At 38.2% G+C, this 72,089-nt stretch overlaps 4 protein-coding genes across 5 annotated transcripts; 3 read left to right on the top strand and 1 right to left on the bottom strand.

The window, feature by feature from the left end:
• Positions 1-15,041: 15,041 nt before the first annotated feature.
• Positions 15,042-15,671, top strand: LOC110869337 (leucine-rich repeat extensin-like protein 5). Its single transcript, XM_022118638.1, has one exon. The coding sequence runs from the start codon at positions 15,042-15,044 to the stop codon at positions 15,669-15,671; it is 630 nt and encodes a 209-aa protein (XP_021974330.1).
• A 33,845-nt stretch (positions 15,672-49,516) lies between these two features.
• On the top strand, positions 49,517-56,131 carry LOC110867595 (protein hook homolog). Its single transcript, XM_022116572.2, has 7 exons — positions 49,517-49,671; positions 49,982-50,179; positions 50,298-50,423; positions 52,494-52,673; positions 52,864-55,032; positions 55,442-55,560; positions 55,656-56,131. The coding sequence occupies exons 1-5, from the start codon at positions 49,588-49,590 to the stop codon at positions 54,280-54,282; spliced, it is 2,007 nt and encodes a 668-aa protein (XP_021972264.1). The 5' UTR covers positions 49,517-49,587; the 3' UTR covers positions 54,283-55,032; positions 55,442-55,560; positions 55,656-56,131.
• LOC110867597 (eukaryotic translation initiation factor 3 subunit A-like) lies at positions 54,286-55,875 on the top strand. The gene is made up of 3 exons (XM_022116574.2): positions 54,286-55,032; positions 55,442-55,560; positions 55,656-55,875. The coding sequence occupies exons 1-3, from the start codon at positions 54,286-54,288 to the stop codon at positions 55,873-55,875; spliced, it is 1,086 nt and encodes a 361-aa protein (XP_021972266.1).
• A 112-nt stretch (positions 56,132-56,243) lies between the features above and the next one.
• On the bottom strand, positions 56,244-60,240 carry LOC110867596 (pentatricopeptide repeat-containing protein At4g38150). 2 transcript variants are annotated; one of them, XM_022116573.2, is made up of 2 exons: positions 60,198-60,240; positions 56,244-57,724 (listed from the first exon to the last, which is right to left on the bottom strand). In XM_022116573.2, the coding sequence occupies exon 2, from the start codon at positions 57,684-57,686 to the stop codon at positions 56,442-56,444; it is 1,245 nt and encodes a 414-aa protein (XP_021972265.1). In that variant the 5' UTR covers positions 57,687-57,724; positions 60,198-60,240; the 3' UTR covers positions 56,244-56,441. The 2 variants fall into 2 exon arrangements, with proteins under 2 accessions (XP_021972265.1, XP_035840659.1); XM_035984766.1 differs by having other exon boundaries at positions 60,207-60,225.
• Between the last annotated feature and the right edge of the window lie 11,849 nt (positions 60,241-72,089).

Here is a 72,089-nt window from a genome sequence, read left to right as displayed (position 1 = left end):
ATTTCGTAATAATAATAACTGGAGGGGCACCTTCAAGATGAGTACTTCATCTTCCTTGTCTGGACAGGAATGAAATTGAGCATGACTAATATGAATCTCAGGGACCTCGTCCCACTAGTTCCAAGGCCGCCACCTCCGGCTCGTCATCACTACCGAAGCCAGGCATATACCATCCGAGGGTAAACAACCATCTTCCACGGGATCAATGCTTTAGGGTCTCTCTTAGGGACCACGTCCGCCATAAGCTTCATAATAGGCGCGAGGTCGTTATTCTCATCGCGTGAGCCAAGTGTAATAATAAAATTCGTAGTCGAAGGTACTTTCATTCTTGGCAAAATATTCCGTACAACACATATATAAATACATTGTATATATAATCACTAAATCTCATGTTTTTTTGTTCTCATGTTTCACATGTAATTTCTAATGTTTCGAGTCTAATCCTTATAGACTAACCATGTATTGATCCCTATCTGTTACTCATGATTAAGCTCGCGTGATAGATCCTCATGTTATCGTGACACAATGAAAACCTTTTGTCATTTTGTCATACTTTTGAAATCACTTTTGTAATGTTATCAACTTTGTTTTCATGTGAGCCCTTGGTGATTGTAGACCAAACTTTCATAAAAGTTTTTCTCCGGTTCACTACAATCGGAGCTCTGATACCAATCTGTCACACCCTGCTAGTAGCGGAAGCGTATTGTGTGTGACGTAAGAAAGGTAATCATTGCATCCAAATGAGTAAACAACATAAACCACAACGATGCCATAGATATATTGTTTTCTAGCTTGTCGGTTCAAAAACGGACAAGTTGTGAGGGTTGCAATGCAGCACCGAAAGCTTATGTTTCAGACACCCCATTATTATCTTCATGTTGTTTTCATATGGTTGTTATCATTTGTCATAGTTCCGAAGTTCCAAAAATGCTTACTTAATATTATGGACGAGTTAAAAATGTCATATTTTTTTAGCGAAACGGACGTTGTACCAGAAAGTCTTATATTTTTGCAAGATATGTTTTCATATTAGTGTTTTCATATGTATATGGACTCAGTCATATTGTTCGTGTGTCGTTTTTCATTGTTTCGTTCTGTTTTCACGGTTTTGCTGACATGAATAGTGTAACCGTGAATAGTGCGCGCAGCACTTTCTACCAACACTTTTAGGACATTGTTTGATTGGTTTCGAAATACGATGAAAACCAACATATGTTTTAGCATAGTTTTCTTGTCCTAACACTGTTACGTAATTAAATTACGCTAAATGCATGAGATTATTTAAATAAACGACACAGTTACGTAATTAAATTACGTTAAATGCATGAGATTATGTAAATAAACATAGTGATTAGATTGTACGGAATCACCGGTTATTTGCCATTTGTCACAGTCAATGCGTATGTGCATTGATTGCCGTGAATTGAACAAGGTCACGATTAAAAATCGGTATCCATTACCAAGAATCGATGATCTGTTCGATCAAACGCAAGGAGCTCGATTTTTCTCTAAGATCGATTTACGCTCAGGATATCATCAATTAAAGGTACAGGAAGAGGACATTCCTATGACCGCATTTAGAACAAGGTATGGCCATTATGAATTTACTGTCATGCCATTTGGTTTAACCAATGCCCCAGCCGCATTTATGGATACGATGAACCGAATATGTAAGCCATATTTGGATAAATTCATAATTGTTTTTATAGATGATATTCTCATTTATTCTAAGAGTAAAAAGGAACATGCAGCGCATCTGCATGCACTCCTAAATTTGCTGAGAAAAGAAAAGCTTTATGCAAAATTCTCGAAGCGTGAATTTTGGTTAGAAGAAGTACAATTTCTTGGGCATTTAGTCAACCATGAAGGAATCCATGTGGATCCCACAAAGATTGAGGCAATTACTAAATGGAAAACCCCTAAGTCACCAACCGAGGTTAGAAGTTTCCTAGGATTGGCTTAACAAAGTTAACCTGTAAGTCTGTTAAGTTTGAATAGGGACCAAAACAAGAAGAAGCCTTTAAAATTCTTAAGCAAAAATTAACCAACGCACCCATACTAGCGTTACCAGAAGGAACAGAAGACTTTGTAGTCTATTGTGACGCTTCTAAGTTAGATAATGGATGTGTGTTGATGCAACGTCAAAAGGTTATTAGCTTACGCCTCTAGACAACTTAAGAATCATGAAGAGAATTATTCAACCCATGATCTAGAATTAGGAGCCATAATTTTTGCCCTGAAAATTTGGAGACATTACCTTTACGGTAGTAAGTTTACTATTTTTACCGATCATAAGAGTTTAAGGTATGTTTTCAGGCAGAAGGAGTTGAATATGAAGCAAAGACGCTGGATGGAGATACTTAGTGATTATGATTGTAATATCCAGTATCATGCAGGAAAGGCTAATGTAGTAGCTAATGCTTTAAGTCGAAAGTATCACGAAAAGCCAAAAAGAGTATGTTCTCTAAAATTAAATCTACAAGTGGATTTAAATGAAAAGATTAGAAAAGCACAAGAATCAGTAATCAAGCATGATACGAAGAAATTAAAAGGAATGATTAAGGAACTAGAACAAGGAACAGATGGAATTTGAAGATTCCATAAGAAAAGGATGTGGATACCAAAATTAGGAAACCTACGCCACCGTATATTAGAAGAAGCTCATAAGTCTAAGTATACGATGCATCCTGGAATTGATAAGATGTATCAGGATTTAAGAAAGAACTTCTGGTGGATAGGAATGAAAAAGGATATAGCAGCTTATGTTGCCAAGTGTCTAACCTGTTCACAGGTTAAAGCTGAACATCAGAAACCCTCAGGTTTATTGCAGCAATTAGAAATGCCGGTTTGGAAATGAGAATTGATAACAATGGATTTTGTTACCAAATTACCCAAAACAAGAAAAGGTAATGATACAATTTGGGTGATTGTAGACAGGCTAACTAAGTCAGCTCATTTCTTACCAATGAAGGAAACCTTCAGTATGGAACAGTTAGCTAAGTTATATGTAAATGAAATAGTTTCATTATATGGAATTCCTTTATCAATTTTTTCTGATAGAGATAGTCGTTTTACCTCTCATTTTTGGACAAGTTTCCAAAAAGCAATGGGAACCAAGCTAAATCTAAGCACAGCTTATCATCCCCAAACGGACGGACAAAGCGAAAGAACAATTCAGACGATGGAGGATATGCTTAGAGCTTGTGTAATTGATTTTGGAGGTAATTGGGACGATCACTTACCCTTAATAGAATTTTCTTACAATAACAGCTATCACACCAGTATTAATGTTGCACCGTTCGAAGCACTTTATGGACGAAAGTGCCGAACTCCAGTCTGTTGGGCAGAAATTGGAGAAAAGCAACTATCTGGACCTGAGATAGTGTAAGAAACAACCGACAAGATTGTTCAAGTCAAAGAACGACTGAAAGCAGCACGTGATCGACAAAAGAGTTATGCTGATAACAGGCGAAAACCGTTGGAATTTCAAGTAGGAGATAAGGTGTTATTAAAGGTCTCTCCTTGGAAAGGAGTGGTAAGATTCATCAAAAGGGGAAAGCTAAGCCCCATGTATGTTGGACCTTTTGAAATTATTAGAAGAATAGGACCTGTAGCCTATCAGCTACAACTGCCAGAGGAAATGGCAGGAATACATGATGTATTTCATGTATGTAATCTCAAAAAGTGCTTAGCCGATGAATCACTGGTAGTGCCTCTTAAGGATATAGAGGTAAATGAGAAATTAAAATTTGTAGAGAGGCCTCTACAGATCAAAGACAGGAAAGTCAATAATCTCAAACACAAAAGATTGGTATTAGTCAAAGTAAAATGCGACTCCAAAAGAGGACCAGAATACACTTGGGAGCTTGAGTCAGAGATGCATGGGAAATATCCACACCTATTCCAGTAGATCTCGAGGACGAGTTCTAAAACAAGGTGGGGAGGATATAACAACCCCCCTAAAATATTTCCGACACCCCTAAAATAATTATAAGATCCCTATACGCCTTAAAATACAACCTGTATACTAAAAGTGGGCCCTAAATACCTTCAATTTATAAAAATAAAATAAAAACAAGAATTTGGGGTCGATCGCGGGCCGCAAAGACCTTCATGTCTTCTACGTGGGTCGCGACAGCTAGGAGGTCAGACGACACCCTGAGGTGCCATGTGTCGCCACTTGTCGAATCTATATTCGTGACCGAGCAACCCTATGACCCTACAACCCTACGTCGCGGGCCACGAAGGCTAAGCCTTCGGCTTACGCGGGCCGCGAGGAACTCGAAATCAGCTCCTATAAATTGGTAGCTTCGGCAGTCAGTTTCCGACGCTCACAACTTTTCTTTCTCTCTCAATTCTACATAGCAATCACTATACCAGGGCATTATACCCCCCCCCCTAATTAAACGAAGTTCTGCCTCGTTGTAAGTATCTTAACCCCCGGTTACGTATTAGATACGCCGCCCGATTGATTTAGTGCTCCGTAACGGCTGTCGAGGTTCTGCCCGACGTAGTCGTTGGAGTTTTGTCTCGGAGAGGGTATAACTAATGTAAATATTGGGTTATAATACTAACGCGTGTGCATTGTGTAATTAATAGATAATCACCAGGAAATCACAAAGGAAGACCCTAAATTAGCAATGTGAGTAATCTCCTTTTTGTAAACCTTTTTGCAAACTGTTTTTACAAAACCTCAAGTGTTTTAATTCATACTTAACAGTGATTGAGTATTTGTATTCTACAACTATCGTTGGTATGTTGGGGTTTTCTATACAAAATTTGTTACTACACTGTGAGTAGTAACATGACCACAAGTCGGGTTGACAGTACCGTGGGTGGTAATTAAAGTAGAAAAACAAACAAATGTAATTGCGAGATCGCCCTCAATACTGTAAAACTGTTAAAACCTGTCTTGATTAAACTGGGATTCAATCACCAGTATTTCCCACTGATAAAATGTTTTTAAACGCGTTTCAGGTAACAAAATGTGAAAGCCAAATAAAAGCCAGCTGGACAGCACTGAAGGCTTGAAAAGTGGCTATAAAAGTTAGCTAAATAAAGAAGTTGTTTTATTTCAATAACATAGGGTTATTCCCTACAAATCAGTTTGTAATGAAAACTTGAGTTTTATCCCAATATATTTATTAATATAAAATATGGTGTTTTACTCTGATAAAATATTTCGCAACTACGGTCCTGATGTAATTTCCGCTGCCAAATAATGATAAACACCGATACCACTGAATCTGATCTCGCGGCCGCCCGTTCCCGGGTGATTAGGGGACGGGGGTTGCGACAACCGACAACAACCGAACCTACAGAACCTGTTGAACCAGATGTTGAACATGTTGAACCAGAGAATGAACAGGTTGAACCAGTTGTTGAAGAGGTGGAACCAGTTATTGAACATGTCGAACCAGGTGCAGCAGAGACAACCGGAAGATATTCTCCTCCTCCAAGAGAAAATACAGGAGTACCTCGTAAGAGATACTCTCCAGAAAAGGTGGCTCCAAGGTCTAGGTACTCTGTGGCAAACATTGCCACTGGAATTTGTCTAAGGAGGCTAAAGCATTTGCCGCTGCGTTGTGCTATGAACAAATGCCATCTACAACACAGGAAGCTTTGAAATATGAAGAATGGAAAAAGGCCATGGAGACCGAAATGGAAGCACTCAAGAAGAATAACACGTGGGAGAAATGCACCTTTCCACCAGGAAAGAAACCAGTGGGATGTCAGTGGGTGTTTTCAGTCAAACACAGACCTGATGGCACGATTGAAAGATACAAAGCACGGCTGGTTGCAAAGGTTTATACTCAGACTTATGAAATAGACTACTCTGAAACCTTATCCCCAGTAGCCAAAATCGATACAATCAGAGTTATTTTTTCAATAGCTGCCAATAAAGGTTGGCCTCTTCATCAATTTGATGTAAAAATGCCTTCCTTCACGGAGAACTAAACGAGAAGGTCAACCTCAGGATACTTCACCATGGTCGGAGGAAATCTAGTTACCAGGAGAAGTAAAAAACAAACGGTAGTCGCCATATCTAGTGCAGAAGCTGAATTATGAGGGGTTGCACGGGGCCTAGCAGAGATTCTGTGGATTCGCAAGCTCCTAACTGAGATTGGCTTTCTTCCTACTACAGCAACCAAAATCATGTGCGACAATAAAGCTGCTATACAGATCACAGAAAATCCAGTCCAACATGATCGAACAAAACATGTGGAGGTAGATCGGCACTTCATCAAGGAGAAATTGGAGGAAGGTGTCATAGAGCTCCCATATGTCCAGTCAAAATATCAACTCGCATATATTCTTATAAAAGCTGTCAACGGGAACGTGTTTAGTAGCTGCTTGAGCAAGTTAAGTATTGGTGATCCAACTACTCAACTTGAGGGGGAGTGTCGGAATATAAATGATGTGTCGTAGTGTAGGGGCTAAATATGTAACTTGGTGTTCTATATAAACACCCTCCTTTGTAACCCTAAAAGTAGTACAATATATTTCAATACAAACAATTCTCAACAACAGTGTTTTCTCTATACCAAACAACAAAAATAACTATTATTAGAAACTAGACAATCCACACACCACAACCAAAGGTCTAGAATGCGTTTATATGGTATAACTCGAAGGTTTTATCCCTATACATCCTGATAAGTGCGTAAGCTTAAGAAATCAATTTTATGGATTAAAGCAGGCATCTAGAAGCTAGATACTTCGGTTCGATTAAAAAAAATCAAAAAATTGTTTTTTTTTATCCAAAATGAAGATGAGTTGTAACATTGCCAGTGTGATTACATACATCACAATACCAAACATATTGTTAAGAAGCTCGACTATATACGAGAGATATAGAGACGTGATCACCAAGAAGGTTCATACATATTTGAATTTGGCAACATATCTCAAACAAAACATGAGAACACGCAATTTCACAGGGCTTCGTTTTGCTAGTTATTGGATATGATTTGTATTTTTACTGCTTGATATTTAAATAAGAGTAAATTACAAGTTTTGTCATTTATGTTTGTACCAAATTGCAGGTGGTGTCCTTTGCCTTTTAATTTGACGAGTTTTGTCCTTAAGGTTTCAAAGTCATGCACGTTATGTCATTTAGCACTAACTCAGTCAATTTTTTTGTTAAATACGATCATGTGCCTAGCACATGAGGGTATTCTTGTCATTTTACCTTCCCAGGGGCTTTTTTTTAAGTTTTGCAGGATTTTGAAACGTTAAGGACAAAACTTGTCAAATTTAAAGGTAAAGGACACCGCTTGCAATTTGGTACAAATATAAAGCACAACACTTGTAATTTACTCTTTAAATAACATTTATGCAATATTATTTATCGGATTTGGCATATTGATTATTGTCTCTCTTATATGATTGATTACTATGTTCTTTGTTAGAACTTTTAAATCCATGAATAAGTAGGTTATTCTTATATGTTCGTTGTCGACCAAAGTTGTGGAAATGATTTAAACTAACACCATTCTGAATGAGTTTGTTTTTTTTTCTTGGAGATGAAAATACGCACAAACTACTCCATGGATTGACGTCGCATGTAGATTTTGAAATTGGTAGTCTTTGCTCCCTTTGAGCAAAGATGCTAATTAAATGGAACATTACCCTTCGACATGGTTTAACATTGTCATTTGACAATGCTTTTCTAAGGGACATTAAGAACAATGATGTTTATGCTTATGGAGTGTTATGGTACACAGATTGGTTAAAAGATCATCGTTATACATTAATTGGGGTGTTTATTTGACCGCATACTAAAACTTCTAACAGTAGAAGCCTATATTTTGTGGACATTTAATATATGAAAAAACCTAAAATGTAATGGTAAACCTTTAGTAAAATAATGTCTACAAATGGTGAGCTAAACCACTAAAGGAAAATGCATCACGAGTAACTAGTCTTTCTCTTTATAACTATAAATAATAGTTTTGGTGATGCTTTTTATTTGTTATTATATGATAAGTACCAGGTTATATCACGTGTATTATGTGGGTTGAATAAATATAATAGTTATATATTTAGCAATAAAAGAGTCGTGTCTTTAAAAAACTGTGTATTGCACAAGTTGAATAAAATATAATGTAATCTCTTAACATGTACAATCATTAAGATATGTTTTGAAAATAATGAACTTTGATGTGACAGTTATATATTTTGTTAAGTTATCTTTAACAATTTTTTTTTAATTTAGTGATATTTGGAGGGGTCATATTATTGGCACACCTTGGGGGATTAAATCGACACCCTAAATACGCATCGTATAGGCCTATACGATGCGTATTGAGGTGGGTTCAAACTTCCATGTCTGCCAAAGGCTGCCAATGTCCCCTACCAAAAAGTAATACACATCGTATAGGCCTATAGGATGCGTATTTAGGGTGTCGATTTCATTTTTTAATTTTTGCAAGGTAGCTTCCTGTCACGCGGTAGCTTTCCGTCACGCGAAGGAAGAAGCAGCTCGGTCTTCAAACATCTAGGAAACATTATTTGAGAATACCCCTGAATTTATCGAAGCTGTAGAATGAGATCCTCCACGGTTGAGTTATCATCTTTCAACCCCATTTTTCCTAAATTTATCGATTCTGTTTTTCAACAGGGATGTACTGCAATGATTCATCTCAATTGAATAGACTGACACTTGCCTCATAGGACTCACTTGAATCGTCTCGGATGTAATAACAGTACGTTTAGCCTCCGTGCCTGCTTGAATTGCAGAAAGAAAAGGATAACGAAGCTGTAGAATGAGATCCTCCACTGTTGGGTTATCATCTTTCAACCCCATTTTTCCTAAATTTATCGATTCTGTTTTCCAACAGGGATGTAATGCATTGATTCCTCTCAATTGAATAGACTGACACTTGCTTCATAGGACTCACTTGAATCGTCTCGGATGTAATAACAGTACGTTTAGCATCCGTGCCTGCTTGAATTGCAGAAAGCAAAGGTTAACGAAGATGAACATTGTATTTATCACAAAAGTACTGAACAACCGAGATAACAGTTCCGGTTTCATCAGCGGCATTTGGAACAGGAGAGTTGAAAAAACTGCAATTGGAATTGATCTTGGAACAACATACTCTTGTTACCATATGACACATGATAAAAGCGCTCCTCTAGACAATCTGGGCTTATGTTCCGCAAATTGGGAAGCACATATTTGCTTCAAGATTTACGTCTGCTGCCCATGTTTGATCACATTTGACTTCATCTGCGGCAGTCCACTGACTTTCTTCCCCCGTGTCTGCACCATGATCTTCATATTCTTGGTTCAATACCAACTCATCTTTAGTAGTGTTTGTTTGAGAACCTGATTCGGATACACAACGGTTCTCCAATTCCAGATCGGCAAGCAAATACACAACGGTTCTCCAATTCCAGATTAGTAATGTAAGGAAACGGTTGCGGTTTGTATTTCCCATAGCCACCGTTCCCATAGAAAAAACGGTTGCGGTTTGCACATTCAATCTTCATTGCTTCATTAAAATTAACAAGGCGGTCTCTTTGCTTCGTCCACTAGAACTATTTGTGTATGCATTCTTTTTTGGTAGTTAAAAGCGCTAATGAGGCGCCATTAGAAGAAGTGCCCAAACATTCGGTCGAATAATGGCCAATAAGAAACAAATCTGTAAAATTAAACAATATCGATTGCTATAACAGGATGGATGTGACACATACAGATATATAATATCTGATTGTTTTAGTTTTTTCCAACTGTTTCAGTTATGTTTCAATAAATAATCTCTGATTGAGAAGCACTAAATTAACAACGGTTCTCCAATTCTAGATCAATAATGTAAGGAGAAGCGTTGAGATAACGGACATCCATCAAGCTCAAAAAGAAAACTTGTGTTTCCCATAGTCACAAACGATTGCGGTTGTATTCCGCATAGCCACTGTTTCCATAGTAAAAAATGGTTGCGGTTTGCAGATTCAATCTTCAATACTTCATTAAAATACCACTAGCAGAAGAACCCGACACGTCTTCATGTTACGGAGAATGTTCTCGAAATTGAAGGAAAAGGAAAAAGGTTTGTTGAAATTGAAGAAAAGAGTAAAAATACCACTAGCAGAAGAACCCGACACGTCTTCACAAACGATTGCGGTTTGTATTTCGCATAGCCACCGTTTCCGTGGTAAAAAATGGTTGCGGTTTGAAGATTCAATCTTCATTACTTCATTAAAATTAACAAGTCGGTCTCTTTGTTGCGTACTGATTATTTGAAAAGATTTGTTGAAATCGAAGAAAAGAGTAAAAAAGATGAATTGAGGCGTCCAATTGGAACAAGAAGTCCAACAATCCATTCATTATCTGTTGTTGTCTACAACAATATGAATGCATGCAACGAATTTGACAACTGTGAATAACAAATTGTGGAGAACTTGTTTGCATTATCCTTCAACATAAGCTAAAATACGTTAAAATACGCTAAAATACGTTAAAATACGCTAAAATGCGTTAAAATACGCTAAAATATGTTAAAATACGCTAGAATACGCTAAAATACTGTAACACCACGTAAAAAACGTGTCCAGTTATATATAGGCACGTGTCCCGAACTTTAAAAGAGTGTATTCTCGTGAAGGACTTAAAAGGTCAACATGCCCAAACTTGAGCCTCTGATTGACACTTCGTGGAAGATTTGTTCTTAATCAAAAGGTTAATTGAATACAAGAAGCCATTTCGTGTATACATATGAAAAATGAGGCTACGGGAATTAAACATGTCAACATGTTAAGTTTACCTCTGAATGATCTTTTTGAATAATTCCCGAAAGCTTTATAAATAATATTGACACGTTGATAAATGGCTATTAGGGAGGTTAAACCTCGGCTACTAATAATAGTTCATACTTCAATTCAAGAATTTGAAGTTCATATGAAAAGCCGACAAACCTTCATGTTTGGACAACTTCATTAAGTTCAAGGAAACACAATTGCATGGCATTGTTATTGGGCATTCAGAACTGGTTATATGGACTATTGTACTGAATTATGGGTCAAGATTCGGACAATAGAAATGCATGGTGAAGTGTATAAAAGTTATAAAATTTTTGTCCTCTGGTCAACGGTTACGGACCGTATGGCCCTAGGCTTACGGTCCGTAAGGTGGTAACTGGGCGTTGTAAATTAAGTTCGGTTACGGACCGCATACGTTTTGACTTACGGTCCGTAAGAGCTGGATACGGACCGCAAGACTTTCAGCTTACGGTCCGTAAGATCGTCGCTGGGCAGAAATTTTGGACAGATGTATGTTAAGCTGATTAACCGACTCCAAATGACTTGTTTCGAAACCATGGATTGTTGAACGGTAAAAATAAACCACTAGGACACCTGGGGTGATCCTAGGGCCTTCCATAACAGATGGGCATGATCCAAGAGTTCATGATCAAGTATAAATAGGTCTTGAAGTTGAGTTTCAAAAACTCACATTTGCAACAATCAAAAATAACTGATCTCTGGAGCTCACAAGGACTTGGAGAAGACTTTCAAGGGTAGAAAAGATTGCTAGGACCTTAAGTAAGCTTCTAATTACCTATTTAGTTGTTTAATTTAGATTAATTGCCTTAAAGTCAAACTTTTAGTAGTTTCAGTTTGACTTTCATTTTAATTACATGTGGCTTAACCACTGATCAAATTGAAAGTGGTTATGAAACCACATTAGTATAGGTGATTAACCCCTGAAAGGGTGTCTCCTAATTATCTCGTTTGACTGATTAATTGTCGGGTCAAAGTAGTTTGACAAAAAGTCAAACTGGACAGAATTGACAAAAATGATTCAAATTAATAAACCTGAGGTTCTAAATTATGTTGTAACATTCTAATGACTCGGTAATGACTATATAAACTTGTTTTATCAGTCCTAATCCAACAATTAATCGTCTAAGGGCAGATTATAACCGAAAGTCGCAAAAGCTTGACTTTTGCTATGACTTTCAATTCTGACCCATTCAAGCTTATTTCTTCCATATTTTAAGCTTCCATTAGGACCACATCACATTTTAGTATAACTCTCTGAAGTTATTACATAGTGCCTAATCGTTTGTAAATTATGCTCTTGATCGTAATTATGCTCATTAATGCCTAAAACGCCCTTTTTGCATAAAACCGAGGTTTTTAGCAATATGAATGAACTAAAACCTTTGCTACAGATATTTAGACATGCCCCGAAGGTTTGACATCAGTTTGAGGTCTAGAATGAGAGTTATGCTAAATATCGTAATTAAGGAACTACTTAGTAATTAAAAAGCGTATTTAGCATAAGGTCCATCTAGACCCAATTTTTGACATCAATCTTTTTACCTACTGATGTTAAATATTATTTTGGGATTTTTGAAGATTTTTATTTATTTTTAAACTGAACTTAACATAAGATTATAGCCTAATCCCGGTAATTACCGATTTTACCCTTTTCATAAATAAATTGAGTTTTACATAATATTTTGAAGCCAAACTTTTTGCTATTGATCCTAAATGATAAATGTATTATTTTGAACCTTATAAACTAACCAAAATATCAGATTTCCTATTTTTACCATATTAGCCCTTTAAATCACATATTTAGCGTTTTTAGCACCTAGTATGGGTCAAAACTATATTTATCATTTAAAACCCATAACCTACTGATGTTTTAAGTTAATTTACATAATATTACAGTAAGTTAAAGTTTTAAACTCAGGAACCTATTTTTTTTTAGCTTTTAAAAGTCTATGAAAAATTACCAAAATGCCCTTATGGGACTTATTTTGGTTTAATTTGCTTTTGGGCATAAATGTTGATATACTATTGTTATATTAACATATTTTGAGCATAATAATGATTAAGACCTGTTTATAACTTGTCCGGTTACCCGTTACGCATTTACACGTTCGGATCGGTTTACGTGACTAGTTTACGTAAAATAGCCGAAACGGGCTTAACCTTGTCATTAAAACCTCATTTTCCAGAATGTGTTTAGTTTACCCATATTATACAAGTATCCAAGCTTGTCGGGTCTAAATCACATTCTATCCCGATCTCCGCTTAATCTACCGGTTAGGTCCGTAAGGTTTCTTTCTAGCTAGTTGGTCTAAGTCTTTGACTTAAGTAAAGACCCGTTAGCATCCTAATAGATAATTAAACCTTCTATACAGATTTATAGCTTCCGGTAAAAAGTGCCTTTCAGGAACTTTAGGGATTTACTGCTACATCAGGTAAATACTTTTAACTTATTTTCCCTATACGGGCTTGGGATACGGTATTATAATAATACCGCTTGGTCGGGTATGAAATCATTTAATCGGATTGTGATTAATAAATTTACATAACCCATTTTAATTTGTTTTGTTTGATAACATAAACATTGGGGGTTAATATGACCGTGTCCTGGATATCCTCGGCTCATTTCATTTGAAAATGGCCACGACTTATGCACGGGGTGTAGGCATACACCCGACAGATGCAAATGCTATATAACCCACATGTTGGGGATAACTCCTTTGTGGGTTTTAAAGTGGTGAGTCTGTTAATCATGTCCGGCTTTCAAACCGGCCCCATATGTATGACAAACATGTAAAACTGTATACAGGATCTTATAAAGATTGTCCCAAGTTATAAAAGATTTGTGCCTTGTGCATCTAAACCAATTTTCTTAAATGTTTTCAAAACGAGTCAGTTAAATTGTATTTACCAGTGTATACTGACGTATTTTCCCAAAGATTGAATTGACAGGTACTTATCGAAATAGGCTGGAGCTATAGGGTGTTGTAGAGGATCTTGCAAATCCCATAGATACCCGGAGTCTGTAGTTTTTATTTCTTTGCACTTTATGATCCGCCTGTGGATCTTATTACATTCCAGTCTGTATTTTCTTGTATTCGAACATCGACAGACAGTATGGTTTGTAGTAGTTTATTTACCCAGCCTTCCGCTGTGCTATATTATTGTGTGTGTTGACAATGATGATATCAACTACGTCACGATACTCCCCACCGGGCCCACCGGTAATACGTGGAATATTGGGGTGTGACAGGTTGGTATCAGAGCCAACATTGAGTGAATTAAACACTAACCTTTTGTGTTTAATCTCAATGACACAATAAGCACATTCCTTAGACTCTCGAGTCTAGGCAAATGACCTAGGGTGCATCTTTATCTTTCCTTTGCTATTATTCTGTTTTGTTTTATTTTGTTTACTTGTTTCAACAGGAAGTTTACCATCATGCCTCCGAGACTAAGAGGACGTGGCAAGGGTCCCATGCGTGGAGGACCGTCATCTGCAGGACCATCTCACAGACGCACTCCATCGGCGTCTTTTTCCACCTCTGACTCTCGCGATATGTGGGGTCAACCCTTCGAGCCGGCAAGACACTCAGTCTCGCTCAGCTCTTCGCCATCTTTTCATCCGTCTTTCGGACCATTTGCTCCAAATGAGCCCGAACATTCTCACCATTCGGACCAATCTCACCATTCGCATGAATACCCACCGCATAACTCTTTGCAATCTCATTCATTTCATCATTCTGAATCCCCCTACTCTCCAAGACAATTCAACCCAGCCGACTATGTGAACGACTTCCTTGGCTATAACCATGGTTGTAAAACAAGGTTTCCAAGTCCGAGTACTCTCCGAGTAATCGCTCCAAGGTAGGTTGCCGAGGCGACTTTCTTCAACTCCGCCTAATTACTCGGAATTGACCAAACGCGGTCAACCTCGGCCAAAATCGGATCTAGTAGGTCAATCCAGGTCGAGTTTGACTAAAAAAAAATAAAACATAATTTCTATATCTATCATATTAAAGAATAAATATCATTTTCACGTATTTTGTTAAAATTATTAGTAAATTTATGTTATTTGACATATATTTAACTTTCGAAAACTAATTTCTTTATAATTTAGCATGTCCGAGTACTCCCCGAGTACTCTCCGCCTAGACCGAGTACTCTCACCTCCCCACTCGACCGACTAGTAAGCGCCTAGCGACTTTTGCAACCATGGCTATAACCCATTGGGCCCTGAGGACCATTTCTCTCAGGAAATGGAGATGGATGATGACCCCGACCCGGAGATGCAAACAGGAACCCCAGGCCACCCTATTAGCATATCTAGTGGGTCTCCATTTCAGGGATCTCCTTATCGTGGACCCGACTCCTTCCAAGAGAGGATGGCTACCTATGACTGGTTCTTTACTCCATCTTATCATAGCTCTCCGGCTCAACCACCTTTAGAGGATCCTCAACTTCAAGCTGTCTCACCACCACCACTCCCGGTAGAGGAGCCACCACAGCAGCCACCGCAACCACCTCCCGAGCCTCCGAGGCGAAGAAGGAACGCCCGCATGTCCGTTAGAGGAGGACCCCGTTTCAGTTCTCCTCGAGGATCGAGTTCCTATCCCCCTATTCCAGAGGACCCTCAGATGGGTGGGCCCTCAAACACGGCACCGGAGGATAATCCTCCGCAAGCTTCTTATGCACCACCTATGCCGCCTGTGGGATTTGATAACCCAATTCCGACGTACCCAGGTTTTTCCGGGTATAATCCTTATGGAGACCCGTCGGGATATCCATTGGGCTATGGAACTCATGACCCATATCTTACGGCTGCGCAGTATCACCACCTTTATCCTTCTACTTACCCTCCTATGCCTCCAACTGACTACCCAATTTAGGGTTATCAGTATCCTCCATATCAGCCACCTCCTTCCCAGCAACTTTAGCAGCAGCAACAAACTCAGGAAATCTTAGAGAGGTTGGATAAGGTTGAGCATAAGACCAAGAAGAACAAGGAGAGGCATACTAGCTTCATGAAAGGCCTCGCCAACCTTATCAAGGGGAAGAAGAAATGGAGGGTTGTTTTGTTCTTGTTTATTGTAACCATGTCCCTGCGTGGACATTTGTTTGATTTCTGTATTAAGTCCCTGCGTGGACTTATTTTCATTTATGTATACCCCTGCGCGGGTGGTTTGTCTTTTCTTAAGTCCTGTTTAGGGCGGTTGTATTTGTTTTCTTCGTAATGAAGTTTTAACTTTGGTTTTAATTGTGTATTTTATTACACCATGTTATTTCCTTTCAATTTATAATTGATCTGCCAAAGAAACTCTTAGAGGTATAACCTAGCCAAAGTATTAATTGGCTATGATGGTACAACCTTTTTAAGATAGCAAATCTCAGTTAACATCTGAAAATATGTTAACATTCCTAGCTGAGCGGTACGAGAAACCACACAAGCTTCCAAAAGGTACTTGGACCCTTCCAAGTCATATAAAGCCAAAATGATCAATACGAATCCTGGCTAGAAAATATCAGTGTGATGAATACACCAAGACATCCATTTGAGATGCATGCTTTAAGCAAAGGTGTAAAATGACAATGAAGATACGATTCATAAACTTCTTGTCAAAAAGGCAGTGAACTTGGTTCAGACCTTAAAAGATCACTGATTTTTGAGATCATTAATTAGAGTCTCAACTCGTTCTTGTGACAAGCTTTCAAGCTATTTTAATGTCCTTCGAAACGAGTTTAATGATAAGTAAAATGTCATTTATGACATTGACAGTTGTGAAATTTCTATCTTTCCCCTGTCCAATAATGTGTGGAATAATGCATTCTATTAACTTTTAGCTATACTCAAATGGTCTAAATGGTTTAATAACACCATGACCATTGGATCATCAATGCGATGAATCTATATGTAATTTAAATATTATTGTTTATATTATAGCATTCAGAAATGGCTGGCTCAGACGAGGCACACGGTCATCCAGCAGAGGGCAACACCAGAATCAATATTACTGGTACTGAATTGCAAGCCCTAATCACCGCTGCAGTCTCTCAAGCGGTAGATGCTAAGTTTAAGGAGCCGAGTATGGTTCGGTCTCAAACTCACTCAAAAACCCATTCTCAGTCACATACTCACAAAAAGAGTGAGTCAGTGCATTCGTCTAACCAAGGTAGTATACCCAAGAGGCAGGTAGTTCTGGAGCCTACCCCTAGGTACACCAAGGGTGGTACCTACAAGTATTTTGTTTCCTGTAAGCCGAGAGACTTCACAGGAGAAAAAGGGGCAATAGATTGTATGAAATGGTTAGAAGAGATGGAGACAGTGATAGACATTAGCGGCTGCGCTAAGGAAGATGTAGTTATGTTCGTCTCCCAATCTTTTAAGGGCGATGCCCTTATGTGGTGGAAAGCACTTGTACAGTCCACCGGGAAAGTCCATTTGTATAACCTTTCTTGGGAGAAGTTTGTCGATTTGGTTAAGGACACTTATTGTCCTCAACACGAAGTAGAGCGTGTGGAGACTGATTTTCTCACTCTCGTAATGAAGGATCTAGATTGTAGATCCTATGTGACAAGTTTCAATTCCATGTCCAGGTTGGTACCATATTTAGTCACCCCTGAGCCGAAGTGCATCGCGCGTTTTATTGGTGGTTTGGCCCCTGAGATTAAGGGAAATGTGAAGGCTTCTAAGCCAACCACCTATAGATCTGTTGTGGATCTATCGCTATCCCTTACATTGGATATTGTGAGGAGCAGGGCGAAGAAAAATTCTGAAGAGGGGAAGAGGAAGAGAGAGGATGATCAGTCCTCTCAACCGAATAAGAAAGGAAAGGGGAACTCTGGTTCCAAGAAGGGGCAGACTGATGACAAGCCCAGATGCAAGACTTGCCATAAGAGACACTTTGGCAAGTGCAATCGGGACCCACAGGCCAAACCGTGTGGGATTTGCAAGAAGAAAGGGCACAAGTCTGTTGAGTGCCGAAACATCAAGGATGCAACCTGTTATGGTTGCAATGAAAAGGGGCATATTAAGACCAATTGCCCCAAGAATGCGAAGAAGCCTGAAGAGGCTAAGAAGAACAATGCCCGAGTGTTCCAAATGCAGGCAAGGGAAGCGGTGACCGACGATAACGTCATAACAGGTACCTTCCTCATCAATAATATTTATGCTAGAGTCTTATTTGATTCCGGTGCTGATAAGTCCTTTGTAGATCATAAGTACTGTAAGTTATTGAATTTGCCTATTAAGACTCTAGACATAAAATATGAGGTAGAACTCGCTGATGGTACCTTAGAATCCGCCTCAACTCTTCTTGATGGATGTTCAATATCCATTAAGAACCATTCTATCCCGCTGTCCCTCCTGCCAATGAAATTGGCTAGTTTTGATATAGTCTTAGGCATGGATCGGTTGTCGCATAACCAAGCCCAAATTGCCTGTGATAAAAAGCTTATCATCATCAAAACCCCTTCCGGTGAGTCCGTCACTATCCAAGGAGACACACGATACGGGTTGCCAAGCAACATGTCTATTCTTAAGGTATCCCAGTGTTTGAAGGGTGGATGCGTCATTTACATGGCACAAGTGTCGGTGAATGATCCAAAGCCGAAGATTGAAGACATCCCAATTATTTCAGAGTATCCTGATGTCTTTCCTGACGAATTACCTGGATTACCTCCTGAGAGGCAGGTAGAATTCAGGATCGACATTCTCCCTGGATCTGCGCCTATTGCACGAGCTCCGTATCGTCTTGCGCCTACCGAGATGAAAGAACTCAGAACTCAAAAGGATTTATTCAGCCCAGCTCTTCGCCTTGGGGAGCTCCAATTTTGTTTGTGAAGAAGAAGGACGGATCAATGCGTTTACGCATTGATTACCGTGAATTGAATAAGGTAACGATCAAGAATCGTTATCCTTTACCCAGGATCGATGATTTATTTGATCAACTCCAAGGAGCGAGTTACTTCTCAAAGATAGACTTGAGATCTGGGTATCATCAACTTAAAGTTCGAACGGAAGATGTTCCGAAGACGGCATTCAGAACAAGATATGGACACTTCGAGTTCTTAGTGATGCCTTTTGGGCTCACTAATGCGCCTGCAGCATTCATGGGACTCATGAATAGAGTCTGCAAACCATATTTAGATAAGTTTGTCATTGTTTTTATAGACGACATACTTATCTACTCGCGTAGACAAGTGGAGCATGAAAAGCACCTTCGATGTATTTTAGAACTGCTTCGACAGGAGAAGTTATATGCCAAATTCTCTAAGTGTGAATTTTGGCTTCGAAAAGTCCAGTTCCTTGGACATGTGGTCAGTGAACACGGTATTCAAGTAGATCCTGCCAAGGTAGAGGCTGTAATGAATTGGGAAGCGCCTAAGACACCTACAGAAATTCGCAGCTTTCTGGGTTTAGCAGGATATTATAGGAGATTCATTGAGAACTTCTCAAGAATAACTGCACCATTGACTTCCTTGACCCGTAAGAATGTGAAATTTATCTGGGGTACCAAGCAGCAGGAATCTTTCGAGACTTTAAAGCAAAGATTGAGCAACGCCCCTGTTTTGTCACTACCAGAAGGAGTTGAAGACTTTGTTGTTTATTGTGATGCTTCACACACTGGCATGGGGTGTGTACTTATGCAAAGGGGCAATGTAATTGCCTATGCATCACGACAGCTAAAGGTGCATGAAAAGAACTACACCACTCACGATTTGGAATTGGGTGCTGTGGTATTCGCACTAAAGTTATGGAGACACTATTTGTATGGAACAAAATGTGTAATCTACTCGGATCACAAAAGTCTCCAACATTTGTTCAATCAAAAAGAACTCAATATGAGACAACGTCGTTGGATGGAAACATTAAATGATTATGATTGCGAGATTCGCTACCATCCCGGTAAGGCGAATGTGGTCGCAGATGCTCTAAGCCGAAAAGAAAGAGTTTAGCCGATTAGGATCAATGCAAAGAGTATTGATTTAAAGAATAATTTGAATGAAAGGTTGTTGGCTGCACAAAAAGACGCTGTATTGGAAGATAATCTTCCAAAAGAAAAGTTAGGTGTAACTGCGGAACAGTTAACACCTGGAAGAGATGGAATACTTAGAATGAACGGCAGAATTTGGGTTCCCATTCAAGGAGGACTTCGGGATGTGATCCTTCAGGAAGCCCACAATTCCAAGTATTCGGTTCACCCGGGAGGTGACAAGATGTATCAAGATTTAAAGGCCAATTATTGGTGGATAGGTTTGAAGAAATCTATTGCCACCCATGTAGCTAAGTGCCTGACATGTGCTCAGATTAAAGCTGAACATCAAAAGCCATCAGGTCTTCTACAACAGCCGGAACTTCCCACTTGGAAATGGGAAATGGTAACCATGGATTTCATCACCAAGTTACCTAAAACAAGGCACGGAAATGACACTATATGGGTTATCGTTGATAGACTGACAAAGTCGGCTCATTTCCTGCCCATCAAGGAGACTCATAGCTCCGATAAGTTAGCCCAGTTATATGTTGATAAGATTGTATCCCTTCATGGAGTACCGGCTATTATCTCTGATAGAGATACTAGATACACCTCTCACTTCTGGAAAAGTTTCCAACAATCTTTGGGCACTCGCTTAAATTTTAGTACTGCTTACCATCCCCAGACTGATGGTCAGAGTGAGCGTACTATTCAAACCTTGGAAGACATGCTTCGTGCATGTGTTATTGATTTGGGTGGTAGTTGGGACGACCACCTGCCATTGATTGAGTTCTCCTATAACAATAGTTATCATACCAGCATTCGGGTTGCGCCTTTTGAGGCACTATATGGTCGGAAATGCAGAACACCTGTCTGTTGGGCAGAAGTGGGAGAAGCTCAGATATCTGGACCTGATATAGTCCTTGAAACGACAGATAAAATTTTCCAAATTCGAGATCGCCTAAAAGCTGCCAGAGATAGGCAGAAAAGCTATGCTGACATGAGGCGAAAGCCTCTAAAATTTGAAGTGGGCGACAAAGTATTATTAAAAGTGTCACCCTGGAGTCCTTGAAACGTCAAAGTACGCGACTAACGATATTTACACACACGTATACATATAACACGACACTCTGGAGTCCAAGTGGATTTCAAACAAAACTGTACGTAATCATAGAATATGATATTCGCACGCAACCAAACAGCACCAAAACGACTTATGTTGAAGGTATACGTCACAAACGACAAAATATGCGAAAGTTCGGCAAAAAACAAGACGTATACGCGTCGAACGGAGGGAAACACGATAAAACTAAATTTGAAATAATACCATATACGACAGTATAGGCCTATGCCGTATCGTATATCAGCTCAATACGCATCGTATAAGCCTATACGATGCGTATTAAACTTTCAATTTTCTAAAAAATACCCCTGAATTTATCAGAAAAACAGGGGTATTTCAGTAAATTCATCGATTAATACGCATCGTATAGGCCTATACGATGCGTATTGAACTATAAATTTCTCCAAAATGTTTTTCAAATCAAGGGTTCCATCATTTCAACCACTTGTTTTCAACGGGGACGTAATGCAATGATTCCTCTCAATTGAATAGACAGACACTTGCTTCATAGGGCTCACTTGAATCGTCTCGGAAGTACTGAACAACAGAAATAACAGCTTCGGTTTCATCAGCTGCATCATTTACCATGGAATGCATCCTTATATTTTTAAATCACACAAACAAGCATGCCTTGAACGAGTCTAGAACACTCGTAATCCTCAACCGCCTTTGAAACCGGACGGAATCTATGAAGAAACTGTTCGATTTCACGGTGAGTGGAGAAATTAGCGACAGAGAAACTGTTTGACACAGACATGCATCAGGAAAGAAGCATTTAATGATTCCTCTCAATTGAATAGACAGACACTTGCTTCATAGGACTCACTTGAATTGTCTCGGAAGTACTGAACAACAAAAATAACAGCTTCGGTTTCATTAGCTGCATCGTTTACCGTGGAATGCATCCATATTTTTGTAAATCGCACAAACAAGCATGCCTTAAACGTGTCTAGAACACTCGTAATCCTCAACCGGCTTTGAAACCGGACGGAATCTACGAAGAAACTGTTCGATTTCACGGTGAGTGGAGAAATTAGCGACGGAGAAACTGTTCGACACAGACATGCATCAGGAAAGAAGCATATAATGATTCCTCTCAATTGAATAGACAGACACTTGCTTCATAGGACTCACTTGAATCGTCTCGGAAGTACTGAACAACAGAAATAACAGCTTCGGTTTCATCAGTTGCATCTATTAAGAAACTGCTCGACACATACATGCATCAGGAAAGAAGCATATAAAGAACCTTGAAAAGTTAGACATATTTTATTAGTTATTATACCTCGTTTAATAGCAAGATAAGAAGGATGAGATATCGGCAGTTAGCTCGAAGAAGTTTCTCTCGATTAGGTGTTCCAATAGATCCCCCCTGTTAAAACGGAACATAATCCCAGATTGTCTAAAGAAGCGCTTTTATCATGTGTGATCCAGAGGTCGGTCTCGGGTGAGCATAAGATCCGTGAGCCCTATTGTCGGATTTGTGACTCCACGAAAGATATGATTAAGGTAAGCGTGCCGTGTCAAGTGTCATAAAACGGAACATAATCCCATATTGTCTAAAGAAGCGCTTTTATCATGTGTGTTACAGAGGTCGATCACGGGTGGGCATAAGATCCGTGGGAATAACAACCCTAACGTAAACCGACACCCTCATAATTTTTCCGACACCCTAAAAATACTTAAAATATCCCAATATGTCCTAAAATACAGCCCATACGTGAAAACGGGCCTCGAATACCCTAAATATTAATAAAAATAAATAAAATTGATTTTTGGGGTTTAGGCGGGCCGCGTAAGCCACCTTTAACTCTTACGCGGGCCGCGAGAACTTAAAACCTGGTGAAACCTGGGCCGCCACGTGGCCCAACACCCGGCAGACCTACTCGATGACCTAGCTAAGCTATCGCGTTGATCGGGTTTGATGCGGGCCGCGTAGCCCGTTGTTAACACTTACGCGGGCCGCGTAAAAGTAGAAGTGAGGCCCTATATAAAGGAGCTATCGGATCTCAGTCGAAATCGTTCAAAAAGTCATTTCTTTCTCTCAAATCTGAATTGTAGGAATAATACACGGGTATTATCCCCCCCTAAATAGCGAGGTTCTGCTCCAATGTAAGTATCATAACCCTTGGAGACGTATTAGATACTCTGCCCGATTGATCTAGGGTTCCGTAACGGCTGTCGTGGTTCTGCCCGACGTAGTCGTTCGAATGCCGTCTCGGGGAGGGTATTACTAATGTTAAAATGGGTTATTATACTAACACGCGTGCATTTGTGTAATTTATAGATTGTCATCAGGAAACCCTTACGGATAATCTAAGACAGCAATGTGAGTAATCCTCTTTTTGTGTAAACCTTTTTGTGAGTAATCTCCTTTTTGCAAATTGTTTTTAGAAAACCTCACTTAATTAAATATATACTAAGCAGTTATTGAGTATTTGTAAGAATACAATTATCGTGGGTATGTTGGGGTTTTGCATACAAAATTTGTTACTGGAGGGGTAACATTTCCACAAGTTGAGTATGATAGTACCATGGATGTTAATTGGTATACCTTGGAAACAAATGTAATTGCGAGACCGTCCTCAATACTGTACAATGGTTTTTATTAAAACTTGATTGAACTGGGATTCACTCACTAGTATTTCCCACTGGCAAAATATTTTTAAAACGCGTTTCAGGTAACAAACTGTGAAAGCCAAATAGAAGCCAGCTGGACAGCACTGAAGGCTTGGAAAAGTGGCAATAAAGTTACCTAAAAGAAATAGATGTTTTTCTTAAATAAAAATAGGGTGTAACCCTACGAAAATGTATGTACTGAAAACTTGGGTTTTACCCATGTGTTTAATATTATGGAAATGTGGTATTTTACTCTGATAAAATATTTCCTAACTACGGTCCTGATGAAAAAAATTCCGCTACCAAATTAGACAAACAGGATACCACCGAAACTGGCTCACGGCTCCCGCTCCCAGGGTGGGATCAGGGGTTGTGACAAAAGGTGGTATCAGAGCTAAGCCACTGATTCAGCCACAGAAGTGTTCTGCTGACACCAAAATTCAAAGTGTTAGGAAATAAATTACGGAACTACGTGCATAATTGTATTTTCTTGTTATGTATTATCTGAATATTTGTTAGTTTACAGTATGAGCGACCAAGGACCATCTGACACGTACCGTCAATTGTCTGGTTCGCCTAGAAGCGAAGTTGCCTCTTCTCAGCCTGCCCTCTCAGGGTACTCTGCTGATACAGAAGAAGGAATATTCGTGTTTAAGGCTCAATCTGAAGAGCCATTTCCTCAGAAAAAGAGAGGATGGTTCAGTAGGGGAACACACGAGCGTAGGAAGCGTGTGAAAAAGTTACAAGACCAGAGAGCACCAGCCGCAACTAAAAGAGAAACCGATGCTTATGCCCAGGATATGCTTAATAGGGGAATAGCCAATATCCATATCTTAGCAATCACTGTAGCTGACCAAAATCTGGAGCATATGTTAGCACCACAACCACAACCACCAATTCTTGATCAACCCATGGAGATAGAAAACCCTGAAAATCAAGTAGAAATGCATGATTTTAATCCGGAAGAAATACCTAGGGTACCTGCACCAAATCCTTTAGACCCAAATTACGACCCATGGTGGGACGACAACAGGGACTATGTGCAACGTTACCCCATCCATGAAGATTTGCCCATGCCCAATCTAGGAGCCTACCCAGGGTTAGATCCTCTAGATCCCTATTACGATAACGATGCATTCATTAAGGAGATTTTAGAGAATCCTTACCCATACCCGGCCCAATACCAGGAACCCGCACCCCAGATTCCGAACCCAGTCCTAGAACCTGCACCCCCAATGAGTGCAGATAATGTACAATAACTTAGGACTTTTGGTGAGGAAATTTTAGAAAGTAGTGAACGAATGAGACAGGTGGGAGAGCGTCTCGTATGGAAATACGATGAACGCAATATGGATTTTTGGATAAATCCATATCCTTGAATCGATGGTGGAGATGGTAGAAATAATAATAATATAATATAATAATAAAATATGTGTGTATGTGAAAAAAAAAAGTACGGATGCCTATTATTAGTAGTATAACTTTAAATTTCAGTCGGTATTGTAATTTTTATTTCAGTACTGGTGTGTAATAGATGCATAGTATATGAATAGAGTAAAGTCGCAATGCTCGACGCTTTTGACCAAAAGTGTGTGACATGTGATTGGCTATATTCAAATATTATTGGTGATATTAATATGTGGTAAATGTTTAAAATTCAGATGGACAACGAAGTGAATCAGGAAAACCAGAATGATAACCACTCGAATAACAATAATCTGAATAACGAGAATCCGAACAACAATAACAATGGAAACCATGTGGATAATAGTGACATCCAACACATAGTGGCATAAGGAATTATAAATGCGATGCCATTTTTTATCCAAAATGTTAAGGAAGCCGAAAATAAAAGTAAGCATAGCAGTAAGCGACCAACTGAACCAGAACACAGCGTGAACAATTGTAACACCCCGTGTTTTCGAATGTCAAAGTCAAAGTCCAAGTCAACTTTGACTTTCTTTGACTGTAGATAGTCGATTTTTGTGTTTTAATTGTATTATGTGGTGTAAGTGTTGTAATCAGCAAGAATCGAAGTAATCGAATGTGTTTTAATGCGAATCGATCTACGACTGTGAATGATAGGAAGTAACAATGCGATAAAGTTAACCTAATCAGTAATCAAACCGATCTAACAATCATCGAACTCGAGACTCGAATTATGCGAATTGTGGTATTGTTATACATGTGTGTGTGTGCCTTATGTGTTACTTGTGCGTGTTTACTTTATGTTTGGTGTGGTATTCAAGCAAATCAATCGAAAATCGAATCGAAACTCGAAAAACAATCGAACTCAATCGAAACCGACATCGAAACGTGACTTATAGAAGATTGTATGTTAGATATAGTGGTTGGGATTAAAAGTAATTTGACTAGGAACACTATCGTATCCGTATCATCGTCCATCGAAATCGAAACGTTGAAAATCATCGCAAAATACTTGAAGTGCGTGGCGGATCGAACAGGAAGCATCCTGATCGAACAGGCCAGCCGATCGGCTAGCACCTTGCCAGCCGATCAAGCAGCCCACTCGATCGGAGTTCCCAGCGATCGGCTGCCACTTTCCCTCTTTTGGAAGCCTATAAATAGGGCTGTCATTGTCATACTTTCCATTTTTGGAAAGCTCTGACCGAACCAGCCATCTCCTTCACCTTTTCTCAGATTTCTCTCAATCCCGGTAAGTTTTCACTCTAATTCTTGTACGATCTTGATCATTACTTGATTCTACACCTTTCTATCTTTCAAAACTTGGATTCTAACCGTGAAATCACCTAGATCTAAGTGTTCTTGGGTGATGTCATCATGGTGTTCTTGAAGAACATCATGTTTTGGCCTCATTCCACTATGATTAGCTTAGATCTAACCGATTTCCACATAAACAAGCTAAGATCCATCATGGATCTAAACATTTTCATGATGTAAAGGATTGAAAGAAGGATTTCCAATTTTCTTTCAACTCTTTTACACTCAATGCTTTCAAATCAATAGAAACGGAGCTTGAACCGGCTAACCAATCCTTCTAACAGTTGAGGGGTTCAAGATTCGGATTCTGTATACAAGGTTAACCCGATATCGGCTAAACTCTAAACCAACATTCCGCACCGTTCAACCGGCCGGACTTGGGTGATTCCTGTTCGAGCCAAGGGAACAGGTAGGAACGAAGGTTATCATAGTTCAACACGTTGTCAAGATGCCTTGAAAGAATGACAAATAAACGAACAACCAAGTGTTAGACGAAAGGCCGACCAGGTCAGAAATGCTGGCCGAACGGCTAGGCTGTTCGAACAGCCCAGCCGATCGACCGGGCTAGCCGATCGGCTAGCACATGGTCCCACATTTCCAAATTTTCGAAGTATAGTATTGACGAAGTAATCAAATGGGTCGCCCAATTGGTAAACATTACTGTTCGGATCATGAGATACTATGCTTCAGCACTTAACCATTTTCACAACTCGTTCGTAGTTGAGAATGTCAGCCGATCGAACAGACTGTTCGATCGAAGTGACATTCAGTTGGGGACTAACTTGAAGCTCCTAGCCGATCGAGTAAGCTAGCCGATCGAGTGAGCTAGCCGATCGAAAGAACCGTTCGATCGAACGACTTGAAAAGGTAGGAACACTTCAGTGTTCTCAAATACTGCAACAAAAACTTCAAAAGTTCAAATCCTCTAACACAAACACACCAGAGGAAGAAACAATCCACTCGAATGGTTCAGCCGATCGAGCCAACCGGCCGATCGAACAGGACTGTCCGATCGGATATACCAACCGAACGAACAGGCCGTCCGATCGAACATGCCGTTCGATCGACCAGCCCATTCGATCCATCCATACTTGTTTACTTTTCCGCGTTACTTATCGTTATGCTATCGAACTATTCAGGCTAATCTTACTCTCAGCGCCCCCTTCAATCCACAATCAATCACTGTGAGTATACTCGATCCCTTTTTGCTTTTAGCACTTTTGGGTGTTACATACGTTATCTATCAAATCACAATCAAACACAAACTATTTGAACGCTAACCAACTTGCATGTGCTATTTGACTAAATGAATGTTGTTTATTATGTTTACACGTGGAGTGCTATCTACCTACCTTAGCAACATAGTACTATAATTTGGACTCAGCACCCGTTCACACGGGGGTTGTTAAGGACAAATACTTGCATGGATTACGGTGGTAATCATGTATTGCGAACCGTCTCGGACGGTCAACCCGCAGTCGTTGGTATCGATGGTCCCATGTCGATAATTAACATGCATCGTTTTCCTCTGTGTACGTGCCTGGTTATGCGTAAACTATTCGAACTCTATATGCTATTATCAAACTTGTGTGCTCACCTTTACATTTTATGTATTGACTTTATTTTAACGTATGTGACAGGTAATTAGGATGCTTACTTGCTAGGAAAGCGGGGCAATAATAAAGCTTTAGAGCCCATCTAGCAGTTGTAGGTCGTAGCCTACCTAGGGGTCTCTAGAAGCGAATAAACTATAGCCATGGAGCTGTTGGAGTTGTTCGATCAAGCATCTATGGCATTAGTTTTCGGTAGATCTTGTCCGGACGAGTCTTAATGACTCTGGGCAGTACTTTTAAACATTTGGTTTGTAATAAATTGAATCTGAGTTGTCGAAACAGTACTATTTATTTAGTTGTATTCTATGATAACTTGTTTATTTATTTGGGATACGGTATGGGACGTATCACTTAACTGAATTTGTAATAATAGTTGTTGTGGAAACTTCTGGACAATCTGTTTCGCTCAGTGCCGCGCCCCGATGATTCTGCCATCGGTTGGGGTGTGACAGATTGGTATCAGAGCCATAACTATAGGGAATTAGGCAGACACGACCTAGTCCGGGTCGCTGTCTTAGAGACCTAGACTATAGTTAGGAACCATCAGACCAAGTTTATGTGCTTATTCTGTAATCCTTCACTATCACTACACTCTAGTTTCAATTAAAAGTCGGTAGATTTAGTTAGGAAGAGGTGTGAAAGCCGCAAAATCCTGACCAAACTGCCTGACTTATGACTGATTTCATTCGTTTATTCATACTTGTCTCGATATTTTCACTAATAAACAAGGGGGATTATACCAAATCAGGAGTGAAATCCATATTTTGATGCATAATCTCCTTTATTTTACTAAAAACAAGGAAGAAATTGCTAAGCCAAGGGGTGAAACCCTAACCTTAGCAGTTTGTTCTGGATTTTATTCATCTCACCAAGGCCTCGATGGACTCCAACGACCTGAACTCACAAGTATGACCTAGGGAACGCGTGTGGAATGCCCAAGAATCGAGGCAGAAACACGACCTCTAGAGTCGAAAGTGACGACAAGTCTACTGCGAATAGTCGAATCGCCTTGGGTAGTCGATGTCTAGTAGCCACAGACAATTATCTCTCGATTTTATATGTTTCGAATTTGACAAGTCATCAAGTATGCTCGTACATTTTATGTGTTTTGAGTGCCTTATCTGTTTACGTGTTTATACTTTTGGACTTTATCCCACTTCGATCAACACACACGACTCGTATTTGCTATTCTATCCCAACTCAATATCCAGATACCGCAAATCTAGACGATATCATACTATGCTATGCCATACGACTAAGTTAGGCTATCTGCTAGACGGGATCGCTGTATGACGACACTCGACTTGAAAGGATAGGTTTTTGTTTTCTGACTACATCTGTGATTAAATGTCTATGTGTCTCTGTGCTTCTGTGATTCTGTATACTTCTGTGCTCTGTGATTATATGTATCTGTGATTACGTGCCCATATGTTACGTAATATGTGATTCGACGTGATTCTAAGCTTTAGTAGTCTAGACGTGTGAGGTGAGATTCGATTTCGTTGTGTTGAGTCCTGTGACGATGCCTGTTGCAGACCATGTCGTCATCTGGATCACGACAACGTCTGACCCGCCAAGAAAAGAGAGACCGACGTCTCGCTGCTATCATCTCCAAAACCGTGGCGAAAGCTGTGAGTGAGGTGTATGAAAACGCTAGCAAGTCGTCAGAAGAATCCCGAACTGAGATCTCCATGGACTCAAGAAAGGCTGCTTTCAGCTTCAAGCAGTTCAAAGCATACGGACCAAAAGAGTTCACTGGCGAGGATGGTCCAACAGCCATGTTTCACTGGTTTGACTCAGTCGAAGTCACTCTGCGCCAGAGCGGATGTCCTAAGCATCTCCGTACTCTCAATGCTACAGGCGTCTTCCAGTCCCGTGCTTTAGACTGGTGGACGGCCGAACGAAACAAGCGCGGAAATGATGCAGCTTACGGGTTATCATGGAAGGAGTTGAAAGCTATCATGATCGAAGAATTCTGCCCTCCTCATGAGCGCCAAAAGCTGGAGGACGAGTTCTGGGGAATCAAGCAGAAGGATGGAGACAACGCTGCTCTCACTGCTCGCTTCAAGCAGCTTAGTATCATCTATCCTAATCAAGTCAAGACCACCGATCAAGCCATCAAGAAGTATATCCGAGCCCTACCCGACTGTGTAGCCGATTTTGTTCACGCCGCCAAGCCAGCAACAATCGAGGAAACCTACCTACTCGCCGCTAAGATCAACGATAAGCGAGTCAAGTCTGGTTTCTGGGATAACCAAACCAAGTCTCTGCATCAAGCTACAGCAACACCCACCGATACACCTGCTCAAGCCTCCAAGTCATCGAGAAGGAAGAAGAACAACAACAACAACAGCTCCAGCAACAAGAGCTGTGCTGCCGCAACCACTGCTACTCCTCTGCAAGCAGTACCAGCTCAACAGCAGCACCACCAGCGTTCAGCTCCAGTGATCAATGCACCGCCAGCGAAGCGTGCATACACAGACCCTCACCCACTCTGCCCGACATGTTCGTATCATCACCCAGTGGGTCTAGCTTGTCGTTTTTGCGCTCACTGTAACCTGTACGGTCATTTCACTGCAAACTGTCGCTATGGTCCTCGTCAAACCCCAGCTCAAGCTACTATCAACCAAGCCCTACTCCCTGCTCCTCAAGGCCAACCAACAGCTCCAACACCAGCAGTCAATGCTCGAGTCTGCTTTGCATGTGGTGACCCTAACCACTTTGCCAACAGGTGCCCGAACAGGGTAGTCAAGCAAGAGCCCCAGTAGCAACAGCAACAACAACAGCCTCAGCAGCAGCAGCAAGCAGCCCATGCCCGAACTTTCAACCTCAACGCCCGCCAGGCTCAGGCGGATAACAACGTGGTTAATGGTACGTTCCTTGTGAATGGTATTTATGCATCATGTTTGTTTGATACTGGAGCCGATAACTGCTTTGTGTCATTTGAATTCGAGAAGCTCCTTAGTCGTAAGCGCTCTTACCTATCCTCGTCATTCGAAGTCGAAGTTGCTACAGGGAGAACTATAACCGTTGATTCAGTACTCCGTGATTGTACTATCGAACTCAACAATCACATCTTTCCGATCGACCTTATTCCGATGCAACTTGGAAGTTTTGATGTCATAATCGGCATGGACTTTCTTCGTGAAAACCATGCTGAAGTTGTGTGCTTTGAAAAGATGATTCGATTCTCACTCGCGAATGGTGATCTCCTATGTGTATACGGTGAAACAACGTCGAAAAGTCTTAAGCTTATGTCGTGTATTCAAGCCAGCAAGTATCTCCGCAAGGAATACCGAGCCTTCTTGGCCAACATCATAGTAGCGGAGAAGGGAAAGAAAAAGAAAGTTGAAGTCAAAGATGTTCCAGTGGTTCGTGAATTTCCTCAGGTGTTCCCTGATGATCTCCCCGGACTACCGCCAAGTCGTGATATCGACTTTCGTATCGATCTCATTCCTGGAGCTAACCCCGTTGCCAAAGCCCCTTATCAACTCGCTCCATCCAAAATGCGGGAACTCTCAAATCAACTCCAGGAATTACTCGAAAAAGGCTTTATTCGCCCAAGCACCTCTCCTTGGGGCGCGCCAGTCCTTTTCGTCAAAAAGAAGGACGGGTCGTTCCGGATGTGCATCGATTATCAGGAATTGAATAAGCTAACCATCAAGAACCGATACCCTTTGCCTCGAATTGACGATTTGTTTGATCAGCTACAAGGTGCAGCATGCTTCTCTAAGATCGATCTACATTTAGGATACCATCAGTTGCGGATTCAAGAGGAAGACATTCCTAAAACTGCTTTTCGAACCCGTTATGGCCATTACGAATTTGTTGTTATGCCCTTTGGTCTAACCAACGCACCCGCGGTTTTTATGGACCTCATGAATCACGTGTGTAAGCCTTATCTTGACTGTTTCGTCATCGTGTTTATCGACGATGTCTTGATTTATTCCAAATCGAAAGCCGAACACGCGCAACATCTACGTTTGGTTCTCGAGTTACTCCAGGGAAACCAACTCTATGCCAAGTTCTCCAAGTGCGAATTCTGGTTGGAGGAGGTTCAGTTTCTGGGTCACATAATGAATAGTCGGGGTATCCATGTCGATCCTGCGAAGATTGAAGCCGTCAAAAGCTGGATTACGCCTAAGAACCCGTCTGAAGTTCGTTCTTTTCTCGGACTAGCGGGCTATTATCGACGATTCATCAAAGGATTCTCCAAGATCGCTGTGCCGCTTACCGCTCTTACCCATAAGGACAAGCCTTTTGTGTGGGGAAACGCACAAGAGACTGCCTTTCAAACCCTCAAGCATATGCTGTGCAACGCACCAATTCTTACGCTGCCCGACGGAAGCGACAACTTCATTGTCTACTGTGATGCTTCCAACCTTGGTCTCGGCTGTGTTCTCATGCAGCGAGACAAGGTTATAGCCTACGCATCTCGTCAGCTCAAAATCCACGAGAAGAACTATACAACCCATGACCTCGAGCTAGGCGCGGTTGTCTTTGCATTGAAGATTTGGCGACACTACCTGTATGGCACTAAGTGTACAATCTACACTGATCACAGGAGTTTACAACACATCTTTAATCAGAGAGAGCTTAATATGCGTCAACGCCGATGGGTAGAACTTCTCAACGATTACGACTGTGAGATTCGTTATCACCCAGGCAAGGCGAATGTGGTTGCTGACGCACTCAGCAGGAAGAGTTACGTGCTCAGTACCCGAAACACCCAAGCCCAGCATAACCTCGAAACCCTCATCCGAGAAGCCTAACATGCTTGCTTTAACGAGCATACATTGAAGAAAGAAAGGATCTATCACGATGGAGCTCAGTTAGTAAGCAAATCAGATGGGATATTCTACTATCTGGACCGAATTTGGATCCCTAAGCGGACCGATTTACAAAAGATTATCATGAACGAAGCCCACAAGTCTCGATATTCTATTCATCCCGGCGCAGATAAGATGTACCAGGACCTGCATTACAAGTACTGGTGGCCGGGAATGAAAAGGGATATCGCTCTGTACGTTGGAAGCTGTTTAACTTGTGCAAGAGTCAAGGCTGAACATCAAAGACCTTCTGGTTTACTCGAACAACCGCGGATACCTATATGGAAGTGGGAGAGTATAGCTATGGATTTCATAACGAAGCTCCCGCCCACGCCATCAGGTCACGACAGTATTTGGGTCATAGTGGATCGTCTCACGAAGTCAGCCCACTTTTGCCGATACGGGAAGACTACAAGGTGGAACGACTAGCCCAAATCTACACCGACGAGATCATCCGTAATCATGGTATGCCTCGTGATATCATTTCAGATCGCGACGCTCGGTTCACTTCGCGATTGTGGGAAACGTTTCAAGCGGCCCTTGGTACGTCGCTTAATCTAAGTACCGCATTCCACCCTCAAACCGACGGACAAACTGAAAGAACGATCCGTACTCTTGAAGACATGCTCCGAGCGTGTGTTATAGATTTTGGTGGTAGTTGGAACAAACACCTGCCTTTGGTGGAGTTCTCGTACAATAACAGCTATCATGCCAGCATCCAAATGGCACTTTTCGAGGCTTTGTATGGTAGAAGATGTCGATCGCCTATTGTGTGGCACGAGATCGGTCACTCGCAACTAACCGGTCCCGAGATTCTACAAGAAACGACTGACAAAATCCACCAGATAAGAGACAACTTGGTAAAAGCTCGGAACAGACAGAAAAGTTATGCCGATAAAAAACGCAAGCCCCTTGAATTTAAAGTTGGTGACTACGTACTCCTAAAGGTATCACCTTGGAAGGGTGTAGTCCGATTCGGCAAGAAAGGGAAACTCGCGCCTCGATATGTTGGACCTTTTAGGATTCTAGAAAGAATCGGAAAAGTCGCCTACAGACTCGAATTACCGGAGGAGCTCAGTAACGTCCACCCGACTTTCCATGTCTCTAACCTCCGAAAATGCCTTGCTGATCATGATCTTATCGTACCACTCGACGATCTTCAGGTCAACGAAACGTTACACTTCGTGGAAAAGCCTGTCGAAATCATGGATCGCCAAACCAAGCAGCTCAGGCGCTCTCGCATCCCGATCGTGAAGGTCCGATGGGAAGGCAAACGAGGCGCGGAGTTCACTTGGGAACTCGAAAGCGACATGAAGGCCAAGTACCCGCAGTTGTTTAAATAAATAGATCTGAAGCATCAAATTGGTAAATCACGGTGTCGTGTAGCCTTCGAGCCTAATTTCGGGACGAAATTCCCTAAACAAGGGGAGGCTGTAACACCCCGTGTTTTCGAATGTCAAAGTCAAAGTCCAAGTCAACTTTGACTTTCTTTGACTGTAGATAGTCGATTTTTGTGTTTTAATTGTATTATGTGGAGTAAGTGTTGTAATCAGCAAGAATCGAAGTAATCGAATGTGTTTTAATGCGAATCGATCTACGACTATGAATGATAGGAAGTAACAATGCGATAAAGTTAACCTAATCAGTAATCAAACCGATCTAACAATCATCGAACTCGAGACTCGAATTATGCGAATTGTGGTATTGTTATACATGTGTGTGTGTGCCTGATGTGTTACTTGTGCGTGTTTACTTTATGTTTGGTGTGGTATTCAAGCAAATCAATCGAAAATCGAATCGAAACTCGAAAAACAATCGAACTCAATCGAAACCGACATCGAAACGTGACTTATAGAAGATTGTATGTTAGATATAGTGGTTGGGATTAAAAGTAATTTGACTAGGAACACTATCGTATCCGTATCATCGTCCATCGAAATCAAAACGTTGAAAATCCTTGCAAAATACCCGAAATGCGTGGCGGATCGAACAGGAAGCATCCTGATCGAACAGGCCAGCCGATCGGCTAGCACCTTGCCAGCCAATCGAGCAGCCCACTCGATCGGAGTTCCCAGCCGATCGGCTGCCACTTTCCCTCTTTTGGAAGCCTATAAATAGGGCTGTCATTGTCATACTTTCCATTTTTGGAAAGCTCTGACCGAACCAGCCATCTCCTTCACCTTTTCTCAGATTTCTCTCAATCCCGGTAAGTTTTCACTCTAATTCTTGTACGATCTTGATCATTACTTGATTCTACACCTTTCTATCTTTCAAAACTTGGATTCTAACCGTGAAATCACCTAGATCTAAGTGTTCTTGGGTGATGTCATCATGGTGTTCTTGAAGAACATCATGTTTTGGCCTCATTCCACTATGATTAGCTTAGATCTAACCGATTTCCACATAAACAAGCTAAGATCCATCATGGATCTAAACATTTTCATGATGTAAAGGATTGAAAGAAGGATTCCAATTTTCTTTCAACTCTTTTACACTCAATGCTTTCAAATCAATAGAGACGGAGCTTGAACCGGCTAACCAATCCTTCTAACAGTTGAGGGGTTCAAGATTCGGATTCTGTATACAAGGTTAACCCGATATCGGTTAAACTCTAAACCAACATTCTGCACCGTTCAACCGGCCGGACTTGGGTGATTCCTATTCGAGCCAAGGGAACAGGTAGGAACGAAGGTTATCATAGTTCAACACGTTGTCAAGATGCCTTGAAAGAATGACAAATAAACAAACAACCAAGTGTTAGACGAAAGGCCGACCAGGTCAGAAATGCTGGCCGAACGGCTAGGCTGTTCGAACAGCCCAGCCGATCGGACATACCAGCCGATCGACCAGGCCAGCCGATCGGCTAGCACATGGTCCCACATTTCCAAATTTTCGAAGTATAGTATTGACGAAGTAATCAAATGGGTCGCCCGATTGGTAAACATTACTGTTCGGATCATGAGATACTATGCTTCAGCACTTAACCATTTTCACAACTCGTTCGTAGTAGAGAATGTCAGCCGATCGAACAGACTGTTCGATCGAAGTGACATTCATTTGGGGACTAACTTGAAGCTCCTAGCCGATCGAGTGAGCTAGCCGATCAAGTGAGCTAGCCGATCGAGTGAGCTAGCCGATCGAACGACTTGAAAAGGTAGGAACACTTCAGTGTTCTCAAATACTGCAACAAAAACTTCAAAAGTTCAAATCCTCTAACACAAACACACTAGAGGAAGAAACAATCCACTCGAATGGTTCAGCCGATCGAGCCAACCGGCCGATCGAACAGGACTGTCCGATCGGATATACCAACCGAACGAACAGGCCGTCCGATCGAACCTGCCGTTCGATCGACCAGCCCATTCGATCCATCCATACTTGTTTACTTTTCCGCGTTACTTATCGTTATGCTATCGAACTATTCAGGCTAATCTTACTCTCAGCGCCCCCTTCAATCCACAATCAATCACTGTGAGTATACTCGATCCCTTTTTGCTTTTAGCACTTTTGGGTGTTACATACGTTATCTATCAAATCATAATCAAACACAAACTATTTGAACGCTAACCAACTTGCATGTGCTATTTGACTAAATGAATGCTGTTTATTATGTTTACACGTGGAGTGCTATCTACCTGCCTTAGCAACATAGTACTATAGTTTGGACTCAGCACCCGTTCACACGGGGGTTGTTAAGGACAAATACTTGCATGGATTACGGTGGTAATCATGTATTGCGAACTGTCTCAGACGGTCAACCCGCAGTCGTTGGTATCGATGGTCCCATGTCGATAATTAACATGCATCGTTTTCCTCTGTGTACGTGCTTGGTTATGCGTAAACTATTCGAACTCTATATGCTATTATCAAACTTGTGTGCTCACCTTTACATTTTATGTATTGACTTTATTTTAACGTATGTGACAGGTAATTAGGATGCTTACTTGCTAGGAAAGCAGGGCAATAATAAAGCTTTAGAGCCCATCTAGCAGTTCTAGGTCGTAGCCTACCTAGGGGTCTCTAGAAGCGAATAAACTATAGCCATGGAGCCGTTGGAGTTGTTCGATCAAGAATCTATGGCATTAGTTGTCGGTAGATCTTGTCCGGACGAGTCTTAATGACTCTGGGCAGTACTTTTAAACATTTGGTTTGTAATAAATTGAATCTGAGTTGTCGAAACAGTACTATTTGTTTAGTTGTATTCTATGATAACTTGTTTATTTATTTGGGATACGGTATGGGACGTATCACTTAACTGAATTTGTAATAATAGTTGTTGTGGAAACTTCTGGACAATCTGTTTCGCTCAGTGTCGCGCCCCGATGATTCCGCCATCGGTTGGGGTGTGACAACAATGGACCTGTACTTCAAGTGCCCATTCCCAAAAGAAGAAGAACCATGTCGTATGGTTGTTCTTATAAAGAATTCTGGTCCTGCAAACCAATAGAATTCTCGGGCAATGAAGGATCCATTGCAGCTTTACGCTGGATAGAAAAGACTGAGGCTGTTCTGAAAATAGGCAAGTGTGCGGAAGAAGATAAGATAATGTTTGCTTCTAATCTGTTTAAGAACTCAGCCTTAGAAGGGTGGAACACTATCCTCCAGTCAAGAGGAAGTGATAGGGTATATAACACGGAATGGGAGGAGTTCAAAAATATGGTAGAAAGAAAATTCTGCCCTCCCAATGAAAAGGAACAGATAGCGAATAAATTTCTGAACCTTAGAATGACCGGGGTAGATAGTAAGGGTTATACTACTACATTCTTTGAATATGCTAGAATAGTGCCAACCCTTGCATCACCTGAACCAGTATTAATCTCCCGTTACATCTGGGGATTAATTGGAGAGATTAGGCACGTAGTCAAGGCACCTAGACCCCAAACCATAGAAGAAGCTGTAGAACTAGCCAATACCTTGACAGATGAATTAATCTGTACTAGAGAAGAAGATCAGAGGAGAAACCTAGCCCAAAGGCTTACTCAAGAATTCCGTTCTGGGAATTCCAACCGTAGGAACATAGGTTTTACCTCTGCACCATACTGCAAAACCTGCAGAAAGAAGCATTCTGGAAGATGCTCCACTCACTGCAATTTCTGCAAAGCACCAGGACACAAGGAAGAAGATTGCAAAAGGAAATCTAGTAATGGACTGTGCTTCAATTGTGGAGAAAAAGGTCACATCAGGCCAAATTGTCCAAAATTGGCTCCAGCTGCGAACAACAAGAACACTAAAAATGCTAAAGCATTTGTTCTAACTGCAGATGAAGCCAAGATGATCCCAGACGTCATAGCTGGTACGTTTTTAGTTAATGATATTTTTGCTAAAGTATATTTGAATCTGGTGCAAACCAAAGTTTTATTAATACTTCGTTTTGCAAACTTCTAAATCAATCATTAACTAAACTACCACAAGAATGTCTAGTAGAGACAGCAAATGGAGAAACCGTTAGGATTTCTGAAATCTTGCAAGGAGCAAGAATAGAAATTTTTAACCAAAAATTTATTGCAAACCTTTACCCAATGAATTTGGCAGGATTTGATGTTATATTAGGAATGGATTGGTTAATAGCCAATAAAGCCAGTATTTTGTGTGATCAAAAGTTAATCCAAGTAAATTCACCAAGGGGTGAAAAGATCACAATTAAAGGAGATAAACCATCTAGATCTACTAAATTCATCTCTGTGATGAAAACTGCAAGTTATATAAGAAAAGGATCTATAGTGTATTTGATTTCTATAATCACTAACACTAAAGGAAAAGAAATAAAAGACATTCCAGTGGTGTCCCAGTTTTCAGATGTTTTTCCAGAAGAATTGTCAGGACTACCGCCAGACAGGGAAGTTGAATTCAGAATCCATCTGTTACCAGGAACGGCACCAATTGCCAAAGCACCTTACCGTTTGGCACCCGCCAAAATGCAGGAGCTAAAGAAGCAACTAGATGAACTATTGGAGAAAGGATTCATACAGCCAAGCTCATCACCGTGGGGAGCGCCGATTTTGTTTGTCAAAAAGAAAGACGGATCAATGCGTATGTGCATTGACTACCGTGAATTGAACAAGGTCACGATTAAGAATCGGTACCCATTACCAAGGATCGATGATCTGTTCAATCAACTTCAAGGAGCTCGATTTTTCTCTAAAATCGATTTAAGATCGGGATATCATCAACTAAAGGTACAGGAAGAGGACATTCCTAAAACCGCATTCAGAACAAGGTATGGCCATTATGAATTTACTGTCATGCCATTTGGTTTAACCAATGCCCCAGCTGCATTTATGGACATGATGAACCGGATATGTAAGCCATATTTGGATAAATTCATAATTGTTTTTATTGATGATATTCTCATTTACTCTAAGAGTAAAGAGGAACATGCAAAGCATTTGCATGCACTTTTAAGTCTATTAAGAAAGGAAAAGCTTTACGCTAAGTTTTAAAAATTCAAATTTCGGTTAGAACAGGTACAGTTTCTTGGACACTTGGTCGATCATGAAGGAATTCATGTGGATCCAACAAAGATCGAGGCGATTACCAAATTGAAAACCCCTGAGTCGCCAACCGAGGTTAGAAGTTTCTTAGGATTGGCTGGTTATTATAGACGGTTTATTCGAGATTTTTCTAGAACAGCCATTCCCATAACCAAGTTAACCTGTAAATCCATTAAGTTTGAATGGGGACCAAAACAAGAAGAAGCCTTTAGAATCCTTAAGCAAAAATTAACCAAGGCACCCATATTAGCGTTACAAGGAGGAACTGAAGACTTTGTAGTCTATTGTGACGCTTCTAAATTAGGTTATGGATGTGTATTGATGCAACGTCAAAAGGTTATAGCTTACGCATCTAGACAACTTAAGAATCATGAAGAGAATTATTCAACCCATGATCTAGAATTAGGAGCCATAATTTTTGCCCTTAAGATTTGGAGACATTACCTTTATGGTAGTAAGTTTACCATATTCACAGATCATAAGAGTTTAAGGTATGTTTTCGGGCAAAAAGAGCTAAACATGAGACAAAGACGCTGGATGGAAATTCTTAGTGATTATGATTGTGATATCCAGTATCATGCAGGAAAAACCAATGTAGTTAGTGGCTGATGCTTTAAGTTGAAAGTATCACGAAAAGCCAAAAAGGGTACGTTCTCTTAAATTAAATCTACAAGTAGATTTAAATGATCAGATTAGAAAAGCACAAGAATCAGTAATCGAGGATGATACTGAAAAATTAAAAGGAATGATTAAAGAATTAGAACAAGGAACCGATGGAATTTAGAGATTCCATAAAAAGAGAATATGGATACCTAAATTAGGAAACCTACATCACCGTATATTAGAAGAAGCCCATAAGTCTAAGTATACGATGCATCTAGGAAATGATAAGATGTACCAAGATTTAAGGAAAAATTCCTGGTGGATAGGAATGAAAAAGGATATAGCAGCTTACGTTTCTAAGTGTTTGACCTGTTCACAAGTCAAAGTTGAACACCAGAAACCCTCAGGATTGCTGCAACAGCTAGAAATGCCAGTGTGGAAATGGGAATTGATAACAATGGATTTTGTTACCAAATTGCCCAAAAAAAGAAAAGGTAATGATACAATTTGGGTGATTGTAGATAGGCTAACCAAGTCAGCTCATTTTCTACCTATGAAGGAAACTTTTAGTATGGAACAATTAGCCAAATTATATGTAAATGAAGTTGTTTCATTACATGGAATTCCTTTATCAATTATTTCTGATAGGGATAGCCGTTTTACTGCTCATTTTTTGTCAAGTTTCCAAAAAGCAATGGGAACCAAGCTGAATCTAAGCACAGCTTATCATCCTTAAATGGACGGACAAAGCGAAAGGACAATCCAAACAATGGAGGACATGCTTAGAGCTTGTGTAATTGATTTCGGAGGTAATTGGGGCGATCACTTACCTTTAATAGAATTTTCTTATAATAACAGTTATCACACAAGTATCAATGCTGCACCATTCGAAGCACTTTTTGGACGAAAGTGCAGAACCCCAGTCTGTTGGGCAGAAATTGGGGAAAAACAACTATCTGGACCTGAGATAGTGCAAGAAACAACCGACAAGATCATTCAAGTCGAAGAATGACTGAAAGCAGCACGCAATCGACAGAAGAGCTACGCTGATAACAGACGTAAGCCATTAGAATTCCAGGTAGGTGACAAAGTATTGTTAAAAGTCTCTCCTTGGAAAGGAGTGGTAAGATTCATCAAGCGGGGAAAGCTAAGTCCCAGGTATGTTGGACCTTTTGAGATTATTAGAAGAATAGGACATGTAGCTTATCAACTACAACTGCCAGAAGAAATGGCAGGAATACATGATGTATTTCATGTATCAAATCTCAAGAAATGCTTAGCCGATAAATCACTCGTAGTACCTCTTAAGGATATAGAGGTAAATGAGCAACTCAAATTTGTAGAAAGACCTCTACAGATTGAAGACAGGAAAATTAAAAATCTCAAGCACAAGAGATTAGTTCTGGTCAAAGTGAAGTGGGACTCCAAAAGAGGACCTGAATACACATGGGAGCTTGAATCAGAAATGCAAATAAAATATCCACACTTGTTCCAGTAGACCTCGAGGACGAGCTCTAAAAACAAGGTGGGAAGGATATAACAACCCTAACGTAAACCGAAACCCTCATAATTTTTCCGACACCCTAAAAATATTTAAAATATCCCAATATGTCCTAAAATACACCCCATACGTGAAAACGGGCCTTGAATACCCTAAATATTAATAAAAATAAATAAAAATTGATTTTTGGGTTTTAGGCGGGCCGCGTAAGCCCACCTTTAACTCTTACGCGGGCCGCGAGAACTTAAAACCTGGCGAAACCCTGGGCCGCCACGTGGCCCAACACCCGGCAGACCTACTCGATGACCCAGCTAAGCTATCACGTTGACCGGGTTTGACGCGGGCCGCGTAGCCCGTTGTTGACACGTACGCGGGCTGCGTAAAAGTGGAAGTGAGGCCCTATATAAAGGAACCATCGGATCTCAGTCGAAATCATTCAAAAATCGTTTCTTTCTCTCAAATCTGAATTGTAGGAATAATACACGGTATTATCCCCCCCCCCCTAAATAGCGAGGTTCTGCTCCGATGTAAGTATCATAACCCTTCGAGACGTATTAGATACTCTGCCCGACTGATCTAGGGTTCCGTAACGGCTGTCGTGGTTCTGCCCGACATAGTCGTTGGAATGTCGTCTCGGGGAGGGTATTACTAATGTTAAAAAGGGTTATTATACTAACACGCGTGTATTTGTGTAATTTATAGATTGTCATCAGGAAACCCTTACGGATAATCTAAGACAGCAACGTGAGTAATCCTCTTTTTGTGTAAACCTTTTTGTGAGTAATCTCCTTTTTGCAAATTGTTTTTACAAAACCTCACTTAATTAAATATATACTAAGCAGTTATTGAGTACTTGTAAGAATACAATTATCGTGGGTATGTTGGGGTTTTGTATACAAAATTTGTTACTGGAGGGGTAACATTGCCACAAGTTGAGTATGACAGTACCATGGACGTTAATTGGTATACATTGGAAACAAATGTAATTGCGAGACCGCCCTCAATACTGTACAATGGTTTTTATTAAAACTTGATTGAACTGGGATTCACTCACCAGTATTTCCTACTGACAAAATATTTTTAAAACGTGTTTCATGTAACAAACTGTGAAAGCCAAATAGAAGCCAGCTAGACAGCACTGAAGGCTTGGAAAAGTGGCAATAAAGTTACCTAAAAGAAATAGATGTTTTTCTTAAATAAAAATAGGGTGTAACCCTACGAAAATGTGTGTACTGAAAACTTGGGTTTTACCCATGTGTTTAATATTATGGAAATGTGGTATTTTACTCTGATAAAATATTTCCTAACTACGGTCCTGATGAAAAAAATTCCGCTGCCAAATTAGACAGACAGGATACCACCAAAACTGGCTCACGGCTCCCGCTCCCAGGGTAGGATCAGGGGTTGTGACAGTGGGCCCTATTGTCAGATTTGTGACTCCATGGAAGATGTGATTAAGGTAAGCGTGCCGTATCATGTGTCATAAAACGGAACATAATCCCAGATTATCTAAAGAAGCGCTTTTATCATGTGTCATATTAGAGTAGTATGAGTCTGAGTCCATAATCCCATAGCCACCGTTTCCGTAGTAAAAAACGGTTGCGGTTTGCACATTCAATCTTCATTGCTTCATTATAATTAATAATGCGGTCTCAATTGAAGATGTAATTGCAAGACTGTTTGTCGGGCTTCCAATGCTCACACAGGGTGACAAACCACTAGTGTGTTTTTTTTTATAATTTTACAGGCGATTTAGAGAAATAGAGAATACGTTACGAAATTCTTCGAGAATTAGAAAAGGAGAAAATACGAAACGACAAGGGTGTTAGTCTTTTCTACCACGTGTGATCCAGAGGTCGGTCTCGAGTGGGCATAAGATCCGTGGGCCCTATTGTCGGATCTGTGACTCCATGGAAGATGTGATTAAGGTAAGCGTGCGTATCATGTGTCATAAAATGGAACATAATCCCAGATTGTCTAGAGAAGCGCTTTTATCATGTGTGATCCAGAGGTCGGTCTGGGGTGAGTTGTGGTTGATTTATAGGAGGAGGTTATGAAACGAATATATGTTTTATGTGAATTTAAAGGACAATACTGACAGGGGTGCTGGTCATTTCTCCTACTGTGCAAACTTGAAAAATCTGACCATAAAACATTGTAGACTGGTAGGCTTGAATGGTTTTAATATATTTCATCCTGGGCCGTGATCTTCATATTCTTGGTTCAAACAGTTGGTCGATGACATGATAGACAAGGATCTTGACCCGAAACGAAAGGGATTTCGAGAAACCAAGGGTGTATACAGATCTCTATTCGGTCATCTTTCCAAGCTTTTACACACGAATATGTGGTTCCCAATTTGTGAAACATAATCCCAGATTGTCTAAAGAATCGCTTTTATCATGTGTCATATTAGATGCGTATCACGTGTGAGAAACTAGCTAGAACTAGACCTCTCAAGTTGTCATTTGATAATCACACCATTTCCTACAATCCCTATTTCCAACTGCTCGAAATCCCTTTCGTTTCTCGGGTTCGCATTCGACACAACACAACAAGAAATAAACTTCAAAAAATCAGTGCCTTGATACGCATCGTATAGGCCTATACAATGCGTATCAAGCCCGCCGCCAGACATAACCTGCACCTGTCAGCCTGCCATATTTTTTACTTTATCTCAATACGCATCGTATAGGCCTATACGATGCGTATTGAATTGAAAAAAAATGTACGGATAGATAGGGGGTGTGCCATTAGAAAACCTCTGTTTGGAGGCTTAAAAAGAAGCCTTTAAGTAAAAAAAACACAAGCTTAATTAGAAATTCATAATTAATTTTATATTATATTTATTTGGTGATATAATAAGAGTTCATAATTAAAGAATAAGTATGTTCACATGTGTTCTTATGATTTTTTTTATTATAGATAGAAACAGATATAGGTATCTTGTTTGCAAATCTCAAAGTTCACTTATTTTGAAAATTATTTGTGTTGTTTGGCATTTAGAGAAACATTCTTGTGACTTATCTTTAAAGTTTATGAACTCATTTTACCTTTTCATCATAACATTTCATTTTGATTATAAAAATCTTTTTAAGATTTATTTTGTGAAGTTTCTCTTTTCATTTCTCACGATCTTGCTTTCAACTTCATGATAAGATCACCAAACATCTCATAATTATAGTGATCTCAACATAATCCTTTTGTAAGTTTCCTGAAGAGAAAAATGTCTGGATAATTCATGTGGTTTGTTCATTTTTCATCTATAGTCACTACACTTCTAAAATTACAGCTAGAGTCCCCAACTTTTGTATATTCGTTCTCGGATAGTCTTTGAAGCGGATGGATTTTAGTTTTTGATGTTAAGTGGGTGTGAAATAACTAATTTACTCTTAATGTAAAAAAAAATAAATAAATAACTAAATACACACACACACATATATAGGGTGGAGTTCCGCTACAAAGTGTGTTTTTTTTTCTAAAAAGTGTAACAAGTGATCATGACCACTAGATTAAGTAATTGATGGATAAGATTAAATGAGTGGTAAATTTGTAATATTTGTTTTAATTAAATTGATTGATTTATTGGTAGGGCTATGCCGGTTCAGAACTGAACCAGAGCCATTTAATGTTGAAAATAAGAACCGGAACCGAACCGTATTTTAGCAGTTCCGGTTCGGTTTAGAACCGGATTAAACGGTTCTTGTGGAAACGGTTCTCGCCGGGACCGGTTGTTAATTAAATCCTAAAATTAGCAATTCAATAAATGTCAATCCAACCATTCAAAACATATAAGTAAGAATTGCAAGATTCAAGTTCAAACCATTCAAAATAAAAGTAACAACAATAAAAAGTATACTAATATTTTCCTATGGAACCACGAACTAATCTTTTCCTGTTGCTTTATAAATAACTCAAAGAAACTATATTTTTATACATATTCATATTAATTTTAGAACACCATGTTTTTTTATAGATCATCAAACAAACTATATTTTTATACATACTGGTGATATTAATTTATGAACACTGTATCAAACTAAAATCACTTTCTTATTTTATTTGCATGTATGAAATGAAAAAAAATGACAATCATCCAAAAAATATATCATGCAGAATAGTGGAACAGCGTACCTGTACTGCTGGGTGTTGATGGAGACCAATCTGTATGATAGCAATTAGGGTTATGGTTGAAAGATGGAGAAGAATTGGAAGATGAAAGATTGACCGTATTCTAGAATGAATATAAACAGGAGGAAAAAAGAATTTGGATGGTCGTATGAAGTTGAAAAGCCCATTAATTAAATAGGGTTTTGAATATTTAAAAGCTCAAACGGTTCTAGCGGTACAGAACCAGAACCGTCGGTTTTAACCGGAACCGAACCGGGAACCATTTTCACAAAAAGTTAAGAACAGGAACCGGAACCTATTTATAAAAATACGGTCCGGATCTAGCGGTTCCGGTTCGGTTCTCCGGTTCTAGCGGTTCGGAACCGTAAACTCCACAACCCTATTTATTGGATTAAGGGTGTAAAAGTAGTTTTGTGTGCCTTAAATTTAGGAATCACATGCAACTTCCCATCGTCTTTTTAAAACGTCAATAACTTTTTATACATAATTTGTCTTAAAAAAAGTTATACCATAATAACGAGTGTTTTTTATCTTTAATATGAGTACCATATTGCTATATATCTACAAAATTACGATTCAAGTAATTCAGACACTAGTGTGTTTTATATAGTGTATGCGTGTTTTATATTGTGTATTTTGTCTACAATGAATCAGAGACACTAGTGTGTTTTATATTGTGTACTTCAGACACTATTGTGTTTTATATTGTACATTTCAGAAGCTATTATGTTTTTATGTGTGAGAAGTGTGTTTAATTGTGAAAAATAATATAACACAATTTCAAGAAATCAGAAACTGATAAAACACAACGTCAAGAAATAATGAATATGTTTTACGTTTTGAAATATATGAGGGGTGTGTTTAATTGTGAAAATTGATATAACACGATATGAAAAAACCGTAAACTGATAAAACACAATGTCAAGAAATGATGAATTTGTTTTATGTTTCGAACTTCAGATGAATTAATCGTGAAGGATGTGACTGCCGATTTTGAATAATTAATAGACATATAGTTTCCATAAAAATAGCCTTTTATTGTTATGATATAAAATCTTCCATAAATAATATAATTATTCAATTACCTTAATGCCCTTTAGTAAAAAACACTAGATGTCACATGTCATAAGGAGATTGCTTCCTACACTTTGTAGGAAAAATAGGTTTTGTAGCCAACTCCTACTCTCTCTCTATATATATGGGACGCACTATAAAAAAAACAACCCCACCCCACCCCCTTATCTATTTCTTTCTCTCTACTTCTTCCTTCTCGTCTCTCTCTTGCCTTCAAACACCCACCATTAAATAACCACTACCAAATAACACCTGCCCAATCAAAATCATAATTTCAAACGATTGCAATTTGTTTTAAGTTTCTGATTCGAAACAACATTAGAAGCTAGACGGCTTGCACCTGAGCTGATTTCCACGGCGGTGTGAGTGGGTGGGGGTGATGAAACCGTGGGTTGGGGTCGATTTTCACAGCGGCCTACACCGGAGCTGATTTGCACGGCGATAAAGCCAAACGAGTGGTGATGTTGGTGGTGATGATGGCGTCGCCGGTGGTAATGGGGGAGGGTGGTGATGATGGCGGTGGTGGTGGTGGTTGTGGCAGTAGTGATTGTGGCGGTGGTGGTTGTGGCAATGGTGATGATGGCGGCGGTGGTGGTTGTGGCGACGGGTGGTTGTGGCAGTGCTGATGGTGGCGGCTGAGTGGTGATGGCGACGGTGGAGGTGGTTGTGTTTTTTAAAGTAGAGAGAGATTTGTCTGGTATTGTATGTATGTGATATATATAATATTATAAGAAGTGGGTCCCATATATATATATATATATATATATATATATATATAACTTAATTAATTTATTTTGTTTTACATTAAGGGTAAATCAGTCATTTCACACTTATTTAACATCAAAAACTAACCTCCATCCGCTATAAGGACTATCCAAGAACGAATGTGCAAAAATTGAGGACTATAGCTGTAATTAAAAATGTAGGGACTATAGGTGAAAACGGAGAAAATCACAGGGACTATCCGGACATTTTTCCCGTTCCTGAATTGAAAAAAAAAAAAAAAGAAAGGTTTGAATTATCAAATGTTTTTAATGGTTATGAAGCAAGTAGCTTTTGCCATACATTTCACCTTGCTCCACCTTCTTCAAGATTTTCCATCTACCGATGTTTATTTGGTACAAGTGTAGGAAACACAAGTATTCATAGTTTGCTTCTTTTTTTGGTGTAAAATCATTTCGTTTTGATCATTTTCAATGGTTTGGTTTATGCATATAGAACCTCTAGCACAATAAATATATATAAGCTATGGTATTTTGTTTGCATATGTTTATTTCTCCGGGCTAGTGATTTGCTAGCGGGGAGTGTGGTTTTATAAAGTTTTCTTTCAAAAAAATATAAAATATTTACTTAAAGTCTTAGATCATGTGTAATGGACATTTAGGGATTTGATAACGCTCATAACACCACCCCTAGGCATTATTGAGGCATGAAGAGGGAGAGGTATTTCTAGTATAATGTAACACAGGGAGAAAAAAAATGAAAAGTAATAATTAAGAGGGCATTAAGGACGTTAACAATTACACACTTTTTAAAAGGGCATTATGATGCTGATGTAACAGAAAATACCCTTTAGGGGGTATTAACCATTACGAATGACGTTAAAGTAAGAATAAATAAAGACATAGGTTCACATCAACACTAATTATGGTCAGCATCTTTAAAATAATCATAAAACTCGTCCAACTTATAATTAGCGCATGCATTTAAGCTAATTCTCCAAATAAAAATAGAGTAAAATATTTATTGCATCTTGAACAACCGGAATGGCAATACATATGTCTCACCATAAGCACTCATGAAGTCATTATTACATTCATATTTTACCTTCAAAGCATCATCTTCATCATACTCCTACCTTTGTGGGTGCATTAGGTGCAAACCACATGTACATTTGGTTAAGGTGGTTACAAAATCTTTTAAGGTTACGTTTCAACTTTGCAATCATTTTTTTTTTTCATTTTAGATTTTATTTGTTACGTTGGTTATACCCGACAGATTTGTATGCTAATCAAAATTTAGTTGATGAACTACCAAGTTAATCCTTAATAACTCATCATTTTTCTTATATTGTACATGTAAATCAAACATATTAAGCCACTTAGGCTGGAGGGTGTGGGGGCGTCACCCCGCCAGCTCACCATGTATAGCGTCCCATAGGGCTCAATCAGCACACCCTCCATTTTAAGAGGGGGCGTCATCTTTATTCGCCACCATGGTAACGCCAAAGTTGAAGGGTTCGGGTGGGGCCCACTAGTTTTAGTCCAATGAATTTTTTTTTTTATTTTGTTTAATAGGGGGCTCCATCCACACCATGCAAATTAAAGGGGGGACGAGGATCCTACGTGTCGTTTACGTGGCCTGATAAAGCCCCTAGGGGGCTCCAACCACACCCTCAAGCCTTAGGCTATAACCTAGTGGTCAAGAGGAATTATCTCTTGTGGGAGACCAATGTTCAATACTTGAGATGTGTAAGTATTTAAGGGGAAAAAAAATTAGCCGTTCAAAAAAAAAAATCAAACATATTAAAACAATTTTTACATTTAATTTGCCATTGATGGATGTAAAGAAGAACCACGATGCCCCTCTTTGAAGCTAGTAAGTAAACTTTTTTTTTTCTTTTTGGTGAAATGATTTAATTTTTAATAATAATTTATGGATATATGACAAACCAATGAAAATTGAACATGTATGCAAAATGATAATCCGCAAAAACCACCCTTCAACATTCTAATTAATCTACATGAAAATTTTGATACATCTTAGAATACATATCAAGATGTAATGAGGCCAGTCGAATATCGCTGGTAAACAAGTCTGTTTTTGAAAAGAAAAATAACACATTAATAAGGAAAAAGCATAAACATTCAAATGAAGAAATAATATCAATCCATAAAAAGAAAGTTGAGGGTAAAAAATGCCAATTAATGAACTACAAGGGGTGCCTTTGTTGTTCATAGTTAGATCACCATATATAAACTAACATGAAAGATGAAAAACAATCTTGTTATCATTTTAATATATTCTGTTTAAAACAAAAATGATTTTGTTTACACAATTTTATAAAACACACCATTAATTCGTGAACTATTTTCTTGATCAAGATGTTTAAAGCACAAAGAAATGGAAAGTCACCAAGTTCAGGGGAGAAGATTGATTTCAAGTTTTCAAATTTTCAAGCTCTTCAGGTGATCAATGACAACCCATTATTCATCTTTGCGATTTGAGTTGCCGAAAGTTTTTCCATGTTCGTGCATTTCGTTTCCAAACTAATGAACTTATTTGTGATATTTGTTGATTTTATTACAATTTTTGATGTAAAAATGTCTTTACTCAAATTTGCTTGCTTGTGTGTGTGTGTTTGAAAGTTTGATGAGTCTTTACTTTTGTTGACTCCGACCGTCAAAAAACTTGTCAATAACTTGATCAGTAATCATGTAATGTCATATCATATCATATTGTATAGTACTGTATAATATTTAGATTTTATTGTCACAGGTACCAAAGGTGTGGGACAAGCTTTCAGTGTCGATAATATCTGTAGAATCTGGAAAAACGATTGCAAGAACAAATAAAGCGTTGGTGCGAAATGGGAATTGTCAATGGACAGAAACTCTATCAGAATCTATCTGGATTCAACACAACAATTCTTCAAAAGAGCTTGAAGAACATCTATTCAAATTTGTTGTTTCTATGGTATGCATGATCATAAACATTTCAATATTAATCACTTGATCTCAATCTTTCATTTCATTATGCGAATTTTCAGTTTGAGTTTAGCGAAAAAGAAAAGAAAAACTTAATTTTGTTGTAGGGGTCTGCTAGATGTGGCATTCTTGGGGAGGCAATGGTCAATATGGCGCGTTACTATACTAGTTCAAAATCTTCTTCCCCGGTGTCATTGCCATTGAAGAAATGCAATTATGGCACGATTTTGCAGGTAATTCGTATGTTTCGAATGGAATATTGCTGATAGAATAGAAAGTTACTACTCTAGTTGATATGACAGAATCAAAGTAGAGAGCTATATAAAATCAAGATCTCTTGTTAGGGCCTTAATGTATGACTTAGAGATGATAATGTAGAAGGGTTAAACGAGTTGGGTAACATGTCAAAAGGGGTAACCTTTTGGTTTGAGTTGGAGTTTGGTACACCAAAATCGACTTTTTTTTTTTGTTTAATTTCAAAATGTTACTCAATATAATAAATCTTTAAAGTAATTATGATTAGAAAAATAATATCACTTTAATACTTGCTACTAAAGACCTTGGCGCTAGATGTCATGTATTGCCAAATTTTGTTGTTAGGAGAAAGTAATGATGTCCCAAAAGACACCTAGCCTTGTGAATAAAATGCTATAATTTTATAAAAACTTAAGAATAGAAAGTTGTTACTTTGATTATTATGACATAACCAAAGTAGAGAACTATATAATATTAAGATCTCTTGTTAGGGCATGAATGGATGACTTTAAATGGCTAAATCACCTTTCTTTTAGTAAATCTCTAGATTACAAATTATGATAAGAAAAACAATTAAATATTTTTACTTAAATACTAAGACCATTTGGATGGGTGCTAGATATCATGCATTGCCAAAATTTGATGTAGGGCCGTTCCAACCTTTTTAGAGGCCCGGGGCGAAATGAAATTTTGAGGGCCCTTTTCTTCCTTTGACTGTCATAAACGCTAATCTTTTATCCGTGTTTAGAACCAAGCAAATTGTTATAATTTATTAGATTTATTTACATTGTCTCAAAAATATGGTTTAAATAAATTAGCTATGAAATTATTATATAATTGAAGAAGTTGTTAGCTACAATATATATTAAAGTGACTTGTAGATGACTCACAACCACAATCACATCCGCTCATGTGAGATACAAGAATATATGATACTTTTTAATGTATGAATTGACATGTAAAATATTAAATATTATACTACCTTCACATATTTTACCCCTTTATTCGTCAATTATCCTTATTACATAGAACAAAATCGAAATACATTATTCCTTATATTAATTTACAATTCCTTATTTGCAACCATTAGCTACAATAGTGCTTTCTTTTATGTATTTTCTTTTAATAGTTAAATAGAACCCTTGTAGCGGTACCGCTATTGGTATTATCGGACCCGATGCCTAGGGCTGTAAACGAACCGAACGAACACGAACAAGGCTATGTTCGTGTTCGTTCGTTAAGGAAATTTGGATGTTCGTGAACCGTTCGCGAACACATGACGAACAGAAGTTTGTGTTCGTGTTCGTTTGTTAAGGAAATTTGGTTGTTCGCGAACAGTTCGTGAACACTAACCACGAACGCAAACGAACAAAAACGAACACAAACGAACATAAGTGAACTTTAATATTGAAAATTAAAAAAGGCACCGTTAATCTTAAACATTGTACACAAAGAAAGTAGTTAAATATAACCATTCAAAGATTGAAAGGATGGATGATATTGGGTTCAATCGATTGGAGATAGGCTGAATGAAGGAACGTGATATCAAAGAGGGAGAGGGCTAGATAGAGGGAGGGCCAGAGAGAGGGAAATACATATGGGGGAAAGTAAAAAATTAATAAAACATTAAAAACTTTTAGAAAAATAAACATAAAAAACCGAACACGAACGAACATAAACGAACATATTACCGAACGTTCACGAACGCAGTCGAACGAACGAGACCTTTGTTCGTGTTCGTTCGTGAAGCTTATCGAACGAAATTTTTTGTTCATGTTCGTTCGTTAAGCTTATCGAACGAACATAAACGAACTTCCCGCCGAACGGTTCACGAACTGTTCGCTGAACGTTCGGTTCGTTTACAGCCCTACCGATGCCAGTATATAGCTATTTCAAAGTAAATTAAGATTTTCGATCGATGAAAAACACGTGTTTGTATCCATTTAGGTTGTGTGGCGTGCCAAAACAAACCGATGGTGTTTGGACACCGGTACCGACTTTATTTTAGAATACAACTGCATAGGAAAAGTGATGCTTTATGGTTTCAGGTGAAAATCCAATGCCTGACACCAAGAACAAAACTAAGATACATGTTTGTGGATGAAGATAATGATCATGCAAGTAGCAGCAGATCAAATGGCTCAGCTGTTTCACTTAATCCCAAATCTAAATCCCCTCCAACTCAAGATTTGGCTCCCACTTCACTTCTTGAACAAATTAAAATCATGGTATGTTTCATATGATCCGGATTCTCGACTTTGACCTTTTTGGTCAAAACATACAATTTTACTTCAAAATCGACACGCCTTACTTCAAATTTTCAAGAAACATTAGACGATGCTGAATCTGTATAATTTAGTTTGACTTTGACCTGAAATGTCCATGACTATAGATTTTGATGTGTTTCCATAAATGCAGGAACCGAGTTATGAACCATCTAGTTCGAATCAGAACAACGATTCGGCTGAACACTCTTTAGAAAAGAAAACATTTCATCAAGAAAGTCATATAAATGGAATCAAGCACAATATTGATGCAAATTCCAAAAATAGTGTTTCAAAATCAAACAAATCATCTTTGAAATCAATGATAACTCAAGACGACCAAGAACAAGAGTACAACGAAAGCTCTGCACATGTCCCTCCCTCATCATCTGTGATAAATGTCGGCTCTTCAAAGAATCTTTTAGAAGCAGCCGAAGAAACCATTGAAGAGCTTCGTGACGAAGCCAGAACGTGGGAGGAAAAAACACAAAAACTAATGCTCGGTTTGGAGATTTTAAGGGAGAAATACTCCGACCAGTCAAAAACTTTGGCGGAGTCTCAAATAGAGATTTCATCAGCAATGGCGGAACGTGATAGCATTAAGAAAGAAGCTGATCATATAAAGATGTTACTCGAGGAATCAGTTGTCAAACAGAAGGCACCAATGGAGTCAAAGTCAACATACAACTCCAAAGGTCAAAGTCAACGTTTAAAAGAACTTGAAAACGAGCTAAAAGCTCACAAAGAATCAAATATTGACTTGACTCAACAACTGAAGAAAAGTCAAGAATCGAATTTTGAGCTCGTGTCTATTCTTCAAGAGCTTGAAGAAACCACAGAAACACAAAGAACGGAAATTGAAGAACTTCGGGCCGTTAAGTCAACGTTGACCGAATTAGAAAAATCTTTCAATTCCAATTTAATGGAAACCAGAAGCTTACAACTTAAACTGAAACAAACGGAGGAATCAGAGAAGACTTTACAAGCAAACATGCAAGTTCTCGAACAAGCTTTAGAAAACGAGCGAATTTCAAATAGTCAAACTCGATCAGATCTTGAAAAGAAAGAAGAATATATCAACAATATGGAGTCAAAATTATCAGAAACAGAAGAAATTGGAAAGAATCGAATGAGAGAAATCGAACGGCTGAAAATGAAAGTTAGCGAGGTGGAAAATGAATGTAACGAGCTAACGAACGAGAACCTCGAGCTTGCTTGTGAGCTTAAAGAACGAAACAAGACTATTGAAGAAAATCATATTACATCTATATGTTTAGATAATTTAAGAAATGATCAAATGGTGCTTAGCGGTAATCTTGATTCACAAGTTTCCGCTAATAAGTTACTTGAACAGAAAGCAATGGAGCTCGAAAAAGACAAGCGTGAAATGGAGCTTTATTCGTTTGAAATGGAAGAAGAAAACATCAAGTTAGTGGAACATGTGTCTGAATTAGAAAGTCAACTAGCGCGGGTCAAAGACGAGTTGGAGAAATCTGAATCTGAAAAGCAAAAATTGCAAGAATCTGCTGAAAATCTCATTGAGGAATGCAACACTCTCCAGAAATCGTATTAAGATATGACAAAAGGAAACGCTGAATTGTATGATCAATATTCGTGTTTAGTGATCGAACTAACATCCGAGACTGAAAGAAACCAGAAAGAAGTAGAACGTCTCAAACATGAAATTTCTCGGCTTGATGAACAAAAGTCAACGCTGACTCTTGAAAAATTGAGCTTAGAATCGTCTCTCAAAGAAAACGATATTCACACTTTTCGTAAAGAATCTGAACGTAAGATTCAAGAACTAACAACCGAGCTTGCTGTCGTTAAAAAACACCACAAGAAGCTGATCGCAGAACACGAGAAAAAGTCAAAGTTGTTGACTAGTTACAGAATAAGAGAAGAACGAATAAGGACTGATTCAGAACACGAACGTCAACAACTCATTGAAGAGGCTGCAAATTTAAAAGAAAAAGTATCAGATTATAAACAAAAGCTCGAAAAACTAAAGAATGAAAAAAGTAATTTAGAAGCTTCTCTTCATTCGGTTTCCAACAGTTTCGAAAAGCTTAAAGCTGAGAAGATGTCGTTTTTCAACAAGATGTCGGAATTTGAGGATTGTAAAAGTGAAAGAGATGCATTAGAAGAAAAGCTTTCTAGACTGGAGGGCGATCTAACGGCTAAAAATGCATCACGTTTGCAGGATGCTAATATAAAAAATGAAATAAGTAGGATCAAGAGTGCGAATTTGCAATATCGGCTGAAAATTCAACAGCTTGAAGGCGAAAAGAAAGAATTGCTTAAAAAAGTTGACGATCTAACGGTTTGTGTTCCGTAGTCTTATCTTTTAAAGGCAAAAATATATTTGAGTAATGTACATGGATGGTCCCTGTGGTTTACCAAAATTTTGGATTTGGTCCATGACTTTCTAAAAGTACACGAACGATCCTAGTGGTTTGCACTTTGTAACGCATTTGGTCCGCAACAAACAAATCTAAAGGTTTTAACATGTCCAAGTTAGGGACTAAATGCGTTATAAAGTGCAAACAACAGGGACCATCCATGTACTTTTCAAAGAATCTAGTGACTACATGCGTTACAAAGTGTAAACCACAAAGACCATATGTGTACTTTTGGAAAGTTAGGGACCAAATCCAACACTTTGGTAAACTACAGGGACCATCCGTGTACTTTACTCAATATCTTTTTGCTGAATATTTATTCTGTATCAGGGTGTTCATGAGACTCGTACTCAAGAAGATACGGACTATGCTGCAAAGATGAAGATGCTTGAAGCTGAGCTTGATGAGGCTCTCAATGCAAATCACAAGTACAGAGTTCAACTTCAGAAGTGAGTCAACTTTTGACTTTTAGGAGTCAAATGTCAACATGAGTTTTCGCGATTATAATAAATTGATAGTCTAACTGGACTGCATATTTGTTCAGGCAAAAGTCTAAGGGGCGTAATACTCATTCATCAGGGAAATCAAAGGCTGAAGGTGAAGTGGTGACAAAAGAGCTGTTTGAAAAGACGAAATCATCTTTGGAGACAGAGCTAAAAGACCTTCGTGACCGTTACCTTGAAATGAGCCTCAAGTATGCTCAAGTAGAGGCCGAAAGAGGAGATCTTGTGATGCAGTTAAAAACAAACAGTGCAAAGAAATGATCTCAATTACTTGAAAACCCGTGATAAGTACAAAGAACTCAATATAAAAAGATTAATAGTTCATAACTTCATATTCTTTAAACTCGGACACTAAATAATCATCACACCATGGGTTGGCTTAAATCGGGAGAACATGTTGCCACTTTTACATAATAAGATGATATTATTTTAAGATTTGTTCATTACTTATATTCTAGTCTGCAACCCTATTGTTACCCTTTTGAGTAGCAGAGTATATACATTATACATATATGCATATGTGAACTAAATGCTCATGATGTGTATATTGTTAATTCATCATTGTAAGATGCAAATTTCACCAAGTGAAGTATGTTGTATTTTGATGCCTAAATGTGAAGATGATGAAATAACTAGGGAATATATTATGATTATGTTTACTAATATGAAGAAAACTAACAGTAACAGAATGCTAATACATACAAAAAACTAAAACAACTATCATGTCATTATAGATCAAGTCAACTCAACCCAATCGAGTAGAGTATTTATTGATCAAAAACACAAACAAAAGGTTATGTAGATAAGAACTCACACATATAAAATGCTCATAACATTTGTGAACTCTTCTTCCCAAAGATAGCTTCCCAAACCATTGGCGAGAAAGGACCTTTCTTCTCCATAAAATCTCTAACACCCTTCTCATCAAATCCAAACCCTTTATCTTTCAACTTACTGATCACAATCTGAGCAGCTTCCAGACCCCTTTCCCTACAAAACGCGCTAACCAACCCCGTAAACGTAGCCAAATTCGGCGAATGCCCTGCTTCCACCATCTCCAAACAAAACTCAAACCCATCATCCAACCATTTCCCTTTAACCAACCCCTGAACAATAACCCCATAACTAAACGCGTTCGGCACAATCCCATTCCCCTGCATCTTCCTAAATATTCTTATCGCCTCGTCCCCCTTCTGCGCCTTACAAAACCCTTCCACCACCGCCGTGTATATCACCACCTCCGGAATCGACCCTCGCTCACGCATTACGCCAAACAACTTCATCGCGTCCTGAACCAACCCGTCACTACACAAACCATGCAGCATCGCCACCGCATTCGGTATCAACCCGGTTTCCTTCATCTTCCTAAAAATCTCGTCCGCATCTTCCGGCGGCCGCACCCTCGTATCCTCCTCCGCCGCCATTTCTCCCTCTCCAGCACCCCTATCGACATTCACCGTACCGCCATTCAAATTGTCGAAATTGACCTTATTCTTGTCCTGATCTAACCCTAGCTTAAACCTATCAAGAAATCCATCAACATCCTGCATCTTATTATCCTCAACATGTCTCCTAGGGTTTCCAGGGGTAAACTTGGAATTTTGTTCATTAATATTATCATCATCATCATCACCAAATGGAACATAAGAGCTATTACTATTAATATTACCTACAGATTTTCTGTTATCTGATCTATTACTAACTCTATACTTACTATCATTAACAGAATGATAATTATTAAGTTTTCTATTAGTATCAAAATCTCTTCTACCTTTGCTAGGGTTTGCAGGGGTAAATTGGGAATTTTGCTCTTCATAATCTCTTCTTCCGCCACCGTTATCGTCGATGAAACCGGAGAGTCGTGAGGTGCGATTTGAGGAGGTGTAATTGTCGCCGGAGCGGCGGCGTGGCGGTGGGCGGCCGCCGGAGTAACCGTCGTTAGATCTGTTGCTGTTGTTGTATGATGATGAGGAGGAGAACAATCTGAACATCAATGGCGAATCTACATGATGATGATAATGATTTGAAATGTTGAAGGAGATTAGGTTTGAAACCCTAAACCCTTTTTTCATCGTCGTCTGTGTTTAGCTGTTTCTGTAAACCCTAAAACCTGAGAAGATGAACAAAAGAGTTATAGGCACTTGCTAATATAAAATAGAGTTAATTGTCATTTTAGTTCCTGAGGTTTTTCAAATTTATCATTTTAGTTTAAATAGTTTCTTTTTCGCCTCTAGTTCCTAACTTTTCTCTTTTGTTACTATTTTGATCACATACTCTAACTCCATTTTTAACTAAGAGTATTTTGGGGATTTTCATTTTAAATTTTTTCAATTGCCATTTTGATCCAATTCTAAAAAATCAAAAATCTTCTAAAAAAATCCAAAAATTTCTAAAAAATTAAAAAAAAATTCTAAAAAAAAATCAAAAAATTTCTATTAAATAAAAAAAATACATCTAAAATTCAAAAAAATTTAAAAAATTCTAAAAAATAAAAAATTTCTAAAAAATCATAAAAATTCTAAAAAATCGAAAAAAAAATCTAAAAAATCAAAAAATCATAAAAAATCATAAAAATTCTAAAAAATCTAAAAACTCAAACAAACATATTTTAAAGTTTCAAATTCAAAAAATGACGATATATTCCTCGTCCAGACGAATATATTTTCAAGTTTTATCTATTTTGTTGAGTGAATGAGTGGTCATGATGAGATAGAACCACTAATTAACGAACATGCATGTTATGTTTTAGTTTATAAAAATTATATTTCATGATATTTATATTTAGTAATTTATATTAATTGATACAAAATTAAAGATGAAAATATTATTGTAATAAATAGTTTTGCTATGAAAACATATATAAAAAGGCTAAAAGGGTGATAATTAATGTGGAAATATAAGGATGTTTGTGAAAGATGTCAACTTAAAATGAAATTTGTTTTTTTAAATGGATAAATGGTTCTATCTCATCATAACCACTCATTCACTCAACAAAATAGATAAAACTTGAAAATATATTCGTCTGGACGAGGAATATATCGTCATTTTTTGAATTTGAAACTTTAAAATATGTTTGTTTGAGTTTTTATATTTTTTAGAAATTTTTTTATTTTTTAGAATTTTTTTGAATTTTTAGAATTTTTATGATTTTTTTAGAATTTTTTTGATTTTTTAGAATTTTTTATTTTAGAATTTTTATGATTTTTTTTTAGAATTTTTTTGATTTTCAGAATTTTTTTATTTTTAGAATTTTTTGATTTTTTTGATTTTTTTTATTTTTTAGATTTTTTTATTTTTTAGATTTTTTTATTTTTGAGATTTTTTGTATTTTTTAGAATTTTTTCGATTTTAGAGTTTTTTTTTTTTTTGATTTTTTAGAATTTTTTTGATTTTTTGAATTTGTTCTTTATTTTTATGATTTTTTTTTAGAATTTTTTTAATTAATTGACATTTTAGTCTATGAGGTTTGTCTAAATTTGCCATTTTACTCCAAATAGTTTTTTTTCGCCTCTGTGTCTCTGACTTTTTCCTTTTGTTTCCATTTTAATCATATACCCTAACTCCATCCAAAAACCCCATTTTTAATCAGGGGTATTTTAGGGATTTTTATTTTAAATATTTTCATTTTAGATTTTTTAGAATTTTTATGATTTTTTATTATTTTTTATGATTTTTTTGTTTTTTAGATTTTTTTTATTTTTTAGAATTTTTTTGATTTTTTAGAATTTCTATGATTTTTTAGAAATTTTTTATTTTTTAGAATTTTTTTATTTTTATAATTTTTTTGAATTTTAGAATTTTTTGATTTTTAGAATTTTTTTGATTTTTGTGACTTTTTTTTATTTTTTAGAATTTTTTTGATTTTTAGAATATTTTTTATTTTTATGATTTTTTTTTTATTTTTAGAATTTTTTTTTTTTGATTGTTTAGAATTTTTTGGATTTTTTAGTATTTTATTGATTTTTTAGAAATGGATCTAAATGGCAATTGAAAAGATTTAAAATGAAAATCCCCCAAAATACCCTAGTTAAAAATGGGGTTTTTGGATGGAGTTAGGCCGTTAGAGTATGTGATCAAAATGGTAACAAAAGGGAAAAGTTAGGGACCCAGAGGCGAAAAAAATTATTTGGACTAAAATGGCAAATTTGGACAAACCTCAGGGACTAAAATGGCAATTAACTCGAAATTTTTTGATTTTTTAGAATTGGATCAAAATGGCAATTGAAAATATTTAAAATGAAAATCCCCAAAATACCCCTGGTTAAAAATGGGGTTTTTGGATGGAGTTAGGGTATTTGATCAAAATGGCAACAAAAGGGAAAAGTCAGGGACCCAGAGGCGAAAAAAAAGTATTTGGGGTAAAATGGCAAATTTGGACAAACCTCAGGGACTAAAATGGCAATTAACTCTATAAAATATAAATAAAAGATAATAATAAAGAGAAAAACTAAAAATAAAAATGAGTTGATTTTTAAAGTAAACTTCAAATTTTACACCATGTGGTTTAGAGGTGGGATCAACTATATATCCTATTTTGAAAATTGAACAACTTAGGTTAAATATTTGTTCAGGTTTGGAAATACCAGACATACTTCAGGTGTGGATAATGCGGGTAGGTTGGATAGGTGGAACGTTTGAGGTATTGTGTGTGTAAGGTGGAGGTTGCGGAGGGTGGGTCGGCTGTAGGAGAGTGAGGAAGAGATGGTTCGGGATTTTGTGAGGTGAGGGTCTGCTCGGGATAGTTGATGGCAGAAGTAAAGGAGGTTTGAGGTGATTGACGAGATGATTGTATAAGGGAAGGATAAGCTGTAGTGGAAGTAAGGGGGTGGGCCGTAGGTGATTAAGGATGGGGTTGGGTCGATTGGGCCGAAGGTTGAGTTGAAGTGGACTGGGCTGAAGGTGGGGTTGATGTAGACTGGGTCGATTAGGCTGAAGGTGGGGCGGAAGAAGAGTAGGTCGAGTGGGGAACTCACGTTAAGGGGTGTGGGTCCATTGAGAGGAAATGGTATGTTTGTGGAGTAGATTTTTGAGTTGTAGAAAAAGGGAAGGATGTTCCGTCAAAAATAAGATGACAAGAAATAAAATTTTACGGGTAGAAGGATTATAACATTTGTATCCATGATGATTCGTTGGATATCCTAGAAAAATGCAAGGAGCGGAATGATGTTGTAGTTTGTGAATTGTTATTGATGGAAATAGAAGAAAACATATGCATCCAAAAACTCGTAGGTGTGAGTATGTAGGTGTGCGATTGAATAGAATAGAGGTGGATGTTTTATTTTGTAGAAGTTTAGAAGGAGTGATATAGTGAAGATAGGTTGCATGTTGTAAGACATGATGCAAAAAATTGTTAGGAGTAGAGGAGTGGGCTAGAAGAGTGCGCATAATGTTGTTAACGGATCGAATTTTTCTTTCCGCTTTTCCATTTTGCGAGGAAGTGTGGGGACAAGAGAAACGAAAAGTGATGCCATTGTTTTTGCAAAAAGATTGAAAATTATTATTGTCATATTCTTTCCCACATTATCGCATTGTATGGATTTTATTGAGTAGTTGAATTGGGTTTTGATAAAAAAAAATATAGAAGTGTTGAAAGATTTCAAAGACTTGTGATTTGTGGCCTATTGGAAAGGGATAAAGAAAATTGGTTTTGTCATCTAGGAAAAGTAAATAATATTTGTATCCACTTGAAAATGGGATTGGAGAAGTCCACAAATCAGTATGTATTATGTCAAATGGCAAATAAGTAAAATTGCAAGATTCATTAAAAGGCAAAAAATAAATTTATAATGATTGTTTCCAAAATATTTGTTGTAAAATCCACAACCTTTCAAAACTCCCAAACACCCTTAATAATGGAATTTATGATTACCAATTTTGCAATATGCATTAGGAAAAAACTTTACCAGTTTTTGCCATCTTTTTCAAATATATTTTTTTTAATGGTAAATTTTTTTATGCCATGTCGTCTATGGGAGTTGAACCCAAAACCTCCCTTTCCCAAGTTCTTTTTCAAATATATGCATCTTAAAATCATGATTGAAAATAAGTAACATCATATCCTTTATCAATATATCAACAAAAAAAAACTCACAGGAACACGAGACAACAGAAAAAGGTTCATGCTTTTCATTTTTTCCAAGTATATCCATCTTAAAGTCATTATTGAAAGTTAATAACATAATCTTTTTGTCAATATTAATCATTAAAAAAAACCCCACATGAATAAGAAACAACGAAACAATCGAAATGTCTAATTTACACACAAACACATTTGATTCATTCACATAGTTTCACTAAAATCGCAAATAGGTGAAAGATTAACAGGGGAACACAATAATACAAAATAAATCAAATCAGTATATAAACAGAGCGTAAAATGAAAACTAAACAACATATTGAAAACTAAACAACATATTGTTGAAGATTAGGCAAGAAATTCAAATTTACAAAGATATGAATAGATTAAATTAAAAGGAATGATAAAGAATGTTTACTTGAAGATGGTGATGGTAAAGATTTTGGAAAACAATGATATAAGGTTGGGAATGGCGGAGAAAACGAAGGTGGTGGCAGTTGAATCCTTGTAAGGTTGGAACATTAGTGAGTAAAGTATTAAATATATAATTCACATAATTAAAAACAAGGAAACATGTGGGGAAAGGTAAATAGGAAAATATAATATTATTGACTCATAAAACTACTTCTTCCTTAATTTTCAAACGGTTATAACTTTTTCACACGTTAATATTTTTAAAAAATACACCGTATTAGCGAACATTTCATTCTCTTTAATTTGAGCAGCCTATTGCTATATTTTTCTTAAAAAATTGCAGGATTTTGAATACCCATTACGTTATTACGTGATTTTGAATACCCAGTAAGTGACTACGTGATTTGGAATACCCATTATCTGATTACTTGATTTCATTATAGTATTTTATGTGAAACCTCACTAAGTGATTACGTAATTACGTATCAATAGTTGACTATGTATTATTACATAACTACATGATTTTAAGTACCCATTTCGTGATTACGTGATTTCATTATAGTCTTTATGTGAAACCCTACTGAGTGATTACGTAATTACGTATAAATAAAATATGTAATACATAATATTTCATATGAAATACCTAATATTTCAGGTATAATCACGTATTAAGGATAAATTATATACAAAACATTAGCAAAACCAACCTATAATAGCAACATAACGTCGTATATTAGAGATTTAACCACGTAATAAATCATAAATAATCAAGTTCTTATTATTGAATGTGTAATCACGTATTAAGCATAATTGTATTTACATTAGTTATAAAAAATCATATTGAATGTGTAATCACGCAATGAATTTACATTGAATGTGTAATGATTTATGTTGAATGTGTAATCACGTAATGGGTATTCAAAAATCACGTAGTCATGTACCGTTTATTCAAAATCACATAATGGGTACTGGTATTCAAAATCACGTAATGGGTATTCAAAGTGCTGTAAATTATTTTTAAGAACACTATAGCAATAGGCTGGTCGAATTAAAGAGAATGAAATGCTCGTTAATGCGGTGTAATTTAAAAAAAAATATTAACGTATGCAAAAGTTATAGCCGTCTTAAAATCAAGGATGAAACTTGTTAAAGAGAGAAAAGACCATCATACCCTTCACTTCTTAAATTGAGAAAAACAAATGTGTGGTCATGATTGTCTCCTACACTTTGTACGAAATTTCTCTTTTGTACATGATCTCTTACCTATATATATGATATTGTTAAACCATTTATCTATCCACAATCTATATTTACAATTAGGCAATAGTTTAGTAGGTGGAGAAGTTACAGTATTTTCATTTACATTATTGAATGCAGACAATATTTTTTCATTGTGGGGGAGAGTTGAAATGGTGTGTCGGTTACTTTTATGGTTACGACTTAAGTTAGTTTTTGTATTATATAGTAGATATAGGATCATATACAAATAGACATCTTTGTACAAACTGTAAGAACCAACAGTTTAATGGCATGTGTCCTCAATTAAAAATTGATTTAAGGGTATTTTAGACTTTTTATACCCTTTTATTTATATCTAATTAAAAACAATAATTAAATTATTTCTTAATTTATGCAAGATTAATTCAAATCCTAATTTCCTAATCTATTTATCAGCATCATCAGCAACACCATAATCAGCATCATCGTCAATACCGTAATTAACACATCGTCAACATCAACAGCTTAATCAACACGGTAACACCACCGTCAGCACATCCGACGGTAACATCCCACACCACCACTGTCAGCACATCCTGTAATCAGCATGACACTGTAATCAACACATTAATCATCGCCGTAATCAACACAATTTCATGTGTTTTTAATTTTGTAAACAATATATATTATTACATAACTAGCACAATTTCATTTTTTTTTATAAACAACACAACTGTTACATAGTATCACAATTTCATGTTTTTGTTTTAATTTTGTAAATAGCACATACTATTACATAACTAGTAGAAAACAAGTTTATTTCCAAATAGGCTTCCAAAAACAACACAAAATAGCAAAACATAATAATTACATAACAAAATAAGAACTTACGTATAGATTTAAAATCAACACAATACATTTTTCATATTAGCACATTCCAACCTACATAACTAACACAATTATAAACTTTTTGTAACTTTTTTAAAAGTCACTTTTATAAATAAAAAAAGTATAGCAATATGGTACTTATATTAAAGATAAAAAAATACCTGATTTTATGGTATAATTTTTTTTTTAAATAATGAAGTATATATAAGTTATTTTAGTTTAAAAAACTTGGTGGAATTAGTATTTAATGGGAAATGACTAAATGACTAAAATACACTTAACTCTATTGTCACACCCCAACCGATGGCGGAATCATCGGGGCACAGCACTAGGCGAATCAGATTGCTCAAGAGAATCCATTACAACTATTTTGGTGACAATATTTAATGCGTTCATTATCCCATACTAATAAACATTTTTTCAGTAAACAGTCATACAGATTTCATGTTCTCTCAAACAATATAAATCCAACAACCTAGATTTATTGTGAGTTTCTAGACTTCCTAGCTTGATTTCGAGATAGTCTGCGATTAACCTGCAACATACGTTAAAATAATGTCAATACAAAAGTATTGGCGAGTATACAGGTTTAAAATAGTATAAAGTAGATAAACACGCTGCGAATTTCCACATACATAAACGAGATACACAACATACACACTACAAGACAAATACTACCAGCTAAGTCACTCGATGACTGCGATAGAGATCCCAAAAAGGGCGTGATTTCCTTAACTAAACCCCGTCGGCTGTGAGTCCAACTATAGTACCATACTAGCTAAGGTGGGACGTCGCGAGTAAGATTCCTAGCACATATGTATCAAGCACCACGTGTAAATATGCACGTCAGTAATTCGCATGTGATAATAGTTTAGAGTATAGACTGCGTTTTGATAAGTGTGTTTTCGATAGGAACGTATGTTACACCCCAAAGTGTCTTTAAAGCGTTTAAAAGGGGTCAAGTATACTCACAGTAGGTGTTTAACAAGTAAACACAACTTGATTGGATTGATTGAGAGCGCGTCGAGTTAGCCTGTGAACAGTAGCATAATTCGTTGAACAGCGTGTCTATTGAGATAAGTGTCGAATGGTAAGTCGAACGGATGAGTACCTATCTGATCGGATGGTCATCCGAGCGGATGGCCATTCGAACGGATGGCCATTCGAATGAGATGTGAGTGTTTGTAAATCATTTTGGAACTTTTGAGGTTTTCGTTGTAGCATTTGAACAAGTCATCTGGTCGGATGGTCATCCGGACGGATGGCCATTCGATTGAGAGTTTGGTAGTTTGAAACTTTAGTCAAATCGTTTTGAACAAGGAATAGTATAAAGGTCAGGTCACTTGGTCGAATGATCATCCGATCGGATGATCATTCGATTGGGTAATCTGTTGTTTTGTAAACTTTGTCAAATTTCTAAGTTTAAAAGTTCGAGTTTAACGGAGACAACTTGACGACGTGTCAAACAACGGAAACACTCAAAGCCCAGTTTGCTCGATCGGGTGGGAATCACCCCATTCAATCAGACTTACTGTTCTTGACGGAGTTTCGGGTCTAACCCGTTAATCGGTCATCTCTCCGGTGGAAATCTGTTTTCAAGCCGGCTTTAGACTAAAGAACGAGCCTAAAGTCAGTTTGAGTCCAATCCCATCGGTTTTGAGTATAAAAGTGAAGAAAAGTTGGAGAAAAGTTTGAAAACAGTTGAAATTATTGAAATCTTGTTGAGATTCGTGTTGATTAATGTAGAAATCCTTCAGATCTGGACCATTCTTGATGAGGTTACGTCACACTGCAGTTTGCATAAGAAACCGAGTGAGAACCACCTTCAAGATTGTCCAAATCAGACGATTTCAAGAAGAAAATCACTGGTTTTCATGGAGAAGATGATGTAAAAATGTTAAGTGATGATGATTGTACAAGATTCGGGGAGAAATACTTACAGATTAGCCTTAAATCGTGGTGAAAAGTGACTGAAAGTGCCTTAGGAGCAAGTGATCGGATGAGAAAACCAAAGTGTTGAAATGAGACACAATGGCCCTCTTTATAGGCGAGAGAAAGTTAAGGCGGTGGAATGGATCAGATGGCTTCCGATCGAATGGTCATCCGATCGGATGGCCATCCGAGCGGATGGCCATCCAGACGGAAGTCCATTCGTTCGGATGTCCATTCGGACAGCTCGATTCCGTTTGTTAGTTTTCCAACTTTCGTTTCGTTCGACGTGTTTTGTTGCGTTAAGCATCGTGGGTACTTTAAGCGTTATAGCGATATAAGTAGCGTCGTGTTAAGTGCGATAAATTGAGTTGCGCGTGCCAGCGAGTGCGCGTTTAGACATGTTTATTACTCACATATTATTATTATTATTATTATTATTATTATTATTATTATTATTATTATTATTATTATTATTATTATTATTATTATTATTATAACAGGTCATAGCACAAGTAATTACGTTTGAGTCTGCGTTAGCGTTAGCGTTTGCGTCGCTCCATGACGAGCGAGGGGAGCAGCTTAAGTACTCACACGATGTCATCGTGGCATTACGACGAGCGAGGGGAGTAGTTAAGCGCTCACACGATGTCATCGTTTGCGTTAGTGTATGCGCTGTGATGTGCGATATAGCGTGTTGAAAGTATGCGATGTAAGCGAAGTAGCGTTGTAAGCGATATAGTTTACATTATGATCCGAATCTCTGGTGCTAGGCATAACGAGTGTAACGAGAGTAACATGCACGAAAATGCGGGTTGTTACAGTCTCCCCTGCTTTAGTAAATTTCGTCCCGAAATTAATCCACAAGGAGGGCTGCGAGAATTGATACGAGAGGGGGTAGCGAGTATTGACACGAGTAAGCGGCGAATAAGCGTCAAGGTAAGCGAAGCGATCGGGGATTGACTAGCAAGAGAGTCTTGGTAACATAGGGAAATGTGATGAGTAAGGCGATTCGTTGACTAAAGGTTGATAATGCGCGAGTTAGCGATCCAAAAGTGTTTTAAGTTCTCGAAAAGTTTCATGGCAATGAGATTTGTAAGGAAAAATTTAGTTTTAGGAAATTTTCGTACGGTGTGGCTGATACGTGGTTGAAAACCGGTGTTCGTAATCATGTAACTTTATGTTTTTACATCAGTTTTAATCTTGAATAGACTACTTTTAATTTGTGTTTTTGCAGGTTTAATGAAGTTTAAGGAGCTTTTCAGGAGTTTTACGAGTCACCGGGTCAAAAACCGGAGCACCGGGATGCGTTACTGATCAACCGGGAGTGCAAGAAGCGAAATTTGGAGAATTGGAGTTTAAGAGGCCATCGCCAACGAGTCTAGGGCCGTCCTGGACGGGCTCTAGAACACCCCGTCGGCCGAAAACACCCGTATCCAGTAAAGTAAGGCGTCGGCAAAAAAACAGGTTTTTGGGAACCCGTCGGCGACGGGGTCAGACCCGTCGACGACGGGCTGTACTTTTGCCAAACGCGAATTCTCGGTTTTTGGTTAAAAGAAACGATTTTTATTGGTCTGGGTGGCATTGAAGACGGGAGTTACAGGAAAATTGAGTTTGAAATCTTCATCTTGGAGCCATATTCATTTTATTCATCCATATTCATCACCAATTCCATCTATCATCACGATAGCACCCGAATCGTCAAGAGGCATTATCACCATCTTTCACAATCATCAATCCATCACTAACCCTAATCACCTATACATCATCTCTGTCATCATCATTCACCAAAACCCTCAACATCCATCACTTCCCCATCATCCAAGCTTCAAGATGATTCAAGACAAGTTCCAATCATCCGGTGTTCAAGCTTCTTCAACCATGAGCGGCTAATCACATTGGTTTCACCCCGGTGTAGGTAGTTGTTTAATTTAGGGTTTTGAATTGTTTCTTGCTTCAACTTTGTGACAAATTGTGTTTGATTTTTGAAACCATTGACAATAGTTTACATTTGTTTCGTATTCGTAAATTGTCGAACGATGTTAAAGGTTATGACTTTACGAAATGGTTATGTGTAGTTATGCATTGTCTTGGTTAGGTTTTACTTGTGTTGATTACAAAGTGCATTCTTGTCCGTTCTTTGAGATGTTGATAGTTATTGGCACCTAAGTCATGGTACACTAAATCCGCTAATCGTATGCAATTGATTTGAATCTAAAAACTTGTAGAAACCCTAGGTTAGCAATTATCGAAATCGGGTGTGAACCCTTTTTATTATTATTGTTTAGTAATCAAGTTTTCTTGCAATTATTAATCATTAGGTTTTATTCAATTAAACCAATTCGCTTAGTTTAAATTCACATCTTTCAACAAAACAAAAATACAAGAATATCATAGCAAGCTTCATAATTTGTGACACTTTTTGATAATTCAATCGAATCCATTCGCAAACCACATACTCTTCGTGGTTCGACCCCTTGCTACCACTAGCTATTTGTTAAGGGTAAATAGGGATTATAAATTTTATCTTTGACCGGAGCGCGACACTCCGATCAAATTTAGATTAATGCAGATGTGTCAGGTTTTGTGAAACAAAGACAGGGGCCGACGTACAGAAATTTTAACCGCGGGCAACAAGCGGTTTATAATAATGTCTCGGCATGTATAGGCGAGGGCAGAAAATATAATAGGAGGAGAGAGAAGAGCAACAAGAACAGTGGGCCTCCCAAGCATCCTATCGCGAGAGGATGGAGAAATATATGGAAGAACAGTGGGCCTCCTAAGCATCCTATCGCGAGAGGATGGAGAAATATATGGAAGAGCAACAATTGCAACAAGCGCTTCAAAGATCTCACATGGAACGCTTGTTACAATTGCAGGAAGAAGATATGGCCCGAAGACGGGCATGGGAAGAAAGGGAGGAAAAAGCGCGACATGACCGAAACACATTGGAGGACCACCGTTGGAGTGCCTTATATGTCTCACAGGAAACGGCTATTAATAATGCCAAAATCCTCCACGATCAGGAGAGACATCAAAGAGGCTTTGAGGTCGGCCGTCCTTATGTCGAGCACTCGGGGTGGACCGACTACCCCAATCTCCCCGTTCCACGAGGCCCATCCGACCCATCTCATCACTGGCCTGAGGCCGTAGGCTCCAGCTTCATTCCGATACCCTATCAGCCACCACCTCAAGGAGAGCCGAGCCCACTTGATAACTACAAGGAGATGTTTGAGGCCCTCACTGGTTATCCATACCAGCCAAACCCGCCAGTTGATCCCAACGTAAGATATCAGCGGTGATGGCAAGGTATGTTTTGTGTTGTTGTTGTTGTTGTATATTTTAGCTTCCTTTAGTTTTATTTTATTATTATTTACTTTTTTCCTAGTTAAATGAACGTTGTGGGTGTGTTCTCTATATAACCCTCACGAGACCTACTCATCCTCCCGAGCTATCGGGTGGTTTAAAAGGGCTTGTTGCATAAGCTAAATGCAACCGTGATTCCTACGAAAGTGAGTTAGGCTTGTTATTGTTGTAACTTATTTTTTTCACAAAAATTAAGGTAATTTAACGTATGATTTGGTAACACTTTTATAAAAATGGTAGAACTAACCACCTAACAAATTTCAATGGTTGTGAGAAGCATGCTTCTACACAAGGGTTAGAATTTGTAGGTACATGATGTTCAAGAGACAACCGTTTTTATGAAGAAAAGAAGAAGATATGGGCATCAAGCGACAAAAATCAGGTGCATGCGTTTCCTTTTTACTTTGATTATTAGTTTAGCAATAAGTGGATTGTATTTTGTATTTTATTTTTCCGGGGTGAAATTTTGGGGAGGTTAGCCGTGTCACATCCCTTGTGCGTTTTCAAACTCTAGTTCTTACACATTGAGGACAATGTTTACCTCAAGTGTGGGGATGGGGAAAATTTCAATAATTTTTCAAAATTTTCTTGTTTCAAAAGCGATCTTAAAAGCACAAGTAACTAAGTCAACAACGGATGGCATAACCCATTTGGTCTTTTGTCATGGTCAAGTTCAAATTAATAGCATGACGGGTATTTAGCGGGTAGTTATTTGGGAATAATTCGCCTAAGGATCTAGCATTTTATGCATATCACATACCATACCCTTATACGTGAGGTTTTGAGCCACTTCTATATCATAGATTTACATATACATGTTTCTTTGTTTGAGTGGACCATTAGTCGCGTATTGTAGAACTTGCAACTTTTGATACGTTTGAGACCATAGACCGAGTACAAGCACGAGAATTTTTCTTTTACACCATTTTTATATCCTTACCCGAAAATTATCCCCTAGTAGCCAATTTTGAGCCTAATCCTTTCGTTTCATCACCCTATAGCCCATAACCTTAAACCTTTTTCTTTTAAACCCGTGTGATGGAAATTCGATTATAGGAGTCGTATTTATATAGTTGTTTTTGATTGTTTGCATATAAAAAAATCAGAAAATGTTATGAAAAAGAAGTGAAAACCATTGAGAAAAGAACAAAAATATGTGTTTCTAATTGTTGAATAAAAGGCGAAAATCATTGCCTTATAGTTGATGTTTATAGTTTACTTGAGTTTAGAATAGTTGCGTTGTAATAAAATCGAATTTTCATCACCTTAGCTACTTTAAGTATCCTATTTCCAACCCTTAGCCTAGCCCCGTTACAACCCTTACAAAGACCTTATGACTTGTGCTTAGTATTCGTGATCGGTGGTGGAGAATGATTGAGTTGCAAGCCTATGCGGGTACGTGTTCTAATCGGTGTTGAGCGATTAATTGTTGAAGTGCTAATACATTATACATATTAGCCAATTTTTAAGCCGAGTGGAGAGAACATTGTGAGGGATATGTATGACTTGTTAGTTTTACGGGCGGGTTAATCTTGGATAACCATTATTATATGTGATTATTCACTTGACCGGTATATATGTGAAAATTGTAAAAGGTTTGAACTTTTGTATGCCAATAGACCTTAACCTTTGTCTCGGGAATGGGAAGTGTGTTCGTTGTTCGACCCGCGTGAAAGTGAAAAACAGATTTGCTTGAGGGCAAGCAAAGGACAAGTGTGGGGATGTGATACGTGGTTGAAGACCGGTGTTCGTAATCGTGCAACTTTATGTTTTTACATCATTTTTAATCTTGAAAAGCCTACTTTTAATTAGATTTGTGTTTTTGCAGGTTCAATGAAGTTTAAGGAGCTTTTCGGGAGTTTTACGAGTCATCGAGTCAAAAACCGGAGCACTGGGATGCGTTACGGATCAACCGGGAGTGCAAGAAGCGAAATTTGGAGAATTGGAGTTCAAGAGGCCGTCGCCGACAAGTCTAGGGCCGTCCCGGATGGGCTCTAGAACACCCCGTCGGCCGAAAACACCCGTATCCAGCAAAGTAAGGCGTCGGCAAAAAACAGGTTTTTGGGAACCCGTCGGCGACGGGGTCAGACCCGTCGGCGACGGGCTGTACTTTTGCCAAACGCGAATTCTTGGTTTTTGGTTATAAGAAACGATTTTTATTGGTCCGGGTGGCATTGAAGACGGGAGTTACAGGAAAATTGAGTTTGAAATCTTCATCTTGGAGCCATATTCATTTTATTCATCCATATTCATCACCAATTCCATTTATCATCACGATAGCACCCGAATCATCAAGAGGCATTATCACCATCTTTCTCAATCATCAATCCATCACTAACCCTAATCACCTATACATCATCTCTGTCATCATCATTCACCAAAACCCTCAACATCCATCACTTCCCCATCATCCAAGCTTCAAGATGATTCAAGACAAGTTCCAATCATCCGGTGTTCAAGCTTCTTCAACCATGAGCGGCTAATCACTTTGGTTTCACCCCGGTGTAGGTAGTTGTTTAATTTAGGGTTTTGAATTGTTTCTTGCTTCAACTTTGTGACAAATTGTGTTTGATTTTTGAAACCA

This window comes from Helianthus annuus, chromosome 2 (genome assembly GCF_002127325.2).
Source record: "Helianthus annuus cultivar XRQ/B chromosome 2, HanXRQr2.0-SUNRISE, whole genome shotgun sequence".
Lineage (NCBI taxonomy): Eukaryota > Viridiplantae > Streptophyta > Magnoliopsida > Asterales > Asteraceae > Helianthus > Helianthus annuus.
Note: the sequence above shows the minus strand (reverse complement) of the source record. Positions and strands in the feature narration are given on the sequence as shown.

Excerpts from the sequence above, each read along its gene's own strand:
- LOC110869337 (XM_022118638.1), top strand. The coding sequence starts at position 15,042 with ATGGAGATGGATGATGACCCCGACCCGGAGATGCAAACAGGAACCCCA.
- LOC110867595 (XM_022116572.2), top strand. The coding sequence starts at position 49,588 with ATGTTTAAAGCACAAAGAAATGGAAAGTCACCAAGTTCAGGGGAGAAG. Across the intron at positions 50,180-50,297 it reads TCAAATTTGTTGTTTCTATG|GGGTCTGCTAGATGTGGCAT; the intron begins GTATGCATGATC and ends ATTTTGTTGTAG. Across the intron at positions 52,674-52,863 it reads TTGAACAAATTAAAATCATG|GAACCGAGTTATGAACCATC; the intron begins GTATGTTTCATA and ends CCATAAATGCAG.
- LOC110867597 (XM_022116574.2), top strand. The coding sequence starts at position 54,286 with ATGACAAAAGGAAACGCTGAATTGTATGATCAATATTCGTGTTTAGTG. Across the intron at positions 55,033-55,441 it reads AAAAAGTTGACGATCTAACG|GGTGTTCATGAGACTCGTAC; the intron begins GTTTGTGTTCCG and ends ATTCTGTATCAG. Across the intron at positions 55,561-55,655 it reads TACAGAGTTCAACTTCAGAA|GCAAAAGTCTAAGGGGCGTA; the intron begins GTGAGTCAACTT and ends ATATTTGTTCAG.
- LOC110867596 (XM_022116573.2), bottom strand. The coding sequence starts at position 57,686 with ATGAAAAAAGGGTTTAGGGTTTCAAACCTAATCTCCTTCAACATTTCA.